The sequence below is a fragment of the Colius striatus genome, chromosome 10 (assembly GCF_028858725.1).
Source record: "Colius striatus isolate bColStr4 chromosome 10, bColStr4.1.hap1, whole genome shotgun sequence".
NCBI lineage: Eukaryota > Metazoa > Chordata > Aves > Coliiformes > Coliidae > Colius > Colius striatus.
The window spans coordinates 17,488,317-17,553,953 of record NC_084768.1 but is presented as its reverse complement, the minus strand read 5'-3'; the positions used below and the strand labels follow the sequence as shown (position 1 = coordinate 17,553,953).

General features: G+C 48.6%; 1 protein-coding gene across 1 annotated transcript; it reads left to right on the top strand.

The window, feature by feature from the left end:
- The first annotated feature begins 24,185 nt into the window (after positions 1–24,185).
- Positions 24,186–63,279, top strand: PRRX1 (paired related homeobox 1). The gene is made up of 4 exons (XM_062003679.1): positions 24,186–24,461; positions 56,525–56,700; positions 57,261–57,442; positions 62,201–63,279. Exons 1-4 carry the CDS (start codon positions 24,221–24,223, stop codon positions 62,337–62,339), a joined length of 738 nt encoding a protein of 245 aa, XP_061859663.1. The 5' UTR covers positions 24,186–24,220; the 3' UTR covers positions 62,340–63,279.
- The last annotated feature ends 2,358 nt before the right edge of the window (positions 63,280–65,637 follow it).

The window sequence follows — 65,637 nt, the reverse complement described above, 5'->3', positions numbered from 1 at the left end:
GGAAAAAAATCTCTATTAGTGCCTCCCATACACAGGAGAAAGCTGGATAAGTCTGTTTCCTAGAGAAGCTGCTCATAACCAGGGCTGACTGAAGTTAGTAAACTCCAAAGTGTCATTTGGGATGCATATGAAGCATCATTCTGTTGTCACCACTGCGCTGCATTCCCTCTTTTTTGTTGGCTGGAAGACCTGTCCTGAAAGCCTTAATTGTATTGTGAGAAAATTGGGACTGACTTCCTGTGCTCTGTCTGCAGTTGCAGAACAGCTTGTGGCAACCTGGTTATGGTTTTCAAAACTGGATACCAGTAAGTGCAATAGTAATTTAATTGTGCCATTCTTGTTTCCATTCTCTGCAGCTGTCCCCAGCTCCTCCTCGAGAGGTTCTAAGTCCTAGTGGATAGGTGTGTTTCTCATTACAGTTGTATTCAGCTTGTCAGGGAACATACAGAAGAGCATCTGACAGAAGAGTTCAGTCATCATGGTATTTACCAGGAAGTAAATGCAGTGTTTCGTGTCTCTCCGATAGGCTAAAACGTGGTTAAAATAGTCTTACTGATTGCACCTTGTTGTCATGGGTAAGGTCATTGTTTGAACTCCTCAAACTAAAAAAGGCAGCAAATTCTAAGAGTATGAGTTTCCCAGAAGGGAGTAAGTTGGTATCCAGCAAAACTACTTAAAAGCTGAAAATTTCCCGTGTGGCATCCTGATAGTGCTGGTGCTGTTTTTGCCTGACAGGGAAGATGCTGTTGTTAGAATCAGCAGTTTCAAATGCCTCATCAAAGCTGTGGCCATTTCTATCCATCTGTAACTTCTGAGCTTGCAAAATGAAGTGAACTAGCCAGAAGCCACATGAAACAGCCACATGCAATAACAATAGGCAGCTTCGCATTTGGTTGCTCTCTCTCTCCAGCTAGGGAGCTCAAGAGTTAAATTGTTTGATCTGAGTTATGAAGCCTTTCTCTGACGTGTGATATAAACCACTACCATGGTGTCAGTTCCACTTTGGGAGTTCACAAATGTTTTGATGGGTGCCAGTGTGCTGGTTTAACATTCCCCCTGTGCCGGAGCCAAGCAGTCCAGTCATAATTGTAACAACATGTGTGCTGGTCAGAAATGCCAGGAGATGATTTTGATGCAACAAAAGGGTGGTTTTTTTCCTTAAAGGAAAGAGAACAGTTGGAATTAAGTATCTTCAAGCAAAAAGCCATTTCTACCTTTGTAGCAGCTGATGCATCTTGCAAGGTTTGGCTCTGCAGTCACGAGGCTGCGTTGAAGGCAGGTGTGCTGCCCACTCAGCTGGCATGTTGGATGTCTTCGGAAGAAAAACGACAAGCTCAGCATAGATCAGGAGTGGCTGGGCAGATTTTTAAGTGAGGGCCTCTTGCAGGTAGAAATCCAAATGGGAAACATACAGGGGTTGAACACCCATGGCAGAGAAAATAGAGAAGCACGTGCTCATCATGTGTCAGGACTTGTGTTCTGTGGAAACATACCCACGTTGGGAAGAAGGGGAAAACACCAATGTATACCACTCTAGGAATGTTAAAATGCACAGTATAATTGCCATGTTGCAGTTTGGCCAGGATGTCGGGATTAACACTCCCTCCTCTGTCAAGAAATGTTTTAAGTGAGCACAGATGGTCACAGCTCAGCCTGGGGTCCCCATGGGTGTCTAGTGCGTGGTGTAAAACTTGGACAATCCCCAGTCTGATTGTATATCCAGCCAGATGAAGTTAGGCTCTCAAGAGGTTTCAGCTTTGGGTAGCAGTCTGGGGAGAGACTCAAGTTCTCCCTCAGCTTCCTAATACCTTCTGCAAGAAGGAGGAGTCACCCTTTGAGCCTGTGTCCCCTCTAAACCCAATGAAGGAGAACTAGTAAGAGTGAAAAGTAGCGACTGGCCTAGCGATTGGGGTACTGTGTTTCCTGACCCAGCTGTATTAAGAACATTCTAGACAGGATTGCTTATGGGCCAGTTATGCTGGGGAAGTTCTGGAGCCAAAGAAAGGGATAGAATTGCCTCCTGTGCTGGGATTCCCTCCATTCTGCCTTTTCTGCCTATAGATATTCTGTCCAACGCCCTTTTGTCAAGGTTCAAAACCCCTGTGATATGGATTGTCCCAGGATGGGGCCTGGTATTTCACCAGATGTCTCTCGTGTGGGATCTTTGAGCATCTGTGGGTCCTGAGTTTGGTACTTCAGTGTGATTCTGTGTAGACACAGTGTCCTGGATCTCCAGGCTGCGCTCTGTGCGTGCCATAGCTTTGTATAAGTGTTTATGCAGCTACTGAGAACTAGATACAAATTTCCTGCGGGCCCAGTCCAAGCCAGAAATCATCTGTTCAGCACTTTGGTGTTATATCATGATCCCTTTTCTAATTCCGTGGATATAAGCAGGTGTGGTGTGCAGGGAACAAAACGGTTTTGCCAGTGGCAATGCGAACAGGGTGCAGAGATGTGGGCTGGTATTATAGAAACCACATGCTTGTTAAGTGCCCTATTTAGGCTTGTATGCGTGGTCCTATTAAAGTGAGTGTTGGATCCTTTGATGGGGCACGAGACTGATTTCCTTCATCATTTCCCCTGATTTATGTCGCAGCAGCAAACCTGTGTGTCAGTGGGGAAAGACCAAGTGACGAGAGAAGTTAGCCAAGCCTCACCCCCTCGGCATGATAGGACATCAGCTCCTTCAAATCCTTGCCTTTGGCAGCCCATTAGTTACAGGGTTTAAATCATGCCTTTTAAGACACAGGTAGAGACACTAAAAAGCTTGGGCCTTTCTGAATTAGGGCCTGGATTGTGTAGTTAGAGTCATTTTCTCAATTAGCTAAACATAAATCAGCATAACGAGGCGCTTGGGAACTCTGGGCAGGTTTAGTACCTTGTCTCTCCTGCCTCTGTCCATACTACTCCCACCTGCTTGTTTGGCTGATCAGCCAGTGATATTATTTTTCCACGCTGCTAGAGCTGAGCAGTGGCTTTTAATGTCTGAACTGGTTTTCACACCTGGCACATGTGTGTGAGAGGTGAGAACTGGGAGAAATTGCTCTGAGGCAGTAAAACAGCCCACATGTGTGGCAGAGATCTGGCAGTCCCAGCACCCTGTGCCACACAATCCTTAAGGGGATGAGGAGACTGTCCCATTCAGTAGGTGATGGTTGGTGGTGGCATGAGTGCAGAAAGTCTAGCAGCAGCAGGGATGCCATTCCCTTTGATGTCTGGGACTGGAAGGCACGTGTAGGGGCAGGTGCTGCATTTGTGCTCTAGAGCTGGGTAGTGAAGGCATGTCTGCCTTCTCCAGGGCTGCACCGTACAGGGGCTGTGCTGTTTCCTGGAGACTGCTGGGTAACTGAGGTGGATCCATTTCAGCAGGTGGTAAGAGAAAAGCTTGGAGTTTTCTTCACAGCAAAGACTGAAACTCCGAGAGTTGGAAGAACCCATTTTGTGCCTTGTGAAGTGAGTATAAACCATCCAGTGTGAAAGCTGCAGTGCTCAGGACACCTCCTCAGTCTCTGTGTTTTGCAGAGTGGGGGAAGACGTGGCACAATGGCTGAATGAAGGCACAGAATCACTGTTCACCCAGACTATGCACAGGCTGAAGCTGTCAGCCTTCCTGAGTCTGGTTTCAAGGGTTGCTGAGGAAGACAAAAATACCCAAACCAACCTTAACTGCTGAGTAGGTAATAAAAGTGAAACACGGATCTTAAATAATCTGAAGCAGTTGGTGGTGCTGGTCATGCATCTGAACATATGATCATCTCGTGTTCTTGTCACCAGTGCTGAATCTGGCCCTTCAAACATCTCTCTGATGTTTGTTTTCCCTGCAGTGCACAGTAATGGGTCTTTGTTCTGGTTTGCAGGCACCCCCTGATGATGCAGGGCCAAATGCAGCCCCAAGGTCTGAATCTGCTCCTTTGTTGGGAAGGCATTGCTCTGAACTCACTGTGGCTTGGGAACTCTTAAGCAAATACTGTGACAGGTTTATAACGGAACAGCAGCAGTCAAGGTCCTGCTGACACACTTCAGGAGCAGCTCCAAATGCTCAAGACCTCATGTTGCTTCTGCACTAGTACTTAAACATTCTGAAGGAGACCTATTGAATTATTTCACATACAGTCCTAAGGTCCAGCAGGAACAGAAATAGAAGGCCTTCAGCTATCTGCTGTGTAGCTAATGGGCAGCTAACCCTGATCACTGTGTCCTCAGGAGGGCTGAAAGGATGGAGAGCACTGGGAGTCATGCCTAGCAGCAGATAACAGCAACTCGTTGTAGTTGTGACTCCTTCACTAAAGGATGGAGCTAGCTATCCTGTGGATGGTGTCTCAGCAAGCCATGTTATCTTGCTTCTTTCCTTTCTCCATGTGGAAGGGGGTAACCCTTTGCACTACTACAGCCTTACCAGACTGTGAACCATCAGCCCAGCAAGAGTACCCTTCTGGAAGTGTTTGCTGACTGCATATGGTATGGCTGAAAAGTCACAAATTGGCTGTCCCTCAGATTGTTAGTTTGAGCAACAAACTCTATAAGCTCACTGGAGGCCCATGCTCTGAGCCTGAGTTGAAATCTGTGCAGAGTCTACTCACTGCTATTGAGCTAGGTAGAGTGGAACAACTGTTTCTTTGCAGGGTGAAGTCACTTTTCCCATTCCAGTGTAGACAGGTGTCCTGTCCCAAGGAATTGTTAATCCAATTCAGACATCATCTTCTTTGCAGTTTCTCTATTTGGATCTGGATCAGGTTTCTGAATACCACCTGAAACCCTGTGTCATATTTTTGGTCATTCTGTAGCTGTTTAGGTGATGACTCTTGCTGCTGATTGTGCGTATTTCATTGTCTGTAGTGCAGAGGTTGTGTCTTTGGCTTTGCTATCATGTGAGCTGCAGCTGGTCCCACGTTTTGGTGGTTAGCTTCAAGGCAGAGAAGATACAGTTTGGCATCAGGATGAGCTCACAAGGAACCAGGTCCATTCCAGCTTGTTTCTAATATGCTTCTCCTGTCCTCCAAGAAGAACATCTTGCAGCTATTTTTGAAAGTCATGCCTAGTTCTTTACAGGGGTTTCTTCTTGCTTCTGGATCTCTTTTTCTCCCCCTGTCTGCTAAAATACTCATTGTTTTCCTTGCTGTGTTTCTCAAATCAAAATATTTAGCAATGGACTTTTCTCTGTGACATCTCGCTGCATCCCCTAACTACTGTGGAGTGTTCATGAGTCTCATTGACATTAACCAGTTCTGCAGGAAACCGGCACTGCCAGGCAGGCAGGCAGGCTCCCACTCCTGGACTTGCTCAGCATATCTGGTACTGCCAGTGACAGTCCCTCTGTGAATCTCTTGGGGGTGATGCTTTCACTGGCAGAAAACACTTTCCTTGGCCTGGGAGTTGCACTTGGACACACATGATGTTCCCTTCTGGCCTTGATACCCACAAAGCTATATCTGCTTTTTGTACAGGGGATAATGATTTGCTTTCAAGGCCCAGTCCATCTCCTCTGCCCCAGCTGCCTGCAACACTGGAGTCTTTCATTACTTAAACCCTCCCAAGCCACCGATACATTTTCTCTTTCTATCCTTCAACCAGTTTACCTTCCATCTTCCAGCAGCTGCCCAGAAACTTCATGGACCCATCTGCCCTCTAGGTTAGGCGAATAAGACCAGGGATCCTCAGAGTCGATGAGCTGAGCAGAAGGTGAGTGAGCACAGGTACTGGAAGTGTCTTGATTCATAAAATTCAAACTCAGTAGGATTAAACTGACAGCTAGTTTCAGAAGTTCAGGTTGCTGCTGTTCTTTGTATTCTCACAGGCTTTGGGGTTTTCCACCTTCAGCATTGCACCCTAAACGCTTGCACTCAGAAATCTTTGCTTTCACCTGCTGTGTCTGCAACCCCAGAGGTGGCTGTTTGGAGCTGGTCACCTCTGGAGAGGTGCCAGATGATAGCCCATCTGGGCATTCCTGGAGAGAGCCAGAGGGAGACTTCCTGATGGGGGAGAGGCCCAGGGAAGGCATTTGGGATGGCTGCCATCCACAAACACATCAAAGGTGCGAATGGCTTTTATCAAGAGGCAGTAAAACTTTAATCCAAAGCCCACTTTAATGTTTTTGCCACAAATTTAAAAGGGAACTGATTTCAGAAATGCTTTTGAGAGTTTTAAAAATTCTCCTGGACCTGTGTCTTACAACTCTCTCCACTCTGGAAACCTGATGCTTTTGTTTTTTTTCTGGGATCCCAGATGTTTGGGGCTCATGATTGAGGAAAGAATGAGGACAAAAATCATTTCTAAACCTCTTCTGAAGTGTGGGCACACAGAGCTTTTTTTTTTTTTTCCTAGCTCTAAAGTTCTGTTGATGCTTTTTTTTAACTCACAGACCACACTTAGAGCAAATCTCACCTCCTCAGTCAGAAAGTGAGACATCTTCCCATTCAGTTGTCCAAAATCCTTCACTTCCAGCTCAGTAAGGCTGCAAGGCATTGGCCTTTTGACCCACTGGGCTTACCTCTAGTCTGGAGCTAAATAGTCCAGCCCTATTTTGTTGAGAGTCATGTACCTTTAGTGTGGAAAACAGAAGCCATTCCCTGGCAAGATCAGAGGAACTGTAGCCTTTCTCATTTTCTTTCTCCTTTTTCTGTGGGAGAGTTTAAACATCGCCACTTTGCTTTGGAAGGGGCGAGTGACTTTCCCATGCTGTAATACTCAGCAAGTGTTGAGAGAATGTGGTTACATAAAACCATATTTTTAATACAACCGACAGACTGTCTTGAGAGCTAAGTGTTTTTTGACAGTTTTTATGCACCTGTTAATTCAAAGCTCTTAACATGTGCCAGTTAAAAAGAGCCAGGCACTAAAACATCCACCCCGTGGACAGCAGGGGCTCAGCTGCGCGCCAGAGCACAGGGAATCTGTGCAAGGTAGAAACTTGGCTTCTCTTACAGGCCCGACTGGTACACGACTACTTCAGCTCAGAGCTTTTGTTTCCCAGTCCTACTTGGCCTTGGAGATTGCTGCTTCTGCTTTGGACCTGAAGAACTGCTGACGTTTTGGGTTTCTTCCATTTGCTTTTCCCTGCTCCTGTGTTTATTAGAAATAAAAGATGCTAAACTTCCCGTCAGGGCTGTGTCCTTAGAAGAAATGCACTGACAATACCTCCCCAGGCTCCCCTGTGAGATTCGTGCCTCCTTCTTTTCTAGACAGTGAGTTGCTTCTAACAATCAGTGCTGACACATGCATTGGCAAAGCCCGGGTAGAAACCTGCCCCACAGTCCTCCAGCATATCTGCTTGGGTATTACCTCCAAGCTCACTCCAGAGAGAGCAGGCGGTCTATTTGGACACAGCCTTGCTCTTAACATAAAATAAGGCTTAAAAATCCTCCTCTTCTCTAAAATTTCCCTTCTTCTCCATCCCTCCAAACCAAACTCTCAGTTTAGAGGTTTTTCTCAGGGTCATTTTAAACCTCTCCCAGACAGATCTTCCCTCTTCTTTCAAGGCTTTCTCCTCATGCCCTGTCTGCTCATGTCCCATCTCCACAGAGTTTTGACTCGCTGTCCACACTGGGCATCACCTGGTGGCCCACAAAAAAAACACCACTATAAAACTCAGCATCATCTGACATAAAGGCTCAAAAAACCAAAAGGCAGATACAATGAGTACGAGAAACCTTGGGAATTTTAAATACTTTCAGGTGCTGACAGAAGAGTTTCTGTGGTGGAAATGACCAGCTAACCCTGAAAAAAAGAGGCTCTAGGCATTTACAGCTGTGCCATTGAGATGTGTTTGTGTGTAAGGTGGGGTTAGCATGCCACTGGCATTTTCCTGCTGTATAAACTTAGTTGAGCTTAGTCATCCTGTACCTGATACTTGCACTGCCTTGAGGACACAGGGCTGTGGCATCTGTAGACCTTTCCTTGATCTCAAGACCAAGAGGCATAATGACAGTCTCTAGTGTTAAGCCCAGAGTTTTGGGCTGTGAAGAATTGAGGCACAGCAGAGAGTTGCTTGAAGGACAGGGACAATTGTCCCATAGGGTTGGAGAGGGAGGGAAAGTGGTCCTGGCTTCATTTGCATGCCAGGCCTGTTGGGATCTTTTAGGTAAGCTGGGGCATCCATTCTGGAGTGGAGGTGAATCCAACACTGCTATCCTAGCTGGGTTGCAAGTGAGCAGCGGATTTGCCTGTGGCCATGGGGGTAGGCAGGAGCTGACAGTCACCCCAACTGAAGGGAAAGGTGCTCTCAGAGGACACAAGAGAACATATTCAGATAAGAGGAGTTTGGTACATGCTGCATGCTAAGTGCTAGCTGAGGAGATCACTGCAAGGTGGTTGGTGGAGCTGTTGGGATATGGAGAGCATGTGGGATGTCTGTAGCTAAAGGTGGGAGAAAGCCCTGCTAGGGCCTAGCCCTTGGGCACAGAAGGGCTGCATGATAGTAGAGCCTCAGGTTAGAGAGGACCTGCCTCAAATTACAGCTCCACTATCCTGAACAGTTGCCTGTGTGTGGCCTGTGTGTAGATCCAGCGCTGCTTGTCTCATACATGGCCCAGAGCTGATGGCTGGAACTCTTCTACTGGGTGGTTTTCTGTAGTGGTGCTCTTTTTTGCATCTCTATTAAGAGGAATAAATCCCTTTCCCTCCAGGCTCTGCTTTGTAAGCCTGATTGCTTGAGAGTTGGAGAACTCGTCATGAGTAACTTGTCAGGATGGTATTAGTGTCTCTGAATGCTGCACGTGAGCTTGAACCGACGTCGGGGAGGGTTTTGAGCAGGAAACACTAGATGAGGGCTTGTCAGAGCAATAGATGGGGCTGAGATTCCACATCATTAACACTCAGTCTGTGTACTGCAAAATCACCTGGCAGGACAAATATGATCCAGATCAGGTGTGTGCACACTGTTGCTTTGTGCTGAATTAGCTAGAACATGCTATATAGTGTTTATATTGGCTTCATGTTTTACATTGGCTGCAGGAAGACATATGATACCCCATCTGGCATGAATTCTGTTGGACTAGAGTTACCCTGTAACAATTCGGAGGATAAATTTGACTAGGCAGAGTGGTGTACACTGCATCAGTGTTTTGCTGCATGGGGTCACAGCAGTTTTAATCCAGACTTGGGTACCCTCGAACAAAACTTTCTGTCTCAGTGCTGTTTAACTGTGCCAGTATATATGATGCTCTTGGGGACGTTTCTCTGAAGAAATGTGAGATCTGCTCTTGCTGAAAGGTTGTATTAGTGTTACTTCCTAGATTGCTACTTCAGTAGCTGCTTTGTGTGGGCCTGAACTGTAGACTATATATTTTTGGGGTGCCACTTTCCAAGCAAGATTAAGGTGCAAGTAGGGTGAAACTCTTGTTCTTGAATGACAGAGCAGGAAAGGTGTCCTCTGACTCATAGCCACAGCCAAGTCCACCCTGCCTGCGCTGACAGATAATTGTCTGATAACTTCTTCACCCTGAAGTGATGGAGACTCTCTCAGCGGTAGTTTACCCCAAGATCTAGCTGGAAATTCCGCTGCTGCAATTTAAACCCAGGTCTTCTTGCCCCATTAACTGTGTTTGAGGAGAATGATTTTCCCTCTTCCCAAGGCACAGCCCTTTCTCTGTGTTACCCTTGAAAATATTTGCGCAGCAGGCTCTGCAGTGAGACAGGGAGTGAAGTATGCGTGGTGGGAAGCATCCCAAACTTGTTTAGCTCTGCGTTGAGTTTCCAACGCTAATCGAGCCATCTGGGACTCATCTTCCTGCCTGTGCGTCAGCTCGTGGCGCTGTCCTCAGAGCGAAGCAAAGCACTGGATCACCACACGCTCACGTGGACGACAGCAGCAGGGTTCATGGTGGCTGTCCTTACGAGGGCACGGAGCTGTGATGCAAGATCACTTCATAAGCAAAGTATGGTGGTTGTTTACCGCTACATTTGAGCTCTGAAACACGCTCAGTTTGCAGCTACAAGAACACGGTAAGTCCTAATCCTCGCTGAGAGCCCAACTGCTTTGGAAAACAAGTTGTCTCTCTTTCCAGCTGATTTAAATTTGAGACAACCAGCTGATTTAAATGTGGGACAACTGTGTCCCAAAGCTGAATGATTTTATCACCTCTTCACCAGCCAGAGTACGCGATGACAGATTTTTTTGCTCAAACTAAAGAGTAACTTTGCTGAGAGATCTCCCAGTTTTCACCCATCTGAGAAGCCCTGATGTTGCCTTAGAATCCCCTTGCTCTTTCAGTGCAAAAGTGGCTTGTCAGAGTGCAAAACAGCTCTGTAAGGCTGGAGAGCAAAGGGAGGCTGCAACACAGCCTCCAGATCATGCTTGGAGATAGGAGCTTCTTTCAATAAGCTCAAAGAAGAGATGTAATTTTTTGGAGTTGTTTTTTTTCCACCTCATTAAGGATGCTAAAAACAGTTCTATTATTTGCATTGCTTAAAAACCCGGAGAGTAAAATAAAATAGGTCCTTTTTTTTTTCTGGCATGCTGTTTGGAGAACTTCCTGAAAAGCTCTTCCTTCGATCAGTGATCGTGCATCATCTTACAGCCAAAAAGCACTTGGCAGAAAGGTAATGAGAATGTGACCTTAAACATCAGAAAGCAACAAAGTACTTGAATGCTGGTGCACTTTTCCCAGCTGCTGCTGAAAAATCATTTCCAGGGCAGATGCAATAGCTGATCTGTCTTGGACAAAGGTTTTCCTCTCCATAGCCACATGCAATAATGAAAAGAGCAATTTCCAGGGATGCTTTCTGCCCAAGAGGGAATCTGTTGCGGATTTCACATCCTCTCACTTAAACTCTGACTCCAAACTGGGCAGCTCGATCTCTAAAATCAAGTGGTATGTTCAGAGGGTGGCTCATCCTAAGGATCTTGGGCTGGAATTTCTCACTGTTGGCTACAGAGGGAGCCTTGTTGAGTGACTCAAATCTGGAAGGAACTTCAGGACAATAGGACTTTCCCAGTTTAGAATGAAATTGAGTAGCCAGAGCTGTAGGGAGTGCTCCTTAGGGTTCCTGGCCAGCCACGTCCAGGGGTGAATGATCGCAACCTGGGTGAATAAAGGATGCTTTATACTGTGGTCAAATTCAGATACCCGGAGGAGGGGACCAGGGAGTGAAGCAAATCTGTTTGGTTTGAACCAAGACAGTCTTCAAAAAAAAAAGATAAAATAAACCAGAAAGACTGAGTCAACCAAGGACACGGTGTTTGATCTGAAATACAATGTTCTGCTTCACAGTTTAATTTCAGATATTTTTTTTTTCTCTAAACTGGGGTTTTTCAATAAAACCTCCAAAAGGCTCATTTCAGAAACACCTCCATGAAGTCAACCTCTTTGCTTTGAAAACACTTTGGAATGAAATGTTTTGAAGTTTAAAAAAGAGCCTCCTGTATTAGGCTTGTTGGTTTTGTTTGTTTTTTTGGCAAAATGTGCTTGTCAAATTCAGCCCGACTTTGTTAATGGTTTATTTCCCTCCAGAAGGAAAACTCTGCTCAAAATTACTCTTCACTGCACAAATTCACTCGCTGTTATCTATGAATCTGCTGAGGGCAAAACGGAGTCTGTGATTCAACCCGGATCCGTTCCACCTCTGTGGAACCAGGGAGGAGAACTCAGGGCGTTTTCATAAAGGAAGCGATTCAGCTCTCACTCATCAAAACCCAGGTCCTGCTTCCTTCCCAAGGGCGTCTGGAATCCCCTCGCTGCAAGAGGCCAAAATTCCCATTGTCTCCATGTCTCTTCGTGCACACCAAATAAAGACAATAAAAGTCCATGGGAAGAAATGGCCCAAACCTTTTATATTTATCTGCTTCCAATGAGACATGAGGTTTCTTTTCTGATGACTGGGATGATCCAACAAAACAAACGAGAGCAGCCAGGAGAGCGCTTTGCTTCAAAAGGTCAGGGAAAGATTTGCCAATGCAGCAGCTCTGCAAACGTGTGAGGCTGTTAAGCTCCTAATCCCGTGTCTTATTTTTATGAATTTTCACACTAGTGGGATATAATGAACGTTGAGCCCAAAGACATTAATTACTCAGGTCCTATGTTTTTTTCTTTATGTGAGAGGAATTTCGATGGAGTGTAACGTTTGAAATTACAAGGTGTGAAATAAACTCCACAAAACTTACAGCTTCAGTGGAGGAACTCCAAAATCAAATAAAAATGCAAGCTGATGAAGTCCAATTTACTGTAAAATTCTCTGGATCGTGGTGTTCCAGTAATTCCCTTTTTTTTCTTCCCCCCCCCAGCATACTTTGGTTAAAATAATTTATATCCGCTGCAGTGTTTATGTACCTTAAGCTTTATTTATTAAAGGATATGTATATTTCAAGCCCAGTTTTAATGAGACATGCTGAAATCTGTAAGGTACAGTGCAACTTTTGTTCTAATCAGCACTAAATCTCTTCTCTTTACTTTTTCCCTGTCGAAAAACGTTCATGTTGGATGGAAAGGGCCGTGTGTGTGTGTGTGTGTGGGTGTGGGAGTGTATATAAATTTCAGATATGTGTAAATAGAAGTGTAAAGTAATAAGCAACATTTCTTTCACTTCTCTTTTTTTCCCTATCATTGAGGCAAATACTCTGTCATTGTTCAGTCAGTTAAAATCACGGGTGGATTCGATCCTTATTCTTAGAACGGGACAATTACTTCTCTTTTTTTCTAGCCAAATTATTCATTTGCCAAAGATTGTGGTTGGCTGAAAAGGTTTGTGAATTCACATCAGCTTTGACAAACTGTTCTGGCAAAGGAAGAAAAAGAAATCCAGGCGTTCTTGACTTTCCAGAGAAATGTTTTGAGGTTTCATTTTGAAACAACACCCTTAAACTAAAGTTAGCATCAACTACAAAAATACTCTGAAGCTTAGAAACTTCTTAAAATTGGGAATTAAATGGGGCTTTAGGGATGTTCCTCGGGGGAGTTGCTTTGAAACTTTCTTCCTGTGTTTTCATTCTTGCAAGGAAATAGGAAATATTTTTGCTCAGATAGACGAATTCGAAAACTATCGTGTTTATGGCCATTTCAGTGTAGCATTAGGAGAAAGTCCTGACAACTCTATTAGGTTTTAGGAACTTAATCAAACTTAAGCTTTATTTTCAAGACATTGCAGAAAGCCTGGCTTTTTGTGACACCTCAGAAGAAAATACAAGCTATTTAACTGCTTCATCTTTACTGACAGTACTGGAATATGGCTATGAAACTGGTGGTGCAAATGTCCCTTGTTGTGCCTAAACCACTATTGAAAATGGTACTTGGTTTCCTGAATCCCTTTAAATGTAGCAAATAACACAGATATCGTGGCCAAGAAAGCGACACTTTTTCCCTACAAAAGTCTGTGATGGAAATGAAAAAGTCAGCTTCTGCCAATTTTTGTTTCTATTTAATGAAGGAAGAAACAAACCTTTAGTTTAAAGATGGCTGTCACAAAGAGGGTAAAATATAATCTCCTCTGTTTTCAGAGAAGTGGAAAAAGGAAAATTTCTGGTAAAAAATCATCTTTGCTAGGCTTTTGCCCAAATATCTGTGTTTGAGAGGCTATCTATAAAGCAGAGATGGTTTCGGGTCTGGTGATTTCTCCTCTGTGCTTTCCTCTGCACACAGAGACACTTACTTTTTCTGATGAAGCTAAAGACACAAGTTCCCAGCAGAGCAAAGTAAAGACTAGAGGCAGAGCGGGGAGACTTTTCTTTGTTTGGTGGAAACCTTTGCTTTAGAAGTGAAAGTATTTCTCGAAAGAGAACCCCGAAGCCCAGAAATAGCTGACCAAGGAATTTAAAGGGAGAAACACTCCGAGTCCGGGAGCAGAGTAATAAAGTACAGGTTTGTTCTGTAACAAATTCCAGCGCTTGTGAGACTTTTTTGGACATATGGAAGTCCATTTAGGGCGAAAATTGGTTGCAGCCGCTGATTCAGAACCTATTGGAATCTGTGGAAATGTTTCCATTGTCTTCTGTCCTGGAGAAATGCTGTTTCTGTCCTTCCCTCCATCCCTCGCCCGCACTCGCTCTCTGGGCCATGTGGATTTCATCTCCCTCAGAGACATGTAAGAGAAGAAGGTTTGGCTGTTTAACAGCATGGTGTAGCTATGTGGACAGGAATGGGTGATTTCAACTTGATTGGCCACAAATCAGGTAACCAACGCCTCGATTTGGAGCAGCTGGCTTTGGAGGAGTTGTTTGGGAGCTTTCCTGTCGCAGAGCTGAACATGGCTTTAATCACACCAGCAGGCTAATTGTGCCCCTCAAGAAGAGCTTGGAGGAACGAGGGCCTGTGTTTTGACAACCGTCAGATTTCTTTATTGCTGACCATAATTGCTGCGCTGTCCCTGGGAAAGCACATTGGGTAATTGCTTATCTGGATAGTACCCCCCCTTCAGCTATTTCAGCTCAGAGTCTTTTCTAGCATAAAACCCAGAGCCAGGCTGCCTGCAGAGAGTGGATGAACCAAACCCACCAAGAACTGATTTGAAGGGATCGATTCCTGGATCTCTTTCTGCAAGGCAGGCTCCCAAAAATGAGGGCAAAGAAGGGGAGGTGTGCTCACAAGCACTGCTTGTTCTCATAGGGTATCACCTCCAGATGTACCTGTGATCCCCATCACTGTCTGTCTCCTACCACTGAGGCCAGAACAGGTCCTCACAGAAGGGGTGAGAGCCTGCAGAGCAAGAAATGGCAAATCATTTCAGCCTCTAAAAGAAAACATTGATATCTTCAGACCGGAGCAGGGTTAAGAATAGGAGGCTGGAGCTCAGCTCTCCCTGCCACCTCATACCTGCTCTGTGGCCCAGACAAGTCTCTTCCCTTTGCTGTCCCTCATTCCCTTCCATTCACACCTGCCTTGCCCTTACAGTGCTCTGTGTCCTTTAAAGTAAGAACTACCTCATGCAGAGGTACCCGTCTCTGCTTCCTGTTTGTAGTGCTACCATCATTTCCAGCCTAATTGGATGTGCAAACAAAGAAATCTTCCTTGGGTATCAGCTGCCTCTGTCCCCCTCTTCTCTCCACTGAACTGCAAGTTCAGTGGCAATCTTCTCTGGGTATTCTGGACAATGAATGTGTTTCTTACCATGTAATTAAATCATCCACTTTAGAAAGAAAAAGATGTGGTTTTGTTCCCATTACAAAAAAACAAACAAACAAGGACTGATATTTGTAACAGGCCAAGGCTACTCAACAAGTGTTTTCTGGAACTCTAATAAATTGCTCAAGAAAGTTTACAGCTGAGCCCTAAAGATGGTTTAGTTTTCCAAGTGGCTGGGATGTATTTATTTCCCATTTTCTTAACCCACAGCATGGTGAACAGCTTAACGTGCTCTTTGCAGGGTTCAGGCAGTGTCAGCCCCAACCCCTGCTCTTCACCCCGAAACAGTTAACCACTTTTTAATTAAAACCAGGCCAATTCTTCATTTTCAAGGTTTTGCATTTACTTTTCCCCATTTGTGCAGCCTGCTCTTTGGGTTTGCTTACACTTCGTTACAAGGGCTTCAAAAAAAACCCCAAAATAAAAGCTAAGAACACCAGCTACACACCCAAACCAAAGGATACAAACATTGAGCAACGAGACTCTCAACCAAACAGCATTTTGGCTGTCAAGGGAAAGGGCTGGGTCAGGATAGTGATGATGGTGCTTTGCGGCATCTGGAGAAAGCCTTGGCCGTGAACTAGGGGCTAGAAGAAGAGGTGGGCTTGACTGTTAGAAAGCAAACAGCAATGCAGGAAACCCTGAGGACATCAGTCTCGAGACTGCAGAAGGAAAGGGAGGACCAGGGGCTGTTTAGTCTAGAAAAGAGGAGACTGAGGGGGGATCTTATTAATGTTTACAAATACCTAAATGGTGGGTGTCAGGAGGCTGGGGCATCCCTTTTTTCGATGGTATCTAACAACAGGACAAGGGGTGATGGGATGAAGCTGCAACACAAAACGTTCCATTTAAATATAAGAAAATACTGTTTGACTGCTGAGGTGAGGGAGCCCTGGCACAGGCTGCCCAGGGAGGGTGTGGAGGCTCCTTCCCTGGAGGGCTTCAAGACCTGCCTGGACACGTTCCTGTGTGACCTGATCTAGGTGAACCTGCTTCTGCAGGGGGGTTGGACTGGATGATCTCTAAAGGTCCCTTCCAACCCTACCATTCTGTGATTCTATGATTCTATGACCGGCGACCATCGGCGAGCGGGTCAGAGCACCCACATGCAGCAGCCATGGGATCTCTGTCACGTTGCCTGTGCTGTGAGTAGTTGAACAGCTCAGCAGCCAGACCCAGGGAATCTCATCCTGCAGCAGTTTAAACACGCTCCTCGCTTTAAGCACGTCCCCTGTGCATGAAGATGAGTGCGGACAGATGTCCCCGTGGGAGCGAGACGAGTTGGTTGTTAAGCACATGCTGAAGTGTTTGGCTGGATTAGCAGACTGGTTATTGAAGTGTTTGCTTGTTGAGAGAGTCCCCAAAACATTAGAAAGTCGGGGTGGGATGTTTTTTTCAGCTCATTACTGGGCCAGTCAATGACATCATTCATTTGCAAGATGAGAAAAAGTGTTTAAATGTGATTAAAAAATAAATCAATTAAACGAGAAGCGATTTTAATGACCATTCACACAGGAGATTTATAGACAGGCATAAAGCTGCTTTCCATGGGAGAGGGACTGAGCTTTTAACAGTTACCTTCCTTTGCTTTTTTTTTTTCCCCTCTCTTGCAATATAATACCCACAAATATTTGTGAGTTGTGCCTGTGCTCCGAAGGGTTAGTCCTCTTCCAGAGAAGGGGGGGAGGTGGAGGGAGCAAAGATGAAAACAGTGGTGCCAATTTGTCTGCCCAGACTCTGATTATGGGAGGTTGTGTTGGGCTTTTTTTTCCCCTTTCCTGCAGGGGAGAGAAGCTGGTGGGACGTTTTCTCTCTCTGGGGTTAGAGATATCTGATATCCAGGGCAAGAGCAGTCCAGCAGACTGAACCTTCATCTCCAAGCAGCGAGGCATTTAAAAAACAAAAAGCCGAACCACCCAGCCAAACCTTGCAGATTAATTTCTCGGCTAAATATGCAGGAGATGTTGGAGTTTCTGCTGGGGAAATTAGGGCCATTTGAACATCTGATTGTAAAGAGCGGAGATGCTTTTAATGTGCGTGGAGAAAGGGAGCGAGAGAGGAGATCACTGGGAGGAAGGGAGGTGGTTTCAATGCATCTATTTATTTATTTGCATGGCCTGGGCCCTGCCCTGCTGCCGCCCAGCCTGCTATCCAGTGACCCTCAGTGCTGATTAAAGTGCCCGGGTGACCTCTGAGTGCTTTTGTTACCCTGCCTGGTAATAAAACCCTGGTTAAACGGCTGGCTTATCCAAACCCATGGCTCCTCACACAGCCAGCACTCAGCTCTGGAGCCAGCTCGAGTCTGAGCCTCTGGGAACATATGTCTTAGCCTTCGTTTAGCTTGGCTGGCTCTGTTTAGCTGGCCCCTGGGGTGGGTCCTGGTGGCTATCTCAGTGGCCCCGGGTAGCCATAGTAGCTGAGTTAGGCAACCTGAAAGGGCCACAGCCTGGTTTCTTAGGCAGAGTCCTGGCTCCTAAGGCAGGTAACCTCACTAAAATCCTTGATGGGGCTGGAGGATGCAGGATGAAGACAAGCACCATCCACCCGTAGGACTGTGCCTTGTCATCCTATGCTCACATGGCTCCTGCTTGCTCCCACGCCATGCTGGGGAGATGTTTGTGCTGATACTGCTGCTGTTTCCTGGTGGGATCTATGAACCTCCATCTTGAGAGGCTGTGACATGTGTCATCTGCTCCCTCCACCTCAGACACCATGCTGATCCTTGGGGTCATCTCAGGGCAGTGCTGACACACACCTCCTGCAGTGGCAGCCTCTGGGGCCAGAGGCAGAGCTGATGGCCATATGGGCATCCCTAGCAAGAGCAGAGCCAGGGAAGTGATGAGCTGAACTCTAGTTCAGATCCACAGACCATCCAGGCTGGAGATGAAGATGTGCCCTTCCTCATAGCCCCTCTTCCATTTGTTGGAAAGCTTATAGAAGAAGAAAAAAATAGGAAACTAGTTCTTGCCGTTGCCAGCTGGTGAATGTGCTTGTCATCTCTGTTGAAAGTTAGGTGGCAACTGTTGAAGTTCACTCTGTCTTGAAATCTAAAAACTGGGACTTGTACAGACAAACTGATGAACAATTTTTTTCCACTCCACGTGTATTTTGTAAGTGACAAGGCAAGGGAAGGCCTCCAGCCGTGACTGTGGGGGGGAGGTCTGAGCAGGGCACATTTGAAAAGGTAGGAGCCTTGTTGGTGAAAACTCCAACCCAGGTGCTGCACAGACAGCCCAGCTGCCCCTACCCTGAAAATTAAACCCCTGAGACTTGGGGGTACTCCCAGGGGCTATCCAGATGAGACTCAAATATCATTCAGGGGCATATATCCCTGGCTGCATTTGGCCCAGGATTCCCTCCTCAACTTTTAACTGACCATTCCACCAAGCCTTGGGTGCCACATACGTTCCCATCTTTCCTCCCCCCCACCCTTACCTGGTGTCCTGCAGTCACCTCCCTTCTTACAACTGGTACCCAGCAAAAAACACGTCAGTGCCTGGCCTTGGCCCAGCACCCACGTGGGACTGGAGCCCTGTGCATTATGCATGTGTTTAAGAGCTCTCCTGCCTAAGGTTCTAAATCTTGTAGAGCATCAATGCTGTGATATTCCCAAATAAGTTCCTGAAGCCTAGTGTTTATCACCCCCATGAACCAGTAACAAGCCATCTCGCTTTGGCTGGAGATGTGATAGCACTTCCAGGAATGATTGTGTGTGATGTGAACTCAGCCCCTGGTTCAAAATATTATGCAAAGGAATAATAAATCTCAGTTTTAAGTTGCTGCTCCATTTAAGCTTTGATTAGGCTCTGATGGTCTGTTCGCCCTGGAGCTGCTGGTATTAATCTGCATGCTAAACCCTAATTATAAATTGCTCGTGGCATTTCCAGATGACATCAAGATGTCTGGGATTAAAAGAAACCCTGATGTTGAGTTTACAGGTTGAAACGACTGTAAACTACCTGATCCCCACAGATCTATGGTAACATACTTCTATGTGGAGAAGAAAGGAAGAAAAGAGGGAGGTTTGGCCCAAGTGTATAGTAGGAGTTTGAGAGGAAAGAGGGGAAGAGGTCCTGCCTCTTAGGGTCAAGAAGTGCAGAGCAGTAATCAACTGTGTGGGCATTTTGGTCAGGTTTCCTAAAGGCACGAGCTTGTGCAATGGTATTGGCCATCAGCTCCTCCTCCCCTCTGCCCTCCTGCAATAGAAGATTTTAACTACTGAGATAAGAGAAATTTGGCAGATGGAAAAAAAGCTCTAAGGCATTACATGTTGACAAATTTTATGAAAATAAGGTAGGCAAGAGAGACCCAAACTACTTTCCTTCACTGAGCAAAGTGCTTCGCCCGAGTGCCATTGATGTTATTAGGCAGCTGAGAACCCACACCTCTGTGTCACAACCTCCACATGTTCTCCTGCCTGTTTTGTGGTTTGGGATTTTTTTTAAACTCAGGTGCAAGAGAAGATATTTAGGGCACTTGAAACAAGTAGGCAGCCTATGTTGGGAGAGGTATATGATGTGATCAGTGCAGAAGAGTTGAATGCAGGAGCAGAGCAGGAAAAGGCTTGGCTTATACTTGGTTCCCTCTAATGCCATCTACAAGTGATCTGCCCTTGAGGTGTTACTGCTGCTCACCTGCTCTGAGTATTTCTTGTTGGCTGCCAGACCCTTGAGAAGGTTGTCAGCTCCTGTTGAACCTCAAAAATGCTACCAAGACTGCGGTGCTAGGAAGTGCCTGTTCAGACCCGTGTGAAGGTGAGGGGGAACGTTTCTGAGGGCTTATAGCACCTTGGGTATCCTGGATGTTAGAGTTGGGAACCAAGGAGCTGCCAGGGCTGAGGTTCATAGGAAATGTCAGGACTTGGTGCGAATACTCAAGTCAGAGACTTTCTCACTGACACTGGAGATTGAGTTTGTAATTTTGCTATGAGAAAAGAAAGCAGAAACAAATGTGCTGGTTATCTGCAGAGGCACAGACCTTTGGGTTTCCCCTTCTTGATATGCAAGTTTGAGGTTTCTGCCTCCTTTCTCTTGGAGCATCAGATATGGTCACAGCATAGGAGAAAGGTTACGAGGCAGGACTCCAGCTGGTGAGTCTCAAAGATGTCCTTCAAAATGGTAACCAGTCTGGGGAGCAGGAAGAGCCAAACTAGGGTCTGGCTGTTGTCTGCGATGTGAGGCTTGGCCTTGCAGCTGTGGGTATTTTACCTAGCAGACTTCTGGCTGTTTCTGAACTTTTGAGCTTTGTCTTCTCCTTCCCTAGCAGCAGAGGCTCTGAAGTCCCTGCCTTGCTGGTAGCATGAGCAGGAGGCAATCATTCACTAGGAAAGTGGAAGAATGGGGCTGTAAGCAGCAGCCAGGCACGTGCACACTGGAAAGGGAAGGTGGGATGAGAGCTACCTGTTCAGCTAGACACCAGGCCAGTACTGAGGTGGGAAATAGCTAACTACTTGATGGCCTGTGGGATGTTCAAATGGTAGATGCATTTGCTGTCCTGGGCCATGAGAGTCCCTCCCAGCCTCTCAGGGTCATGAGAACTGGGGCATCCTATCACCTCTGCTTTGGGTTCAATGCTGAAGACAAGCTGCCTTTGCCTTAGTTTCCCCTTCTGAGACAGGGGAAAAGGTGGTGAGATCTTTGGATTTCAGGAGGCCATGATGTGGCTCATTCCCATCCTCTGGCTATTTCTTCTGCAGAAACTTCTGGGGACCCCGTGAGCATGAGGGATGAATATTGGATGCTTGCACAGGAAGAAACTGATGCATCTGAGATGGACGGCAAATGCCTCAGGCTCTTCAGCCTTCACTGCTGGTGGCTGAAGGGGGAGAAGATGAACACTAGAAGGCAATACCCTTGAGCATTCAGGTAAGATGATAATAGCTGCCTGTACTCTAACCTGAACTCTTCTAAAACTTTGAGTCAAAGGAAGCAGCTGTCCTGTAAAGGCTGTTCTACTTCTGTTTTAGCGTCAGGCTGAGATCTGCAGCTGTCTGGGGCTCTGGGACCCCTTGGCTAGCTCACCCAGGAACTCAGTTCCCATGTCCTTTTTCCCCTCCCTCTCCTCATCTTTCTCTCTTTTTTTTTTTTTCCTTTTCTCCTTTTTTTTTTCCTTTGTGGGACACTTTGGTCCATGACTTGCTTCTCATGTTTCTCATGAAATATTTCCTGCATGTGGAAATTTCCTTCACCCATCCCACTCATTCCCCCAAGTCTCGGCTGATCCCTGGTACAACAGAACCAATTCTACTGCTTTCTCCTGGAGGGATTTTGTCTCTGGCACTATTCCTACTTCTACCTTCCTTAGCTTCCCACAGGCAAACCACACTCTCTATGGAGCAGGTTGTCATGGATGCTGCACTTACTCCGCCCCTTGGCACATGCAGAGCAGGGCAGCATTGCTTTGAAAGACTAACTTGGTACTAGAGATAATCTAGGGAGAGAGGCAGTTCATTAGCTGGCATGGCAGCACTGTCATCATTTCTCTCAGAGCTGAATTGGCCCAGGACACCTTCACTTCCACACTGCAGGTGTGCTTTAGCCTAGGACCTGCCCAGTCATAGCAAGCTGAATCAACAGCCACAGTTCTGTGGTGGTTTTGGAGGCCTTCCACTGTTCCCAGCCTTCTTCTTTCGAGACAGACAGAGCTGGAAGAGCTTCCCTTGGGCTCATCTTGTCCCTCAGCAGAGGTCTCCCATCCAATCCATTGGTGTTGCAGAAGGCATCTGGGAAAGGAAGTGTTTAGGCCTCTTGCAGAATGTGAATCTGGCGTCCCTTGTTGCCATTCTGCCTGTGGCACTGTAGGTATGGGGAGTACCCGTGGCTCACTTAGGGTAAAGCCACAGCAACCAGTCTGGGAGCTGAGCCCCTTTATCACCTTGCAGTGAGACTGCCCATTCGTAGCAGATGCCCACATGTTGATGTGGTCACCCATGGCACCAACATGACTTCACCCACTGTCTTCCAGGGCATCTGCTGGTACTGGGCTGCATTCCCAGACCTCAAGGCTGGGGAAGGCTGGGTCTGAAGGATACCCTTAGACATGAGATATCTAAGGAGAAATACTACTTCTTGAGGTGTCAGTGAGGATGTTGATGAAGGTAGCCCAGAGAGCTCTTGTTCTGTTTTCTGTGGCTTCTGCTGTCTCACCCCCATGGCAGAGGTTGCCTGGGCCTAAGAGCAGACTCTACTGCTAGTGGAAAAGGATGTTTATAGCTGGGACTCAGCAGCATCCACTCAGAGAAGCAAGGTCAGTTGCAACATCCGTTTGAAGGAGAACAGGGAGGAGGAGCATAAAACATAGGTCATCAAGAAATAAGGCAACTAAATATCTGGAAAAGGCAAAGAAAAGGATGTTTAATGCGCTGGGCAGCCCATAGAGGTGTGTACAGATGACCAATTGTTCTGAGCTTGGAAGCATGTACACCCACCTACCCTGCTGTGCCCAAACCTGGGGAACTTAAGAGCCAGAGTGTGACATGCCACCAGCCAGACACAACCTCGCACTCCCACGTGAAGACACAGCTCCTTCCCCATCTAACACAAGGGCATGTGCTGCAGGGCATCACACACAAAGCCTCCCTCTCGTGCAGAAAGAGGTTCTCACCGGTCTGCAGTAAGGCTCACCCCACTGTGTCCATAGATGGACACACAGCATTTTGGGTGTATATACTCCCCCACGTTTCTGCACACAAATGCAACCTTGCCCCAGTGCTTTTTCTGGCCTTTCTGGCCTGTGCCCACTAGCTTTGCTTGCTCCCAAGCCTGGAACAGCAAAGCCCTGAAGCCCTGCCATGCTCATTTGAGCCTTTGAGACTGCAAAGGGTAAACTGGGACCAGAGGGAGGGGGGGCCTGAAAGCAAACTAATGATGAAAATGTCTCCTCCATGCCTGTGCCTTAATTAAATGCATGGAGAGCCTTGGGGAAGCACATCTGTTTTCAATCTGGAGCCCTTTGATGGCATCAAATGTTCTTTCCCCAGATCAGGGGGGATGGAAATTCTGGGCTGGCTGTGGCAGCTCGGAGCCCAGGCTGCAGCCCCTGGGACACAGCAGCCTTTCCTGGCGGGCAGGACCCTGCCCCTCGCTGCCGTGGGCAAGGGGCTGGGGGTATCTCCTTGCACCCCTACCTGTCCTTGGCCACAGGGCCAGCCAGGTCAGGTCAAACTGCTAGGACCTCTTTGCCTGCAGCCCCGAGGAGCTCTGAATGTGTTGTCACCCTCCTGTGGGGTTTTTTCCCCCCTTTGCTGTTTCTTTGTTGGCACTTTCCCCCCCTCTTCTGCTCTTTTTCCTATGCTCTCCTTTCAGTCTGTCTTCTCTTTCTTAGTTCTTTGTTGCACTTCTTCTTCCTCTTTCACTATTTTTCTTCTTCCTTTCCTCTCCCATTTGCACTTTCTCTTCCATTTCTGTCACCTTTTCATCTGCGTTTCTCATTTTCACTGTTCCGCTCCTGTGCCCCGGGAGCCCTCGCCAGGCCTGTGCCCACTCTCCCCTCCAGGTGCAGCTCCGGGAGACAAGCGGTGGGGGACCCTCCCCACCAAGCAAAGGCTCCCCCAACCCTCCTCCCCCGAGGAGTCAAGGAGAGCGGCGGGGCCGGCGCTGCCCACTCTCGTCGCGGGTCGGGGTGGGGCGCGGGGGGAAGCCGCGTCGGTGCCACGTCCCGGCGGGGCCCCGCGGGCCGCCCTCCCCTGAGTGCCCGGCGCGGCCAGAGCGCCGCGGAGCCGCCCCCACCGTTTGAAGTGTGGACGGAGGGGAGGGGAGGGGAGGGCAGCGCAGGGGCGGAGGGAGGGGAGCTGCCGGCAGCGGAGGCGGAGGGACGGGGCGCACCCGCCCCAGCGGCCCCACAGCCACCCTGCGCGTCCCGGCCGGCGGCAGCTCCCCGCGTCCCGCGCCGCCGCCCCGGAGCGCCGACCCGGCCGTGCCGCCTCTCCCCTCCGGCATGTTTTAAGCTCGGCCCTGCCCGCTCCTCTTCGGGCTTCCCTTCCCGCTGCCGTCGGGTCCCGTGCTGTGCCTTCCCTCCCCCCCCCCCCCAATCCCCGCCCGCCGCCCTCGTCTTCTTTCGGTCCTTGTGCATCGCCCTTCGAAGGGCCGGCGGCTGGGGGGCAGCGGGGGCGGTGGGCGCCCGGGGGGGGGGGGGGGCGAGGTGGCGGCGAGGGCAGAAAAGCCCCGCTCGACACCATGGCATCGAGCTATGCCCACGCTATGGAGAGGCAGGCCCTGCTGCCCGCCCGCCTCGACGGCCCCGCTGGCCTGGACAATTTACAAGCCAAGAAGAACTTCTCCGTGAGTCACCTGCTGGACCTCGAGGAGGCGGGAGACATGGTGGCCGCTCAGGCGGACGAAGGCGGCGGAGAGCCCGGCCGGAGCTTGTTGGAGTCCCCCGGACTGACCAGCGGCAGCGACACTCCGCAGCAGGACAGTAAGTACGGGGACACCCCCACACCCCGCTTCCATTCCTCCATCCCTTCCTGGGGCGAGGGGCCACTGCACCGCTCCATGTGTGCCGCGCTCCCTGAGCGGAGCGGCCGGGGGGAGCCGCCGGTGCCAGCCCCGAGGGGAATCCCGCGGGGAAGCGGCCGGAGTAGCTGCCGGCTGGTCCCGGGGCCGGCCCGCTCCGCTTCCCGAATCGGCCTTCCGCGCCGTGCCCCGCGCAGCGAGGCCGCGTTGCTCCCCAGCCCTCGTCGGAGCCGGCAGCCGGCGGCGTGAGAAAAGGCTTGTTTCCCCTAGCCGCGTCCCGAGAGAGGGGCAGCGGTGAACTGCCCTGGGCCGCCGCGTTTGCCGAGTCCCGCGCCGCGCTGCTCTGTCTCCCTTCGGGGGGCTCGGAGGTGGAAGGCTCGGGGAGCCGGACGGGGCTGCTCAGGGGAGTGGGCGCGGGGCTTGGCCGGACGGGGCGAAGCGCGGCAGGAGGACGAGCCCGCTCCATCCGTCTGCCCGTCGAGGCTGGGACCGACCCCGTGGTTTGCGGGATGCCGGGAAACTGCTCAGGACTCTGCATGGGGAGCGGACGATTGTCCGACGACCTGCCGGGAGCACCGCAGGTCGGGCAAAGAGCCCGAGTGTGCGTGCGCGGCTGCAAAGAGCTGCCGCTGCCCTCCTCCCCTAGTCCCGCTTCTCCCAGTGCGGACCTGATCCAGGCCCGGCGGGCACAGCCGGCAGACCTGCCTCTGAAGTGCCCGTCCTAACGGGTCCCTGCTTGGGAAAGGACCCGTAAAACAGCAGCCCCGCGCCTGGAGGGCACGGCTTGCGCCGCGTTTGCCAAGCGCCGCTTGTTATTTTCCGAGGGCAGCACTGTCGGAAGGGGCGAGCCGCAGTGGAGCGGGGTGAGGGGGGTATGGAGGGACAGTACAATCTCCCGTTACTCTCCCTATGCTTTTGGCTTAAAAAAAATAGATATATTTTAATTTCTGTATGTCCCGGACCGCGGGGACTGGCCTCGATTTTCGTTGTGGGTACGGACTGTCTGTGGCCGCCCACGCCGTGACTCCCATGAGTGGGCAGCGGCTGCGGTCGCGGGCTCGCTTCACAGGGAGCGCCCCATCCCGGGCCGGGGGCTGCCCTGCGGCTGCCGGCGGAAGGCGAAAAAAATTGCAATTGCAGGTTTCGTTCACTTTTCGTGGGCGTTTTTCTTTTCGCCGCCTCCGACCGTCTTCCCGCGGGTCCGACGTGCCTGTCTCGGTATCCCGGAGGAAAGCGGGCTGGGGAAGACGGTGGGGAGCCGGCCAAAAAGCAGCCGCTCCTTACACTACCAACCGTGGGATCCCCGAGTTTTACCCCGGTAAGAAGTTGTCTCCAGGCGGGGAAGCATCACCCCGGGGCGGGCTTGCTGCGAGAGCGCGCTGCGGCAGGGAGCGAGCGTAGCCGGGCTGCCGGGGCGGCTCCTTTGCCTCCCGGAGAGCCGGGGAGAGGGGCGGCTGAGCGACCGCCGCGGGGAGACTGCTGAAAAACATTTCCCTTCCCAGGACCCGGAAAAATGCAGTTTCTGACCCTAAAGGTGTGTATTATAGCGGGGGAGGCCGTGATTGCTGCTCTCGCCTCCCCCCCGCCCCAGATTCAGCTCCTTGCGTCGCAATATTGCAGCCAAAGAGTTGCAGAGATGGTAACCAACAAGTGATACACACAACACTTTTTTCCTTTGCTCTTCCCTCCCTGGTTTCGTTTATCATATTTAATTTGGACCTCATTTACTCCTGGTGCAGCTGTTTGCCTACTGTGGAGCTCTCCGGAGTAAGCTCTGTCAACGTGGAGAAGAGGAGCTGTCTTTCCCTGACACCCATGCTCCTCTTAGAGCACAAAAAGGACCAAGGAAATCTCAGTCTGAGGGTATGTTTCCCAGACAGCATTGCCAAGCAGGGACCAAACTACAGCTCCGAGTAAATTAGAAGTTCTCTGAATGCTGTAAAACTTTTAATGTTGTTGCAGTGAATTGGAAAGCTTGAAAAGTATTCTAAAGGAAGCAGGGAGGACGGAGAGAAAGAGATTCATTCTCTCAGGTTTATTGGGCAGAGCTGTCATCTAGGCTTTCTGGCTCTTCCACTGATGTATTTTGCAGATTCCATGAGTTTCAGTGCCTCAGTTTCCCCACCATTGCATGTGTTTTGTGAAGTGTTTTGCAGTCCATGTGGGGAAAAGACTGTGCTGGAGCAAGGCAGTGTGACAGAGGCAGGAGCTTTTCTTGGTGAAAAACGAGAGCTGGTTCAGTGGAAAAGCTGACACTGGGCTCAGTTCTTCTCTATGTTACCAAGGGAGAGAAGGTACAAGCCACTTGGAGAAATTGTGTAGTGTCTCAAGAAAATTAAATGCATTCTTCCAGCCTGGGGGAAAGTCACTGAGCTCTGTCCCAAACTAAAGTGAAGCGCTGAATTATTTGGGCTGTTTGTGTAATCCAAATTTCAGGGGAGAAGTTTGCTATAGAAATGACAAAAGGTGTTATTTGGATGTTTGAAGTGGAAGGAGCTGTTGCACCACTGGTTCATTTGAGAAGACATTTCTTCTGTTAAAAGAAAAACCCCAACATCCCTGGAAGTAGCTGTGATTGTAGTATTTACAGGGAGAGCTGTGAGTGTAGAAAGGATTAAGGTTTTTTCAGTGGTGCTGCGAAGCTGTCACTCTCACTGACTGTAGTTCAGACTGTACCTCTGAAAACTGTACCCTAGAAAGCTGACCCATTTCCCAGCAAACCTCCCTGCCCCTGCCGCTTTGCCAGGAAGACTTTACGATCCGAGTTCCTCTTCGTTGCAAAACCACCTGTTGAGATAACAACCAGCTCCTGCTTTGGTAGCAGGGCTTATAAGTCTAGCTGTGAGATTGGAAAGAAAATGTGGGTCTCAGCTTAACAGAGAGGACTCCCTGAGCTTCCCAGCAAGGCAATCAGCTCCCCTTGCTCCTGTGCCCTTTTGGAGTGGCACAAACCTGTCGGTGGCCTGTGGGTTCCCAGAGCTTGTGACTCTGAGCAGAGCTTTTTCTCCAAATCCAGAGCTGGTAAGCTGTTAGTTTTGATTTGGTTAGTTGGTTTTTTTTAAAGATGGCATTTTTGCTTTCTGCTTTATTTTTTTTGGTTGGTTTGTTTGAGTCTCACTGTCAATGGCTCATAAAACGATGCAGAGAAAGAGTGAACAGCAAAAGACAAATTCTTCTGCTCGGGTTCCTTTTGTGAGGAAGGACCAAACACCGCTTTGGTCTGGAACATGCACAAGTTCTGCTTGTTGGAGTTACTGCTGTCCTTTAATTTCTCTTCGCAGTTTGAGGGCTGCACTTCCCTCCCAGGCTGGCAGATTGTGTCAGGCTGTCAGAGCTGCTTCGTGGTTAAAGCAGGAGCACTGCTTCTGTCTCAGTGGATGTTGTGACCCCTCAGCACTGCTGCTTCTTCCCGAGGAAGCAGAAACCCCGCCAGGGCAGCTGGGAAGAGCTGAGTTTGCTTAGGGTGCATCTGTACTGGCTTCAGCCCCCAGTGCTTGGGCAGCGAGAGGGCTGAGAACGTGAGGAAGGGCTTTTTCAGCTAATACCTTGTTTGGTGATGGATCTTCTTGTTATGGGATTTTGCAGAGGTCAGAAATAGAAATGATTTCTAGAAAGGACCAGACAAATTCAGGGAGAGCTGAGGATGGCTCTTTGCTGCAGCAGTGTACAGAGGCAGTGTCCGGCTCAGGGAGCTGTGAGTCTCAGACTGGAAGGATGAGTTGGGGCAGAGATCACTCTGTTGTTGCCTGGGCTTATAGCCCCTGTCTCTGCTACTGGCGGTCTGAGACAGGGTCCTGAGCTGATGGACCTTTGATTTGCTCCCACATGGCTGTTCTTTATGCTTTAATTGCATCTTTTTATTCAGAACAAGTGAGGTTGCTGAAGGATAAAAGGCCGTGTGTAAATATCAAATTGTTTCTTTCTTTTCGATGATCCTGAGGCTGTCTGCAGTGTTGTGCTTCCCCACCCCTCACCAAAAAAAAAACCCCTCATGTGCCTTCTTGAGAAGATGTGGAAAAGCTCTGCCACTGCTTTGAAATGTGACAAGCAATTCAGTGGGCTGCTGAGCTGCAGGGAGGGTTAAGGTAAGAGGAAGCACAGAGGCAACTGTGGGGTTTTCTTTGCAAACCTCTGCTTTATCATGAAGTATTAAGTGGCTCTTTTGTTAGTAAAACAGTCCTGATTCCCCAAAGATGCTGAGAATGTAGATGGGGGATGTACAATAATAGTAAGAGGTGAGGGGAAAACACAGAGTAAATTTATTAAATCTAGCATCTTATTTTCTTCCCCTTTTGTCCTGCATAGTTGATGGGCTGGGGGAGAGCCTGCAGAGAGCTGGGCTGCTGCTGCCCACGGACCCATCGGTCCGTTACCCCACGGGCAGCCATCAGCATCCCTACAAGGTGCTGCCAAGAAAGACTTCCAGAGCCAATCCTCGTCTTCTAGAAGCTGATGTGGAAAAATTGGGGATCAGAATGATATTGATTTTTTTAAGGCAGATGGGTTTTTATGTTATCTGTGTGAAAAAGCCAACAGTTTGCTTTTTGTTGCGGGAGTAACCTCAACGTGCGCCGGTTGTGCCGTGCGTGTCCTCGAAGCTTCTTGAGGGAGGAGTGAACGGGTTTTGCTTCAGTAAAGACTGAATAACACATAGAAAACTAACACAGAGCAGTCACAAGTTTGATTAACTTCTCTTCATTTGTGTTCCTTGGGCATATCTACTTAATTTCCCTCTTAGCCCGGCTGCTGTGTGGTTATTCCGGCAAGTGTCTCCCAGTGTTGGGTACTTTTCTTCCATCCCTGAATCTTACAGTTTGAAGTGGCAAAACATTGTGTGTGGGTTGGTTTGATTTTTTTCAAGTGAATCTCTAGAGCTGCTGGATGCAGACAAAAGATGGAAAGGTGACTCTGTCACATACCCGGAGTCTTAAAAAGAAACGAAAGCACCCAAAAGCAAACAAACAAACAGAAAAAGGACAATGGGCTGTTATTAACAAAGAAAAAGGAGCCGTGAATTTGCAGGAGGGAGCTGGCTCAGTTTGCCAGTGCTGGCCTCCTTTTGACAGGCAAAACTAGATGTTTATTTGTTTGTGAATTTCTCCTCTTTTCTTTTTGATCGTAATCAGTTTTGTTTCCTGATTCTCATGGTCTGATAATTTGCTGATGGTATTTGTGTTTTCAATCCATCTGCACACAGCTTCCAACTTTTTAATTTGAAAAAGATTTTTGCTGAAGGTTTTTACTTCATTTTTTCTCCCCCCCTGCTCCCCTCTCTTAATGTAATGAAAACATTGCTATGAAAATTACATTTTGAAATCTGTCATAAAACTTAAAGATTTGGTCTAAACTGCAAGAACACTTTTAATGAACATCAGCTTTCTGTCATCTGCACCGAGTTTCCAGTCCTTGCCACCCTGTTTTCCATCTTTTTGATGATGTATTAAGCGGTGATCGCATGGGAAAATATTATCTCAGTGTTAAGTCGCAGAACCCTTACTCACATGAGTGGTTGCATGCGATTCAATGGCCCGCTTGTGTGTACGCCAGCTGATGAGTTTTAGCCTTTAAGGACTTGACCAGCAGCTTTGAGTCATGCCAAAACCTTCTCTTTTCTCAGGCAGTGGAATATTTCTGAGCGGGCATGAAGCAGTTTTGCTGTCAGCGTTCAGAGGAACGATCCTCGTGCCTTTGGGCAGAGGTGTGATGTGCACCACAATACGTGGTGTTAGGGAGTCTGGAAAGGAAGAAAGTGTGAGCACAGACAGCTGATAAGTAGAAAGGGCTGGGGAGAGTTGAGTGTTTGACAAGGCTGACAGAATTACAGGATGATAATTCCTTTGAGGATATATTCTTTCTTTTTTTCTTCTTTTTTTTCTTTCCCCTGGTAACTGAGTTTGCTCCCTTGGCTTTTGACATCACCAGAATTACAGGATGGGATTATAGGTGTTTATTCCTGGTTGCAAGTTGTTTATGATACATGTAATCATTTTTGAAACCCATATTAAGTAGCCCTGAGGGAGCTGTGCTCCTGCTGGGCCTCCGTTGCATAATGAAGTACATCACGAGTATTTACCAAGTGTCACAGTATTCCAGACTTGGGCCTCAGTTTCTGGGGAGGATGAATCACTGCATTGCTCCAGTTCCCCACCCTACTCGCCTTTTCTAAGGGAGGCTTGCATTTTGGGGCGGATTATCGAGACATGAAGTGAGAATCTTCATCACAGCCTGGCTGGACAAGGCTCTGATCTGTCTTTCTGTTTGAACTGTCCTTGCAGCTTTACGTGCAGGGTACAGGGCTTTGGTGGTGGGGCACAGAGTGTAGACATTCAGTCTGGTTTCCCCAAGAAAAACCTGCTGTATGATCACACAAGGGCGAAATATCTCCTGAACCCAGTGGCTGCTCTGCTGGGAGAGCACACAGCCTGAAGGGGTGTGAAATCCCAGTGGGTTTTATGGCAATCTAGTGAGGTGTGGATAAGGATACTAGCAGTGCTTCACCCTAAAAAAAGGTACACTATGAATTCAGCCTCTTACTAGCCACTGGAGAGTCTCTATGGAGACTGCATTATAGACTGTGTCAGTGGAAACTCACAGGTGCATTAGATGTGTGTGCCACCAGCCCTACGGCACAGGTCTGTAGGGTTTGGTCCTTTGTTACCCGGTGTTGTGACTGCAGCAATCTTATAGCCAGAGTTCAAAAGTCCTCTAGGTCAGTCTCACAGGTCTTAGTTCTTGATTTGCTGTCTCTGATCATGCTTGTCATTCCTGCATTGACCTGTCAGTGCATGGTAGGTGCCTAACCTGCCCTTTCCTTTCCTGCATTCCTCTTCCTGGATCTGGCTGATCTCTACTGTGTAGCCCTGGAAGATGCTGTGAGCTGGGGATGGGAGCTCAGCAGGTCTGCTGAGACTATGCTGGCATCTTTTTGAGAGAAGTTTCTTTCAAATGAGAACATATGGAGGGTGCTGGTGGGGAAGGGAGCAGTGGTGCCAAAGCTGAGGGCCACCTCCTGCAAGGGAGAGCCTGGCATCCGCAAGGATGAGTCTGCAAAGGCCAAAGCTGGGAAGAGAGGCCCAATGAGCAAGCCAGTGAGCATCTATTTCAGTTTAAATAGCTCTTTGCGTTCCTCTCTCACCTCCAGAGGCCGAGAAAAGGTTACTCTAGTGCTTAAAACAGTGTCGCAGACAGTCTGGGTTTGTTGTGCTGGTATGAGGTGAACATTTGCCTTGAGGTGGCAGCCCGGGACGTCCTGGTGCCTTGTGTTCCTGGAAGGGAAGGTTAAAAGAGAGGTGAGGCGAGCCAGCTGTACTGTTAGCAAGTCACTACATCCTATTGCAGCATCCAGTTCCTATTCCACCCAATTTTTCCCCCATTTCTGGCTAGAGAGAGAAATTTTCCTACGGGAGAAACTCCAGCCAGTCAGTGAGACTGCTGGGCAGGGTGGATATCCAAAGAGCCACTCAGTATCTGGCTGGGACCCTCTCCACGTCTTGATGAGCTGCTCAGGCAGCAAGACTGCTTTTTCACCGAGAGCTGGAATTCATCAGGAGCTTGGGGACCTCACTTCCTCCTCTGAGCCCACCAGCAGATAGTTGTCTCCTGTGAGCTCCTTGACCAAAGTAAAACCAAAGGCCCCTAAGCGGGTGCCTGAGGGTGATGGAGCAGGGTTGGATAGCTGCAAAAGGCGGTATCCGGGTAGGTTCCAGCCCTCTCCTGTAGCCCATGTAGGTGCTGTGCCAGCCAAGGTTGAATAAATTTCGAACCTGTGGGGACCTTTCAAGTAGTGTGCTGCTTGCTCTGGGCTGTGTTGTGTTTGTGGGTACTGAGGGAGTGGCGGGTGAGCTGGGCCGAGCTACAGACGGTGCACCAGCAAAGCCGTGAAGGCCTGCTCAGTGCTCCTGGAAATCCTCCCCTCTTTTTGCAGGTGTCACTAAGCCAACCCACATTTGAAAAAAGAACAGGTAACGCTTGCAGCTTTCAAAGAGCTGTCAGTTCTCTGTGTCAGTGGAGCCCGGGCTTTGCTGCGATGGACCGGAGGTTAATAGGGAAAAGTGCCTGAGCCGTAACAGTGAAAACAGAGTGTTAATGCTCTGGGGCTGGTGCTGCAGAAGGGCTGCCCATGCTGGTGGCTCTGCAGGCAGCTCCTGTCCCTGGGAAATCTGAGCTGGTTTCTCATAAAGCTTTACAGCACTTTCCTCACCCCGTGGCTTGAAATGCCAATAACACTTCATACCCATTATCCTTGTGCGTCCTGCGCAGCGGCGCATTTCCCCCTGGACGGAAGGTGCAGAGCAGAGGATTGTGAATCCAGCATAGAGTCCCTGCTTGGGATGGATGACTCCCATGCTGACGGTGCTGGAGAAAGCTGGTGGCAAGTCTCTCTCCTGAGTGTGTTTTCTCCCTTTTGGCACTGGGAAGGCTGTCCCTAGACATGAGCCTGTCTGTTCTTGAGTGCTTGTGGTTGTCAGAGCAAATGTATTGGTGATTTTGCAGTGAGAGAGAGGAAAAAAGGCTTTCAAGACCAGTCCAGAGCCAAACTCTGTTTCCTGCTGCCTTCATGCTGAATGCTGATGGCTGTCTATACCTCTCTGCGGATGAGGGATAGAGGGTAGAAACACAGGTTTGGATTTTATGCCAACACACAAGCAGCCTCCCAGGGAGTACGTTTGTCTGCTCCTAGTGTTCCCCAGGCAGTGTTGGGCCATTCTGCTGACGGACAACACAGGGCAGGGTTTGTAGGGTGAGGTGTTTGCTGGTACTGGGAGCAGCCTACCCAGAAAAGGCCTGCACCCAAAATGTAAATTGAAACTGAAACAGTAGGGCTCGTTTTTTCCCTCCAAGCATCTGTTGAGATGGCCCAGTGGGATGACCCAGTCTGTCTTTAACTGCACCAAAATGCTTTTGTGCCGTGGCCACAGGGTCTTGAGGTCTTTTTCTTCCTCTGCAGTTGCTGCCAAAACTTGACCAAGTTCACCTCATCATGCCTCAGTTTCCCTACACAAATAGCTATGTGCAATCCTGGCCTCTCATTAGGGGCTGTAACAGTGGTTCAGGGAGATTCTTCTCCCTCTGCATCCCCCCAGCTAATTGCTATTTCGTCTACTCTTCTCTCTGGAATCAACCACCTTCTGTGTTAACTAGTTAGCATTGAGAAGATCCCCTTCCATGACCTGGAGCAACTTCCAGCAAGTTTGTTCCTGCAGGGAATCCACCTCCTGCTCGTGTGCACCTCAGTGCACCCCAAGCTTTTGGGGAGGTTGTGTTTGCGGCATGAATGCACCCATAGGGTGAAACAGCTTTCAGTGGCAGGTACCTGCATGCAGACTCAGATCTCCTCAACATCTTGAGATGCTTGAGCTCTCCACAAACCCATGTGCTGGTCAGCTGGAAGGTCCATGGAGCAGTTTGTTTCATTTGAGTAACTGCCGATAAGTCTCATGGAAACCAGGGGGACTGCTATGGAATAAGTGCTTGTGATACATTGCTTGCTTGTGACTTGTTTTGCATTGTTTCTCCTAAAAAAAAATCAGCTAATCAGTAAAAAGAAACAATCACCTGTGATTTAGGAGAAGGATCTCATTATAAATAATAAATTAGTGTCGGGAGACCAGGCAGACAGAATAGTTGATGAATATCCTGCAGGCTGAAAGTTGTTTATCAAGGCTGTTTGAAGACTTATGACTAACAAGCTCATTTACAAAGTTTGGAGTCTGTTCATGAACCGTTCTCCAGCTGAGAGGATGTGGGAATCATCAGAAAATGTATTCACAAGTTACTTGATCATTTAAAAAAACGATCAAACAAACAAAGACTGGTTTTTGGAAGGGAACTGTAAATTCCTCCCCCCTCTGCACTGGGCTTTCTGAAGCATTCCCTGTAGGAAAACAAGGGTCCTGAAGAAGAATGAGGAACCCCACGTTGCTCACTAATGGCCTGTTTGTGCTAACCCTTCCTCTGAATGCCCTGCCACCAGCCAAGCCCTCCAGCACTGGACATGCTCTGTGAGCTTCTGTCATGGGTGCCTGACGGGATGGATCCATCTTATCTTCACCAGTGCTTCCCAGTGAGGAAACCTGGCTTGCTGGGGGAAGTGGATTCTCTTGCTCCCCTGATGAGCTTACAGAGCAGATTTCTTATATTACAACCCAGTGTGTGTCTGCCTGCTGCCCTGTAAAGGTGGGCAGCACAAGGGCTGCTGGTGTCAACCTGCTGTCCATAAAGGGGCATGAATTTGGTGTAAGGAGCCTGCAGTGCAGCACTGTGGCTCCATGCCCTCTGCATATCTGCTTGCCTGGCCTTGAACTGACTCTCCTGCATCTTTGAGGAGAATCCCACCTACTTGTATTGCAGCGAGGTGTAGTAAGTAAGGGTAGGGAAGCCCTGGAAGAGGTGGTGTGAGGATGCTGTGGAGACCCCAAGCACAGATATGATGGAGACAAACATAAAATAAACAGCATAGATCTGGTCCTACCCTGGGAAGAGAGTAAGAGGGGCCTCTTGGACATCCTTTCCTCACATTGTAGTGACTGCGTGACTTCAGTGGGAATGTGCCTGTATGCTTAACCCTGTCCTGGTCAGCACAATGATGCTGCTTCCAATTTTCCTTCACTTTCCAAGCAGGTTGCTCTGCTGTGCTCAACTGGAGTGTCTGTAGAGCAAGAGGGACCCATCCAGGTGAGGGGAAGCAAGCAGGTGGGGAAGGGGCACAGTTACTGGGGGTGACCCACTGCTGGGAAACCAAGCAACAGATTTCTTAGATGTGCCTTTTGGCTTGGGCATTGTGGGATCGAAGTAGCTAGTATGATGGCAAAAACAAACTAGTATGTGCTTAGCAAGAAAACCTCCCCAGGAAGCTGCCCTTCATTGATCTGGGCAGGTTTGTGTGTGTGAATGCTCCTCTGGCCAGAGATGGTCTATGTCTGGAGGAGTTTACAGTGAGCAAGTGAAGAAGACGCCTTGTTCTCAGAGGGTAGAAGGACTCTGTGCAGAGCTGGGTGCTGAATCCCATTTGGGTTCCTTATTCCTCTGAGCCCTCTTGCTGCAAGTGTAGTGCTGCTCCAGGCATCCTTGGAAGGGCTTTGCTCTCTGCTCTGCTCCCATGATCTCTGCTCTGAGACGGAGCTCTTTTGCTTGTGTGACGTGTTGCTGTCCCTCTTGGGCTGTGCCATGCTGAGAGTCATCCCAGACACTCGTGATGCTGGATTTGAATCCTTGTTTCTGTGACTCTCTAGAAAGAGATGTCTTTTTTTCATTTTCTCCTTCTTTAATCCTTCAGAGAAAGGTGGAACGAGAGCCAGTGGCTGGGAGCAAAAGCCAGACGTGTGTTCAGAGGAAGTAGAAAACACACATTTTTAAACTGTGAGATGCTATGTAATCACTAGAAATAACTGAGGGAGAGCACTCACTTCTCTGTCCATGAATGTCTGAAAGCCCCTTTGGAAGAGCTGCTTTTGTCAGCCATGAGTTATTGGCCTTGCTTGCCAGGGGGACTGGGTGAAACGCTATGGCTGAGTCTTGTAAGAGAGCGGCGAAAGGAAGAGCCGAGCTCTGGCCATGGGCTGGGCGGACGAGCAGCAGCATTCCTGCACAGCTCCATGTCAGGGATGTTCCTGCCAGGAAACGGGATCACAGGACCAGATGGAGAAGTGCAGAGCCACTCCATGCGAGTGCATTTACAGGTCTGAAGCAAAACGTAATGAGAATCGCAAAAGAAAAGCAGCGTCCTCATCTCTGATCGTAACTCGGGCCCTTATGTGAACCAGCTGCCACACTCATTTGTGGGACAGTCCCCTCTTCAAAATCCTGCTGTTAGAAATAGCAGAGGTAGGAGAGGCTCTGCAGAGAGCTATGAAGGAGGAACATCAGACATGGAAATAGCCCAACTTGCGCTCATATTTTGGGACCTCTTCTGAGTTTACTGCAGTGCTGAAGAAAACAGGCTGTTGCATGAGATTTCTGGTGTTCCTGGCCAGGCTGGGAGTCTGTGTGAGCAGTGTCTTCCGTAATCACAGCCTTGCCAGCTTTGGGTAAAATGAGGAAAACAGGGAGAGCTGCAGATTTAATCAGTGGTGGGAAGGGGCATAAACATGCTCAGCATTCTCACAGGACAGAGAGTCTCTGAATTAGTAGGGTGAGCTCCTTGGGAAGGTCATGCAGGGTTGGCACCAAGGAAAGGGAGCAAAGGGTAATCAGAGTGATCATTTGCTGACTGTGTCTGCACCCCATTTTGCCTTCACTTGTCACTAGCTGGGGAGAAGCTCTCTAAACCAGCAGTGGCCAAAGAATGTTCCTGAGAGCATTCATAGCACAAGATCCTGTGGGGTCAGGGGACTCTTCTCCACCTTGCCAGGCTGGGCATTTCCCAGCACCATGCTCATGGCCACATACAGACGTGCTGTTGGCCAAGGAGGATGGAAACGTGGAGGTTTCCAAATGTGTTTTGTTCCTAGAAGGGACACTAAAAAGTGTGCCGAGAAATGGTTTGGCAAATGGTTTAATTTGGAGGAATTATGCTTCCCCTTGCTGTGATTAATAATGAGGATGGGGGAAAGATCAAAATAATCAAACTCCTCTTGAAACTTTACTGAGCTGAGCCACAATCAAAACTCAGTTGGGTGTGAAAAGTCAGAAGGTCTCTGAATTTGTCCCAGATTGACTCCAGGCAGGATTCAAGCTTCTGAAATAATCCTGGCACCTCCGTGAGCCTGTTAAACCTCCCCAAGGCAGAGCCATGGCAGTGGCTCCAGAGCGTTTGCTGGCACTGCACAGTGCTTCGGGATACTGTATTGTACTTTGCAGCTGAGCTGGGGACTGGGGGAGTCCTGTCTGAGCTGCAGAGAGCATCCCTGGAGACCACCATCATCTTCACCTAGGTCCTTCTCAAAATGTGGCCATAACACAAAATGAGGTACCATAACACATGAGTGGAAGTAGGGTCATCCTAAACTGGCTGTGGTGCAGCTGGATTTTGCTGCAGGCTGTTCCCTGACTTTTAATCCTGCTTTAGGGCAATTTATCTGTAAAAAGAAAAATTCTTGCATGCCTGGTGTGCAAGAGGGTGGCAGGGACTTGCTGGGGAAGATGCCCACCCTGACCCAAACTGGTCCTGTTGCTTGTTTTGAGAGAGTTGAGAGGATGCTCAGCCCACCTGGGTCAAGGATGTTGTCAGTAGCCAGCAGCAGAAGGTGCCTGGGGAGAAGTACTAGGCTTTCCTTGTGTTGATAGTCCCAACAGCCAAAGTAAAGGGCACCTTCCTACCCAAAAATGTAGCCAGGCACTTTCTGGGTGCCTTGCTTCTACATTGAGAAATGCAGATTCTGCTCAGCTGCAGCAGACAGGACATTTCTGTCGGTTCCAGCTGGAGGGGGGAAACCTCCAAATTAAAGCAATGATGGAGAAAGCAAATGCTTTGGGTAAATACCTTGATTCTGTTTTTTTCATTTAAAAGCAGTGTCTCTGTTGAGGGGAGAGGGACGATTTTGTAAGCCTCAAAAAGGAAAGCAAGCACTTTGAGGGCGCTTTTTTTGTTCCCCTCCGCTGAATTTGCTCAGGACTGTAAGAAGCCCTGTCGGAGGGCAGCTCCGAAAAGGCGTTTGCCAGGGAGAGCCGCCAGCCGCGGGTGATGCTGCGGGAGGGTCTGGGGAGGTGCAGAGCCGGGGGCTTTTCCGTTATTCTGGTGCCATCTACTGGTGTGAGCCCACGGGAAGGTCTGTGGCAGCGGCAGGCGGGAGGGAAACACAGGCGGGGCGGGGCGGCCGGGAGCGAGCACTCCACATCGCCTCAGCCTCCGCTCTCTCCTTCTGCAGTTAAAAAGCCTGGTGCAGTCGTACAGAAACCTGCGGCTTGGGCTGCTCTGGGCTCCTCCAGCTCTGGCCTAGCCGAGGAAGGTGTGTGTGGGGATGTGATGGGAAGGAGGCAGAGCTGGTGATGATGCTCCTGGCACTGTGCCCTGTCGTGCTGGGAATCAGGGCTGAGCTCTCCTGGGATTTCCCATCACTTTATCAGAGTAGGGACGTGCTCTGCTCACGATTCTCAGGTGTTTTGTAAGAGCTTGAGCATGCCAAACAGCTTGGTCTCTTGCTGCTGACAATAGTAATGCCTCTTTCCTTTTCCTGAGCCACCAGGTTTTCAAGGAAGCGTAGGAGCTGAGTTATCTTTGCAGCTCAAGTTGTTAAATTGATGAATATTTACCAATGCCTCAAAAACTGTGTGTTGTATTGTGATTTCTCCAGATGAAACCATCTGGGAGTGCTGGGCTGCCCTTTTGGGAGGCATCTCCAAGAGGTTTGGTGGCCAGAGATCACCATCTGAGGTCAGAGTCTCCTCTCGGGGTGCCAGGCTCCTGCAGGAGTTTACTGTGATCTCAGCCCCACAGCTTCTCCTCCATCGCTGCCTCTCTCCTGCTACACATTGCACGTTGGCTTTGCTGTCCTGGTGTCGGGGCCAGCCCCGAATGACATGTCCCTGGGGAGAGGGTGTCCTCTCTGTTGTGGCTCCTTCAAAGGGCCAAGGACCGTCTTCAACTCACTTCCCTCCAACGTGGCAAACCGCGCTCTGGGCAACACACAGCCTGCCTTGAACTCAGCCAGCACAGGGAGCAAGGAGGAGGGAAAGCCAGGAGGGATCTTCAGTGGAGTTTTCCACTAACCTCCTCCACTTTTCATATTTTAAAGTTTAAAGGCAAGTCTTACAGCAGGAGACTGAATAGCTCAGCACCAGCATCTCCGCCGTGCAAATGCACTCTCTGCTTTGGCAAACACAGGAGGCATTGCCCTTTTGGTTACCGTTGGCCATAACTTTAAGTGCTTGTTTTTCGGACCTTGAAAGTTTGCAGGCTTATTTTCTCTAATGATTTGAGAGAAGTCAAAGCCCTTTCTCTGTGAAAACTGGAGGCGTGGGAAGTTCTTGGACACAGGCTGTACCTGAAGGCTGGAAAGGCTGATGCTCAGGTATTGAGGGCTGCCAGCTGAGAGAGGATACTCCAGAGCCACCGAGGCAGCTGCAGGGAGTCAGCTCTCTTTTGAGGTGGCCTGTCCTGTTTCAGCCACTGCTGGTGGTAGAGTTGTGGGGCAGACATGATTGGGGTGGATGTGAGCACCCATCTCTCTGGACATGGCTGGGAGTGAGTGCAGCAGCAGATCTTCCAAGGCAGGCGGAGGGAATGGAACTCTCGACTTTGGCCATAGGCTGGCAGGTAGCCAGGGAAAGATACAGCCTGTGCCCAGAGCAGAGGAGTTGTAGTGTTTTATTACCTCTGTGCCCAGGTGATAGATTCAATAAAACTGCCAGAGCAACAGAAGAGCTTTGTGGGAGAAAGCTGCATGTTATATCACAGCCTGGGCTCAGCAAGCAAGAGGACTTCAAGTCATCTGTGTATAGAGGATTATCAAGAGTGCTTTTGCCTCCCCTGTTCATGTAAGGCAAGATCAGTGCTATAAGCCAGCATGAAATGTGATATTTGGTTTAGTAACTCATCTGTCCTTCATCAGAAATGAGGGGATGAATTCTCCAGCTTAAACGGAGCTTCTCATTTCCAGCTCCTGCAATCTCTCTAGTGCCAGGAACAGATTTAGGTGGAAATAGTACTTGGGCTTACTTTATGTGAAGACTTGGGTTTGTCTTCCTCTTACTTTTGATTCAGGAAAATCTCTCTGTTCATCAGGGGCACTTAAACTATCTGCAAAGTAAATGCAGTGTCTAAGTTGGGAGCCGTCACTGTGAGTAGCGAGCCCACGGCACCAGAGGATGTACAGTTTGGTGCTCTTCTTGCCATCAGCTGTCGGGAAATAAAACATGATTCCCATGCAATTGTTTGACAGTGTTGGCTTGGTCTCCCTGAGACTCTTACTGTAAGGACAGTACATTTAAAAGGCCCTTCTTTCCCCCAGAAAAAATCCAGGAGAGCTCTGCTCCATTAAGTGAGGGAATGGCCAAGATTTTCCTGTGAGGTTGCCTTAAATTGGGCATTTCAGCCTGTAGGTAGTTACCTGACTGCAGGTGCTTTGAGAAAAAGGACTCTGCAGGTGGGTTTAGCTGTCACACTTCAGCTTTTGAGATCAAGCCAACTGGCTAACAATAGCCCATTCCTACCATGATGCCAGTTTTGCCTGGCACATTAACACAGGGCCTTTAATGGGAGGACTGTCACTTACTGTATGAATATGCTGTGCCACTACAGCAGGACAAAAGTCCAGTCTCAGCATTTCTGTGTCTCCTCGAAGGACTGTGTTTCTTTTCAATTATTTTTTTTTTAAGCTTCTGGAGTCAAGTGAAAACCTGGGGAAGGGAACAGTGAAGTCGTTGCAGAGCGCAGGGCCGGGAGTATTTTCCAGCTCACTGAGCGGGCTCAGGGTTTGCAGCAGGAAAGCTTAGCTCAGGCCGGCCTCTCTGGAGCTCACTCAGAGAGCAGAGACAGAGATTGTTTCTGGACTGAGAATCTCTGTTGCCTTTTCTGGATTAACTCAGAGTGCTGGCGCAGTGCAGGCAGCCAAATGATGGCCTTTCCTTTCCCCACAGAGCGCTGCCGTGTTCAGTCCTGTGTGGACACGACACTTCCTGAGCAAACACCGGGAAAGATTCTCCCACTCTGAGCTTTCCTTTTCTGGAGGGCTCGGCATGCTGCAGTGAAAGAGGTTTGAGGGCCAGGGGAGTTTGCTGGCAGAACTCTTCCCTTCTCTTGGAGGGAGGGGGAAGTAATCCCACAGGACAGGGGCAGCACGGCTGAGCTGTGCAGGACCAGAAGGTGATGGAGCTCCCAAATCACCACGTTGAGAGCACAGCCAGGTATCCCACCCATTGGATTGGGCTCCGTGCCTTCCTGATGGCTTGATGCCATTGCCTTCAGTCTGTCCCAGCTGAACATCCAGCCTGGGACCACTTGCCTCTTGTTTATCCTTAGCACTAATGAGCTGTGGGCTAACGAGCTTGGGGTTATCCAACTCCGAATGGAGCGAGATGCTGCTGGGAGGTTCTTTGCAGCCTGGCTAGAGCCAGCACAAGCCTGGCTTTGCTGGTTGCCTGTCGGCTTTGTCAGCTGCCCCTCGGCTCAGCAAGGCCCTTGCCGTGTCTCAAGCCCTGTGGGGCTGAACTTGGCAGGTGAGTGAGACAGAGGATTGGGGACAGGGGTGTCCCAAGTTCTAAAGCAGGCAGCAGCCTCCCCAGAAGGGGCAGGAGGTGCCAAGCCCCAGTCCCCCCGTTGACGGAGCGTCGGAGCCAAGCGTGTGTGCAGTGTTTTATGAGGCATAATCTGTTGTCATCGAAGCCGACGGCAAATTCCGTCCTTTCTGCAGCTGACGCTAAATAGGGCTTTTGAAGGTTGTAATTTCTCGTTTAAGCGATGCCAGTTGCGAATAGTTTGTGCTGAGGAATAACCCTTTAGCGCCAAATAAAATACAGTGGAAGTCTGTGGCATGTTTTTCAGCATATTGTTAGTTACAGCCCTCCTGACAGAGCACATTCTATGCTTGAAGATAAATGCCTGGGAGTCTCTTGCCAATTTATGTCCAAAAGGGCTTTTCTTGGATGTCCTCTTCTCTGTGAAAAATGCTTTTCTGTTTTTCCAGCAAACATTTAATGAGCTGTGCTTGAAAGAAAAAGAGAACCTATTTCAGGACCGGACCGTTCTGCTTTAGTTCTCTCTGAGCTGGTTTGGGGCCCTTTGGGTGCTCTGGTCTCTCTCACATGGCAATGGTCTTTGTGTAGCAATTTGCAGGAGCTGCATGGGGGATGTTTCGATCCACCCCACACCACGTCCCTGGGGCTCAAGATTGAAGGAGATTTGCAGCTGACCCGTCTCAGAAAACCCAGGCTCCATCCAGGCTGCAGCTACGGTTGTTGGCTTATTAGGACATTGGTTTTCCGTGCTGGGATCTTAGTCTTTATTTGAATTCCATTTCTGTGGCTGGGGGGGAGCTGATGTGAGTGAGCTGGGATGCGGAGCAAGTTGGAGGGAGTGCTCACAGGGATGTGGGCTAACGGTGGCCCATGGCCGGGAGCTTCATGACTGGCTGCTCATGGCTGCTCACCAGTCCCTGCTCAGCATTGCTGCCAGGGTTTCCAGCACATGGCTGGGACCTGGGGCTGGCAGGAGAGAGCATTCAGCCTGAGCTGTGGTGAGGAGGAGAAGGGAAGAGGCCACCTCTGAACCTGCACACTTGCTCCTGTGGCAGAGATGTTGTAAGTTAAGTTGAAGGCTCTCAAGATTTCTACAAGCAGCCAGGAGCAACTGAGCTTTCTTTCCTAGGGACAAGATGATTTCAGAAGTGCCCTCAAGAGATGCTGTTGGTGGAACAGAGTGGAAAACCCATTCCATGGCTGCTTCTATCTAAGTCAACCCAGACATCCAGGTCCTGGGATGATGGTTCAGTAGATCGATGAGGCTGAGGGAGCTGCAGTACTGCTGCAGTGGGGCAATCTGGGGCTGAGCTTCAGGAGCTGTGAGCTGCCCCAGCCCAGAAAAGAGCTGGCACAGGGACATAGTGGTGCCCATCAGCTGTTGGGTTGCCTCTAAACATTGCTATGGAAGCAAATTAACATGAAATAAGCCCATCTGCCTTCATTTAGGAATCAAACCCAAGAGTTTTTCTGCAGAGGGTTAAGAGCAGTGCCAGCATCAGTGTGAAGCCTCACTGTTAGCACTGATGATGGCTAGGAAATGTGGTCTGTAGTACTTACAAGTATGCCAACTAGTGTTTGCATGTGCAACTGAAATGAAATAGCTGCGGTGTACCTTTATACCATACACTGAAAGTGTTTTAATTACTTACTCAACTTATTCTTCCTGCTGTGAAACTCAACAGCATGACTGGCACAACTGTAATGTGGATGCATCCCGCCTCTGATGTGTTTTGAAGTGATTTGCTCTTTGTCTGCACCTCTGTAAGTATGGAACTACTGGGTGTGTTTTGGATAGAGTGGCACAACATGTTCTCTCAGAACCCTGTTAAACAGATGGATGAGGCAAAGTGAGGAAGGAAATGAGGTGCAGAGGAGCAGACTGGCTTCCCACAGTCCTTTAGAAAGCTGGAGCTGGGGAGGTTCCCTGGCTGCCAAATGCCACCCTACTCCTCTCTCTGCCATCCCCAGCTTTTCTTTTTTTGCTGGTTTTATTGCCGTTTCCCAAAGCTCTTCCCTCAAACACAGCTTCACCAAGAGCTGGTGGATGTGATTCTAGCAAAGAACTGATGAAGTTGTATCATCAATCCACCTTTACCTCAGGGCAAGAGTGAATCTGCACATGCTGTTCAACCTATGCCAGCCCTGACACATGTTTCTAGAGCATGTTTTAAGCACCTCTGATGATGGAGAAATCTATATAACAGACACGACCCACTCCTGCAATCTGGAATCCCATGGAAGGTCATTTACATATTCAGGATGGCTTTAATCTGTATGATTTTAAGCCTACATTTATCTAGTGTGTTGAATGTGGCCCTGAGGCTGGGCATGTTCTCTCTATTCTCAAAGATCAGTGTTTTCCTAGCCAAAAAACATCACCTAACTCCCAGAGGTTTTGTTGAACAGTTTTTATATTATTCTTTGGATAACAATTTTATTTCTTAAGGTTTCCATTGCAATTCATATTCATGTGTCAGTGTTTCTTGGCTTAAAAATACCACGTACTCCACTTCTTTTAGTTTTTACTTTAATCATTAGTAAAATATATACACAGTGAAATGACCAGCAAATTATTTTGCCAGAGGGATGATTAAAAAAAAATCCCAACCATGAGATGTTTTCCTAAGGGGGGGGAGAGAACCAACCCTGTTTGGAAATCTCTCATTATGTATAATTGGCATTGCTGGACATGACTGACGGTAGGAAGTTTGAAAAAAATGGCCACGCTAACAGGCCAAGGGACAGGAATTTGGTGCATTTGACAGGCTGTGTACAAGAAGGATGCAGCCCTGCAAACTCGGCAGCGCAGCTTTGCCAATGTGTCTAGACAGCCCAGCTCCACGGGGGTGAGAGGAGCTTAGTTCTTGGACCTGCTCCATCTGCGGCTGCTCCGATGAGACCAGACCTCTTATGGTCTCCTTTATCGATGGAGACTTTCCATCCCAGCCTTGGGTTTGTGCTGAGCTTGCTCAGCCCCCCTCTTGCCTGGTGACTGGTTGTCTACGTGACCCGAGTTGGGTGGGATGTGGTGGTTGGAACAGAGGGACAGGGCACAGCATGGGTGTGATGCCGTGAGGAAGCCAGGCAGGACTCAATAGCCAATGTGACTATTGAGCAGGGATTCTTTATTGCAGCGCTGGGGAACACGGGGATTTCTCCAACAAACGTGCCCCCCTCAGCCTTTGGATTTTCAGCTGATATTTACAGCAAACATGAATATTCATCACATTTCCAGGAAAGGGCCCACCCACAGTCCTGTCTTGGTCCACCCAAGTTACAACTCTGTCATGTTTCTTTGGGTGTCCTCTTGCTTCCTTCAGTGGTCATTAGGGATCGCTGTTGGATTAAGAGCCAAACTTTCCTTGCAATGTATCTTTATTCCTGGGTCCTTGGACAGGATGAAATCTGGCCTAAAACCTCTGCCATCCCAGATAACAGTTTCGTTTAGGGCTAGGCAGGCCTTGTAATTATCAGTGGTGAACAATGTCCAAATGTTCAAGTGTAGAACCAAGGTAAGGGCTTTGCCATAATAATTTTGCTTAGGTACATACCAGTCTTGAAACTCTCGGGGCTGAGCAATAGTAACTTCGTTTAGGAACACACCAGCCTTGAAACTATCAGCGCTAAGCAATAGTTATGTTACAAGAAATAGCTGTGTCCTTCTAACAGCTCTGTTTGTGGGCTTACAAGACTAGCAGTTTCACAAAACTATATGTGAGATTTTCTACCTAATGTTGTAAGTTTTAATCAGCAAGCTTCCATAACCTAAACTTACCTGTCTACCTATTGATCAGGTACGTAGTTGTGTTTCTGCAGCTGTGCCACCTTGGGTGAGCCATCAAATCTGCTTTTGAGATACTCCTGCTAGCTGAGAATGTGGCTAGTCTGGCAATGGATAGGATGCATTTGCTAAAGCCTTTTAACAGGCTTAAATTCTGTTAAATTGTTCAAGTGTTTGTGTGCCAGCCCTGCACCAGACCGAAAGCAAGGATTTGTGCCTGGGATATATCCTGGATCTCCGTACAGCTCCCCTCAACTGTCTGATCCTCCAGCTTAAAGTATCAGATATTTCAGCCAGATTAAGAGCAGCAATCAGCAGATAACCTATAACATATTCATCACCTGGAGGGAGTTGTCATGTCCAACACGTCCCCCTTTCGCCCCAGCTCACAGGAGCTCTGACAATCGTTACTCTGCCTCCTCTGCTGGGAGTTGTGCTTTTCAAACTGCAGTGAACTTTTGTGAAAACACAGAGCTTTTCGTTTTTCAGCCTTTTGATTTAAAATCTCTGGATGATTGTTCGACTCTGGCAGGGAACCATTCAAAATACATTCCAAAATATTCATCATTCCAGCAGGCTAGGAACTGTAAGATGTAGCAATTTATTAGCTAATGCGAAATGCATTTGCTGTCCAGAGGAGGTTAAGGATGGAGGTGGGTCTGAGCCTCGTTTCCCTTCGCATCCTGCAGAGCCTGTGGTCCGTCCCACCCGCTCTCCTGTGTCCAGTGAAGAGCCCTCAGAGCGCAGCAGCAGTCTTGTCTCTCCTCCCTGTCCCCTGCTCTTAGAAGAGCAGGTTTTCACTATGGACTTGGGAAGAAGAAAGGGTTGGTTTGCAATGGCTTTAAACACTTTTAATCCCTTTGCCTCCTGTCGTGATGCAGGATGCAAAGATCCTTTATCCCCCATGTGAGGAGCACGCTCCTGCTCAGGGTGCTCGGCTCTTGGAAGAGGCAGGTGGGCTGCATGCTGACAGCTGACAGGGCTCAAGTTGTTATTTCTGGATCTTGAATGCCATCATTTTTCCAGCTGTGATCAAGAGAGACCCATAAAATGCATTAGCAGTCAAAATCTGGATTTCTAAGCAAAGCTCCTCAGTGGCTCCAGTCCCATTTGCTTGGTGGGGGCGATGGCAGCAGTGATCTGCTGTGGTGGAAGCACATTTGTTTTCGGATGCTAACGAAAGGGAAGCGCAGCCTTTGGAAAGCTGGGTCTGATGTTCTCGCTGCCCTTGCCCTTCTCCCTGCCCGTGGTCTTGAGAGCAGTCATTCTGTGCCATGCACTTTGCAGTCAGGATCTTTCAATCATAAACAGCTGAAATATCCATTGAGCTGGCTCCTGCATCCCACCGGTCGTTGTCTGTTTGCTCACGTGTGTCCCACGTCCCAAAACAACGAGTCCAAGTGAATTTCCAGATCCAGGTCAGGATGGGGCTGTTTAATCATGGCACTTCTCAGCAGCACAATGGGCTTCCATGGGGACCTGAACAAGCAGAGACATTCATGAAGCTAGGCAGCTGGAGTCAAGTCTTTCCCAGTGCGGACAGGAGATTCTTGGGTCACGTTTGCAGACCACAGCGTCTGGAAATGTGCCAGCTGAAAGGCCCAAAATGCCAAGTGGTTCATTTGCAATGTAGATACGGACTGAAAAAAAATCCCCCAAAGCAGCACTTTTCTGTCTTGTCAACCTCTTCTTTTTTTGCCTTCTTTTCCATGCCTTTTCTTTTTACACTTACCTATTCCTTGCAAAAAAATCTCTGTTTTTCCCCATTCAAAAGGATTTTTTTCCTAGTTCATTAGGATTTTTTGCCCCCTTTTTAAATACAAGAGAAAACTCAATGAAAGCAGTGTTGCCCAGAGTTCAGGTGGGTGTGCAGTTGGGGAGGAACTGAAGGAGTCCCTGCTTTGTGGCTTCTCGTTGATGTATCTGTCTCCATGAGTACTAACAGAGAGGCTCAGCCTGCTGAATCAGTGGCCATCAGGAAAGGATGGAAATGGTTTCTGTCTATTTTGTTCTCAGGGAGCAACCACAGTATAGTCAGCCTGGCCCAAGCAGGACACCACATCATTTTTGCTTTCTCCCAGGGTCTCTTTCCTATGGAAAGAATCCAAACCCACCCCAGGGCAGTGGTCCCTACACTGAGGGAGTGTCCCTAACACTTCTCTGCTTTGTTATTAAGGCAGCAGCTTGGTGTCAAAGGATATGTTGGTGCCTGAAACCTGGGGCATAGGTGACACCTGCTTGTGATTCATATTCAGCTATAGGTCTGTGGGTCGCCTCTGTACATAAAGAGAAAGGGGACACCAGGTAAATCCAACAGCAAAGTTGGTGGAAATAGTAACTAAGTGCCTTTTGTGTGACGTGTAACCCTACAGAGCTCGCTGCAGGGCAAGATGAGGGTAAAAATAGATTAATAAACCTGTCCTTGCCTAAGTGTGGTGATTATTCTGTTACCACTGTGTTTGAGGCAGCTGGTGGTATTTAGGTGGATGTGGATACTGACCTTCCAGGCTGCTTTTGCATGGTCAAGCGAAAAGCAGTAGTAATTCTCAAGAATACTCTCAGTCTTTACACTGATTTGGATATGCACCACGTGCATAGAATCACAGAATGGTAGGATTGGAATGGACCTTTAGAGATCATCTAGTGCAACCCCCCTGCAGAAGCAGATCCACCTAGATCAGGTCGCATGATAGGGTTAAAGGGGGCAACACTACACAACGTGACTTCTCCAGCCTTTGTAAAAAGGACAAGAAAGGGTGCTGGAGAGGAGGAAGAGATTGTTTGGAATGAACTGGGGTCGGGAGGGGGCCAAGAGCGTAGAGAAGGGGCTTTGGAAATGAGAAGATACTGATGGAGCAGGGCAGGGGTTAGGAAGTTTAATCTTGGTTGTACATGTGCTGTTCCTAAGGTGAGACATCAGGACGCATGGCATGAGACAGGGAGCTAATGGGAAGTGGATGTGGGCATTGGAAGTCGTACCCCTGAACTTGTGAAGTCTTAACACGTGTTCAGCCCTACCAAATGCACTGATCCTGGGTCTTTAGCAAAGATGAGGAAGGGATGGTGAAGGCCAAGGTGCTCCATCTCTCCAGGGAAGGAAGGTCTGGTGGCCATAGCAGCCCTAGCAGCTGGACATCAGTGCAGTTGAGTGCTGGGCTGGGATGCACAGATCCATTTTGGATATGTTGCCTTTAGGTATTGAGGTGGGGTTTGGCTGGAGGAGCAACTGCTTCTCTGCTCCAGTCTTGTGGCTCCAATGTTTTTGCGGGATTGAGCTGCCCTCGTGAGGGACTGGGGTGGGTGCTACAGCTCCCTTGGATCCTGTCCCCTCCTGAGCCTGGTAAATCCACTCTACTGAATCTCCTCCAGGGTCTGGTGGTTGGGTCTCTTTGTCAGTTACAAAGTGCAGTCTCACAGAACGTGATTTGCCGCTGGCAGGCTTTTAAAAGATGTGTTTGCTTTTGATTATATGGGCTTTTGGGTTTTTTAAATTAATTTTCCAAGGATCAATGTGGTAATGCATATAAAAATCACAATATGTAAAACAAAGTATAAAAGCATACAAGGAATTCCAAACACATAACATACTGTGCCTCGGAGCTTATGAGATCCATACAGTGCTTATTGTATTATGGGAACACTCTGACCCCAAGACCCAGCGGAACGGCTTGTTAGAAGAGCAGGACTAAGCCATGTGCCTTGTGAGCTGTAGGATGCCAAGAAGGAAAACCCCAGTGAGTACGAAAGCAGAGCTGCTACAGCAGAACTCAGACTGGGCTGTGGGATCTAGGGAGACTTTTAATGGCTTCGTACCAGCTCCTGGAGAAGGATGTGTACTTTTGCTCCTGCGAATATTGTTCTCCCAGTAATTAACACTTCACATCATGTTTCTTCTGTCAACTGCAGCAAGTGGGAATGTTGACGTGGTTAGGGAGGACACACATCTCAGCTGCTGTAACTGCCCATGTGCTCTGCAGGTTCCCACTAGATGAAAAGCAGAGCACCAGAGCTGAAACAACCCTGAAAAGTATTCTTGTCTTACATTTGCCATAGGACTCTTAGCCTCTAAGGAAGAGATCATACTGCCTTGTCTGTGGGTCAGGAGCAGAGCAGGTTGGGGTTGCAGGGACACCTGATGCCCAGCTCTGAAGACCTGCATGGAGGATGCCTCTGCCCTCGAATCCCTGTAGGGGAAATCTGGGTGAAGACTGTTTACATGCTAGAAACTAGTCTTCGGGAGCTCTGAGGTGTCTACAGGCTCTCCACCAGGAAGGTGACAACCCTAAGACCTCATTCCTGGTGGCCAGGAGTCACTGGCTGGTGCTGTGCCTTGAAACCCACCACCTGGAAATGTCCCTTTTGCCTGTGGCACAGTCAGTAGGTCCCTCTGCTTGAGTGCCTGTCCTAGTGGAAGACAGCAATAGGACAAGAGGAAATGGCCTCAAATTTTGCCAAGAGAGGTTTAGATTGGAGATGAGGAAGAACTTTTTCCCTGAGAGGGTTGTTAAGCACCAGCACAGGCTGCCCAGTGGTACGGTGGAGCCCCCATCCCTGGAGATATTTAAAAGCTGTGCAGATGAGGTGCTGAGGGCCGTGGGTTAGTGATGGGCTTGGCAGTGTGAGGGGAATGGTTGGACTTGATTATCTCAAAGGTCTTTTCCAACCAAAACGATTCTATGAAGGTTTCACTGCCGGCGCCAGTGAAGCTGCAGCTGTGCAGGACCTCAGTGAGTTCCCTGAGTCTGGCAGGCAGAGCTGAGTGGAACAGGAGACCATAGACATGCTATCCAGGCAAGAGCTATTCACAGCTCTGTAATGATATGTAATTGTTTGTATGTGGTCAGCTAAAAACGATCCTGATAGGTTCCACATTGCCGACGCTTCAGAGGGGAACTGCCGGCATCCCATGGGTTACACTGAAAACACACACACTTTTCCATTTAATATCAAACCTTGCTTTGTGTAGGAGAAAATCAGCATTGCCTTTCCGAAGTCCCGTGCTCCTATACAAAGTAACATTTTTATGTGCAAAAACTGAACCTGATTAGTTCCCGAGATAATCAAAAGTGAAGGCTTCCAAAAGAAACACAACATCTGCTTCTTTGTTTCCCTTGTTGTTTCTCCGTGTTCCCAGTGATCCTAACACGGCTGAGACTTCAGACACTTGACTTTTCTTTAGAATTGAAATAATCTGGGGCCACGTGCGAAGGTGATGCAGAAAAAAAACAAGCAAATGGATAGAAACGGTGAGGGGAAAAGCTCAGCTGCTGTTGTGTGATGGGAGAAAAATGATAGTTCAGAAATCTCCGTGGCCTGACCTGTAATCAGAAATACGAACTTGTTATCGCGGTTGCACAGCTGGGCTTCATTTCACTGCTCATCAGGGCTAGCTTCAGTATGTGACTTCATAGGCGTCTCCTACCTAAACACATTTAGTTTTGTCATCTTCGTTCCATATTGCTCACATTTGTTTGGTGTAGAGTTAATTGTAACTTCTCTGTCTAGTATTCACATACCTTGCAGTTCGGCATCTTCCCCCACTTAAAACCCTTGTCATGCATGGAAATACGTATAAACTAGAGTTTGTTCTTTTCTAGGAGCTTTTAGAATGATACTTCAGGCATGAAATCTTACTCATGTGCATCTCCTTGCCCCCTTGCTTGCATCTGGTAAAGACAGTGGATGCTGCTGGGTGATGGCTCCTGCTGCCCAGAGGAGCAGGGTCCTTCCAGGCGATGCTCAGGGAGCTACAACAGCCTTGTCAAAGACAAGGAAAACAAGCTGAGGGAAAACAGCAGTAGAAGGCTTTTCTCCATTTTCTGCCAAAGTGATGTTTTCAGGCTGGAAAGTGGTTTTTCAGGTTGAGATGGTCTCATTTGGGGTGGACCTTGCTGTGGCCAGGCTTAGCGCTGAGTGCTGTTGGCATCCATCATCTGTTTTAGACAGAGTGTGGTCTTGTCTTTGCAAGAATGATGGTGGTGAGAACCCCTGCCCATGGGCAGCCCTGCTCTGCAGCACTCTGCTTTCTCTCCAGCATCCCACACGACTGGAAAGTCACTTGAGACCCATCTCAAAGCATTTGAGGAAGCGCTTTGTCATAGGTGGGTTTTGCGTGGCCCCATCCCTGCTTCGTGCTCTACTTCTCAGTTTTAGCTTTCATTAAACCTTTTGGATTTGGAGTTTGGGTTTGGGGGTTTAGCATACAAATTGACACAGCTGCCCTGCATCCCAAGAGTTGCAATAGTTTGGAGAGATATAATAAATTGAAGGCAAAGCAGAGAGTGAATAAAACTGGAACCTGAGCCTGCAAAGGGCTGTAATGTGTGGATGGCTGATGGTGGGGAGAGGAATCTACCTGGAGCTGGGGGGACCCACCGAAATGTTTCTACTCAAGCTTCTTAAAATTTTACTTTAAACTCAATTAAAAAATCCTATTCTTTTCCCTTCTATTCTTTTTCCTTTCTTTCTCCACCATTCTGAGTAAAACTTTCTCCTTTTTTTGGCTCACAGGACTTTGTTTTTTATTTGAAAACAGTTTTTAGTTGCTGAGCTTTTGGTTTCTAGATTATTTTCTTTCTTCAGCTGTGAAATAATTTGTCTTGTTTTTGTCTTTAATCCGTGTTGAAACTTTAGCAGTAACTTCTTATTTTGAAGGCTGTGATTATAGAATGATTCCTTATTTTCTTCTTGGAATCCTTTCTCAGTTTACAGTTTATATAACCGATGTGACAAATCTTTCCTGCCTTACCATACATGATCTTGTGGTTACACGTCTCTGTCCCTCACTTAATTAAATCCAATTGTTTACTTTCAATTTGGATCCAATTAATGTACTTTAATAGCTGGTTCTGGGCTTAATAGAACTGGTCAAAACTTTTCAAAGCTGCCCACACAATGTAAATCCCATCTGGAAATTAGTTTTTGTTCTGACCTGGAATGAAAACAAGTATGCACAAGCATTCCTGCAAACTAGAAATCCAAAATATGTTGTGGGTTGCAAGTATTGGTGGAAAAACATACAGATCTTTTAATTTATATGTAAGCATTTAGGTCCTCAACTCTTTGGCTTTATTGAAAATGTGCTGTATTTTCAATGTGGCATCCCAACAGGAGCTGTCTGATGGTACCCCAGTGATAGTTACAGGCGCTGGGACAGCTGCTGTGCAATAAGGAGCGTAGATCAGAGAGTCTTCAAGTGTGGATCCGTCTCATTGCAAGACAGGAGACATGATGAGCAGGAGAAAAAAGAACAGGACATTTCATACTATATCATTTAGGAGCAACTAAAATTGCTTTAGTGCATCCTAGAAGTGCGTTTGTGTATGACACCAGGATTTGTGGGTCATGGGGGAACGTAGAAATAACACAGGAAAACACAAATGTGGAAACAGGAAACAAAATCCTCCAGCCCAACATGAAAGGTTGGGATTTTGAAATGAAATTCCCAGATTTTCCAGCCTCGGGTTCCTGAGAGGAAAACGTGCGTGTCGATGTCTCTGGGGGACACGTTTGCAAGCAGCTCAGCTCTTGAGAACGCTGCTTGTAGTAAGATACTTCTGATTAAAAGAATGTTGATGAAAGGCTTCTGACCCATCTAAAAAGCTCTTTTTCCTCTCCTCTCCATTTTTTTTCTTCTTCTCTCCATTTCTGCTGACTTCAGGCACTAGTGCTGTCAGCACTGTTTGGGAATAACATTTTTCAGTGTTGTTTCCTGATAAAGAAATTATAGCAGAAGAAAACCAACCCTAGTCCCTTGCTGACATATTGAAGGTTGCTGGTGCCTGCTGTGAGCAAGGTGGCATTTGCAGACACCTGGGGTTTAGGTGTCTGCAATCCCTTGTTAGCGGTTTGTAATCAACATATGGCACGTCTTCATGGCGAGGAGTGATCAACCCAGCGCTGATCTGGGCTAATGTGGCTATTATTGGTTTTGTTCTTACTGCTGCTGTAGACATTTGGATCCAGCTGTGTTGTGCTGTTCTAGCAGTGCAGTGAATAACCTCAAAATCCTGATCCCCTAGTCGCAGGCCGAGTTGTGCTGTCGAGCCACCTCCATCCAGCTACATGCTGGAAAAGGGAGGTGACTCACATCCCTGCTCCACACCAGCCCATGCTGGAGGTACATTAGCCAACGGTGACCCAGTTGTGAGTCACGGCCAGACAGCCACTGCCTGCAACTTTCCGTTTCTTGGCCCTACTATTTTTGGGTCCAGTAATTACGAGGTGAGCCATGAATCACCGGGGTCTTGCTTTACGCCAGGAGGAAACCAGGCAAATTGTGCTAACGTGCTTGGCAGGAGGGATTCTTGTTCTCCAGCATTTTATGGGCTTTGGCCCTTCTTCTTGCTCCCCAGAACGATGTGCTCACCCTTCCTCGTGTGTAAGTGTCACACAGGGTCTGAGCAATTGTCAGACGTCCTTCAGCTTGTGCTCCTTCCAGCTGGGTGTCATCTTCTGGGCAAGAACTGGTGCTTCAAAGGCCTGGAGGGGATTTCCAAGGGGTCCCAAAGGCTTTTCTTGGTTGGTTCATCGAGTCTGCATAGGCAAGGTTTAGATCAGAAAATAGCACCAAATGGATAAGTCAGAAGGTGGTCAGATATCCATGTTGGTCTTTCTGCTGTTCAGAGGGACGATGGTGCCCAGGGGCTTGTTCTCTGCTGTTTGCTGTGGTGTGTGGTGCACAGCAGCACAACGGTGTCAAAGTAGAGCCAGGGGGAAATCCATGACCCTTTTTGTAAAGGCTTTGATGGTGAATCTTTTCTGCTTCTTTGTAAGGGATAGACCCTGTGACAGCACTAAACCTCCCAGCAGGTAGAAATGCGTGCATGGTGTTCTGCACAAGCAGCGTTTAAATCCCATCCCTCTGCTTCGCTTCCCGCCGCCCGAGCAGAATAGCTTCACCTCTAGCTTTGATTTTAATGCCCCAGGATTCCTACACGTTTGCTTTTCTTGCATGTTTCTGCCAATGCCTTCCCAGCTCAGCTTTATAATTCAACATACCTGTTAAAAACTGATCACCAAACACTTCCTCTCAAATAGGAGAAAACTGAGGGCGTGATTTTTGCACCCAGGAATGCCCAGGCTGGAAGAGAGTCTGCTGGGGATCATCAGGCTGTTGGAGAGGGGTTGGGGATGGAGGAGCTGTAAACCTGCAGGAATTTGAAAAACCTACTTTAATTTAAGAGGAATGTCCTTTTGTTCCCAAGTGGATGGGCCTCACTCCAAAGGCGTTCAAGTGCAGTAACTGTTACCAGATGGGCTGTGAAAAGCATCACAAACAGGTGCTGAGGACAACAACTGTAGACTTTAATTTCCGTGTGAGCTTCTCCCCGTGCCTTACATACCCCCTCAAGAACAAGAGGGTGAGGGGAGCTGTCATATTGATCTATGGCAAAAGGAATGACTGTCGAGGGGATATTCTGCAACTGTATATAGCAGGTCAAGCCCTTGGGCTCTCCATGGTGAGACCATCATCTAGGCCAAGGTGTGCAGTGCTTAACTTAAAATACAACTCACTTGCATGTGCATTTCTATAGATACAATACAATTTTAAACACATGCTGACATACCTATTGGCTCGGATCGTCCCAGGTGTAAGTACTGTTCCTCCATAGAAGGCAGTGGGACCGTGCTGACATTGCCCACGTGGGGCTCTGCCTGGTGTGCTTGGGAGCATTGAAGGCTGGGGCTGCAGGAGCATGAGAAGCCTTGATGGTTTTGGTGAGAACCCACATGTACTGGAACACTTAAAGAGGGATGAGTGCAAGGCAACTGGATGCCATTCCTGCAGCCTGAGCAGGGCTGCTTTACAGAGGCAGCAGTGGCTTCCTGCTCCTGCAGACTGCTGCCTTGCTCTCTGCTTCCCACAGGAACCAGTGTGATGGGTGAGCATACTTCAGTACAGGTAGGGTAGAAGCAAAAGCAGTGTCATAGCCTCCCGCTTGTCCTAATACAGAGCATTCAAACTCTTTGAACCGTCACCCACTGCTGTGCATCGATAGCTCCAGTGCTGCAGCCACATTGGCATGTACAACAGCACTGGGAAAGGGAGAGATGGTGCAGAGCAGATATTCGCTAAGAAAAGCCCTTCCCGGATCCTCTCAGCACTGGTGTTGCTGCAGTGACCGTATGCACAGGCAGTAGTGTTGAGGGTCATGCCAGATGTATGGATGTGCTGACATATTGCTGGAGTAAATACAAACTAGGCACAAAACAAGATGTGCTCTTGAGGGGGACACTGTTGCTCACCATCTTGCTGGCCTGGGCAAATCAAGGGGAGTGATGGAGAGTGCAGAAGTATTCTTCCATCAACAGTATCTGACATGCTTCTGATCTTACTGTGTTTTTGCTTCCCAGTTGCAGTGCTCTCCCTGTCTGTCTGACTGTATTTCTCTGTCCTTGGCTGGCAAGCATACAAGCAAAACTGGCTTTTGTGCTTGTCTCTTGTTCAGGCCTGTATCAGTCACTTCATTTCCACTGTCTGGTACCTCTTTGTTCACAGCTGCCCCCTCTGCCCAAATAGATGCCTCTCAGTCTGGATGTGGGGACAATAAAGGAATGTGGTCCTCAGTTAAGCCAAATGGAGCTACATGTAAAGGATGGCATTACAATGGCTGTGGTCAAGCCCACACTAACAGCCATTTCCTTGTGCTTTCCTTTCTCAGAGACAGGCACACCTTCTAACAGTCAGTAAGAGCTGGCACAGGACTGTGTTATATCCCAGAAAGAACAGTCTTTGGAAATTTGAAGCTGAGAGAACAGGGGCTTGTGCTTCTTTATGGTCAGAAAAGGATTCTAGGATTGTCAGGAATGTGGCGATGCATTTTGGACTCTTGTTTTTCTTTAGAGACAAAAAAGCTGAGGCATGGGGGACCTTGAGAGAGCTGGTACAGGTCTTATGCAGTTGACCGTGGAAATAAACACTTGGGGTCAATGAGCTTTCCACCTCCTTTTCATGTGGGGACTAACACAGTGTGGTTGAGGTGTGGTGTTGAGATTGTGCAAGCCCCTTTCTAAGCCCTTTCCATCTTTGTCGAGGTTGCTTTTCCAGCCAGCTGTTGAGGTTACTTATCCTATTGCTGTGGGTTCTTAACTTTCTAGCCTGTCACATCTCCAATTATCTCTCCTAGATGATCAGCTGAACTCGGAGGAAAAGAAGAAAAGAAAGCAGAGAAGGAACAGGACTACCTTCAACAGCAGCCAGCTCCAGGCATTAGAGAGGGTCTTTGAGAGGACACACTACCCCGATGCCTTTGTACGGGAAGACCTTGCACGCAGAGTCAACCTCACTGAAGCCAGAGTTCAGGTAATCACCACAGCTTGTATCCAGACACACCTTAACTCAGAGAGGGTCAACAGACCATTCCTGTACAGCATTAGAAATCCTCGAGGTCTGTATGGCACACTGGACTCACCAAGCTTCTGAGACATGCTGTATTGCAATCCCAAGCATGCCATGCCTTAGGGAGGTCTGCCAGGCCTGATGTACCACCACACTTGCCCATTCAGACATGTCCATATGGTTCCTTCAAGGCCAAGATCACAGATGTGCTGTGCTCAGGCTGCTAACGTTATCTTGAGCTGCTCAGCTCTTGCTTGCATGGCTGCACCTCCTGAAGGTCAAAGCAGGCCAGGCAACACTGTGTTGTACGGCACTCCCAGGCCTCGCTGCCTGAGGTCTCTGGGACCTCACTGAGCCAGCTCCTCACAGGAGAGCTTGACCAGGGCAGACAGAAAGATTGTCTTATCCTTAGAGTTCCCAGTCAGAGGCATGCCAGAGCAGGACAGAGGCAGCGTGCGGAGAGGCCGAGTGTCGCAGCAGAGCTGGTTGTGACGGTTGGGGTGTCTATGTGCTTCCCACTCCAGGTGTGGTTCCAGAACCGGAGAGCCAAGTTTCGCAGGAATGAGAGGGCGATGCTGGCCAGCAAGAATGCTTCTCTGCTCAAATCCTACTCAGGGGACGTGACGGCCGTGGAGCAGCCCATAGTACCTCGCCCAGCGCCGAGACCCACCGACTATCTCTCCTGGGGTACCGCCTCGCCTTACAGGTGAGGGAATAACCCCTCTGGGGATGATCTGTTTCTGCCATATAGTGCAGAGCAGCCTGAGAGCAGCCTTCAGATCGCTCTGGTGGACTGTTTCTATTGGCATGGGACAGCTGGAGGACCGAGCAGTTTGGCCACCCCACTGTCTTTCCTTACCTGTTCCCATCCCAGCCCAGGCCTGCAAGGTGGGCTTGGTTCAGCTTCATCATGGCTTTCTGGCAGACAGCTCCATGAGAGGTGGTGGCTGCTTTTTTTTGCTGACCTCTCTCTGCAATTCAGGATGTTTTGAAAGAGGATCATGTAAAAATACATGTGGAAACAGAAGGAATTGCTTCCCTAGTGCATCCAGTTTAGTGCAAGAAAGAGACGTTTCCGTGGGGGACAGATCCTGGGGACGTGATGGTAGAGCACTTGGGGAGGCTCAGCCACTGAACAGTGGCCAGGAGAGGGAGTTCTGCGGCTGTCCCATGGCAGCTGCTGGTTGGGATGCAAGGAAGGGCTGGGAACTCACTGCATGTTGCTCCCAATCCTCTCCTCAAAGGTCAGCACTCAAGTGGTGAGCAATTTCCTTCCAGTTGCTAGAGCACACGTGTGTGTGTGTGTGTGTGTGTGTGTGTGTGTGTGTAAAACCGGCAGGAAAGAAGTGTAGATGTGGCAATCCCAGTCTGCTCAAAGGATCTGGGATGTCCATGCATGTCACAGGGCTCCCTGTCCTCTGTGCCATCCACAGCCCAGCAGGAACTGGGTGTGGACACAAGATCGACAGGATGTGTTGGTTTGTGGGGAGCCAGCTGGCTTGTAGGCAGTTAAAAATGAGGTTGATGTGTATTTTTTAGCACAGTGGATTCATTGTTGGTCAGGACCCTGGAGCCTTTGGCTGGATTTCTTCCTGTTCATCTGGCTTGGTCACAGGCAGCTTCCCACTGGCTTCCAGGACCTAGTCTTCCTCAGTCACCTTGGCTCCTTTCTTGCACCCCAAACATTGTTTGCACAGTTGAGTCTGCCAACACGTGGCCTTCCTGAGGGTTTATTGCTTCAGTGCTTTGGGGTCCTCCTCATCCACCCTGTAGCTCTAGAAGAAGTCACAGGTTGATCCACTCCAGGTACTGAAAAGGAGGCTCTTTATGACCACCAGTTTGGTCAGATGAGTCTTATTCTTTGGATTTTATCTCATGACTGCTGTCTGGCAGAATCCTCCTTTTGGGATTAAGGCTTTCTCTCTGTGAAGCAATCCTTGGTGAAGCATCCCAGAGAGGAGTCTGGGTGATGAGTTCAGGGCAGAGAAGCACAGGCCCTTCCCCCACCCTGCTGAGACTGGTCTGGTCAGAGTACCACATCCCTACTGAACGCTCATGGCTTATTTCTACCTCTCACACTTTTGAAAATAGATCGTCCCTCCCAAGATGTTGTTTACATGAGGGGCTTCATAACGGCTTCTAGGAGAAGACCCTGCAAAGGTAACTTCCAGGGGCACACTGGGAAGGGCTATCTGGGGCCACTCTGGGCAACAAGAAGCCCAAGGCATTTGGGATGTACAAAGGGAGAAGGGGAAGCTCTGGGGATTTTTTTCTCCTGCTGAGGGCCAGACATGGCTGTGCCTCTCCACAGTGCAAGGACACGTCATCACCGGCTTGATATTTTCCTCCCTTGTCTTAAGCCAAGGTGTTTGGGCAGAGGCATTTGCAGCTTACAGCTATCCCCACTGGCTGGCAGACTAAACAGGAGGGACTTGCCACCCTCCCACTGCCCTGCAGAGGGGTAGGAGGCATTGCCAGAGGAGCAGAGCAGCTGCTTTCCACAGTGTGGGGCAGTCAGGGCCCTCAGACAGGCTTTGCAATCCTCCCGGTCATCTCTTAGCCATCGCATTCATGGGTATCTGGGCCAGGTTGTCACAGCCTCATAAGAAGCTTTGAACTGAGCAGGGTTATGACAGGATCGGACCCTTGGTGACAAAGAGCCGTGCAGAGTGTTTGCATGGCCCTCTGCCCCCTCCCCACCTCCGCTGCAGCCCCTGGTGAGCCGCTGGCCGGGCAGAGGGCCGGCGCTGCGCAGACGCCACCGCTCTTGCTCTTAGATCTGAAGAAAGTTTTCAATCAGTGTGTTTATTCTCCAAATACATTCAGCCACAGGTCAACCAAAGCTATTTGCAGCTCAGTGTCACATAGATAGGCAAGTAGATACTGTTATTTTTGTTTGAAGTGGAAGTGTTTGGCTTAGACATTTTTTAGCGTAGGTTCCTAAGAAAACAAGACTAGCAGCCGTGCTGTCAGCCTGCACTTCCCACTCCAACAACCTTTGACTCCACAGGACATTGATTTTAGGCTTCAGAAACATGATGTTCCTCTGTGTTCCCTGAAAGCAGGCAGCTGGGCAGAGAAAGGAGACTCTTCCTGTGCCTGGGTGGGGCAGATAGAATGGGTAGCAGGGTGACTTCAGCCCCTAGCAGACGCTGGAGAGCCTCTGGAGCGATCCTCAAGCTATCCTGACATTTGGAGACAGCCTTCTTGCCTGCTGCTCCTTGTGGAATAACTTGCTAAAGGAGGATTTCTGGAAATTTGAGGGTTTTGGCAGAAATTTCACTTTTCCCCACACCTCTGGGGAGCTGAGAGGAGGCTCTGTGGAGTTTTAGACCAGATTTAGGCAGAAGTCTGGTTTGAATGGGCACAGTTTACACCCAAGGCTGAAAACTCCTGTTTTATCTCACCTAGAGTATCCTTGAGGCTCTTCTAATTTCTTCCAGCAGTGAAACAGGGGGGAAGCACCCTGTGCTGGCACGTGGGAATGGGTGCTTCAGCAGCCGCCAGCCACCTTGTGAAACCGCAATGCCTCTGCAGGCAGCGTTGTGGTTCTCACATTGTGCTGACTGATGGGGCAGGAGAGGATAAAGTCACCAACACAGCCACGGAGAGGGTGCAAGGGGGTGCACAGCCATCCAGGGAAGGCTGCAGGCACATTGACCCATCCACTGCCTCCTGGGCCCTGCCAAAATGCAGCCAATGCACCCTGAGCTGGGCAGAGCCCAGCCTGGGTTTCAGTGTCTGAATGTTAATGTCCATCCTGCGTGTCCTTCCTGTAGCTGTTAGAGACTCACAGAGTGTGCTGAGTGTTTGCTGTCTTAGGGAGAGCTTTCAGTGCATTTCCCTGGGTGGGTGTAAGCAGCTTTTTATCTATGACTCTTACCTGTCCTTCCCATGAGTGTCAGCTCTTGTTTTTCTGCCGATCCTGGCACAAAGATGACAGTCCCTCCCTGGAGAAGTTCTCGTCCCTGAGAAATAGGAGTCATTGGCCTGGGATGGGACCTGCTAGTGTTATTTAACCTGGGGGCTGGGGATTCCGACAGCACCTTATTGCATTTAAACTCCTGGCAAGTCAGCTCTGCCTTATGAAGTCAGAGTTGCCACCATGGCTTTGGGGTGAGTGTGCATGCCCACAGCCTGAATCTGCACACCAAGTGCCTGCTTCCCTTGAGGGAGATTTGCTGTCGCAAAGGCTCTCCCAGTCATGGGGGTCAGATCTGGAAGAGAAGGGTTTCTTAAAAAAAGAGATAAAAAGGAAAAAAACAAAACCAAAAGAAAGGAAAATAACAAGCCCTGGACTCTGGATGGAGAAGAGTGTTTCCCAGAGCCTCAGATGTTTACTGTTTAAGGTGAGGGTGCCCTGGCACAGGCTGCCCAGGGAGGGTGTAGAGTCTCCTTCCTTGGAGCTCTTCAAGACCCTCCTGGACACATTCCTGTGTGACTTGATCTAGGTGGACCTGCTTCTGCAGGGGGGTTGGACTGGATGATCTCTAAAGGTCCCTTCCAAGCCCTATGATTCTATTTGAGCCACCCAGGGAGGTAGATGGAAAGGGACAACAGCAGACCTGAGCGTTGTGGTTTTCTCCTGAACACGCTGGCAGCGTCGAATGGGTGTCTCCAAGTTCACTCCCTGTTTTTCAGCTGGTTTTGGTCTGGGAATGCATCTGTGAGAAATGCAATAGGTCGAATAGTTTGCTGGTTTGTGGGGTGAGAGGGTTGTTTTTCACAGAAACCTGGGACACATGGGTTAAACAAGTTTTCTAGTGGTCTGGAAACCAAATGTTCAGTAGGATAAGAAAGGACTCTGAGATCTTTGTTCAGCCTCTGCTGCCAAAAGGAATGTTTTGCATGAATAAAGTCATGATTTGAAGGGAGAAGAAATGCTTTTGGGTTTGGGGTTTTTTTTCCCCTTTTCCTCGGCCTTTAAGGCATGATTTTTATGATCAGCTGAAGTTTTGATGGGGGGAAAAAAAACATGGAAATTTTAATTCCAAAAGGCTGAAGCCAAAAAGCATCACAATTGTTGAAATGGGATTTTCCCAGAGTGTTTCTTTAATGTAACATGTGTTTCAGAAATGACGTGATTTCACAAGCAATAAAACCAGCAATTGCTCTCATCTAAAAGACTTTGCTTCCAGTGGGAATACTTTTAGGGACAATAGTCTCAGTGACAGGCTGGGCACCCTGACCTCATTGTAAACCCTTTGGGTTAGAAAATAGGAAGTGGAAATTTTCCTCTTGGCTTCAGCCAGCTTTGGTGTTGGCTGCCCCTGGGTAAGTGAACTGCAGGGGAGAGATTTACAGGGATGTTCAAGAAAAAGTGGTGCTAATTCCTTGCACACCTCAGAAAGAGCTGCCAGAGGGATGGAAGCCCCAGGGTTTAACCTCAGGGTGGTGTGTGTCTGCTCTCTGTGTGGTGTAAAGACAGTGTCTGACGTGATGTTTGTCTCTTTCCATCCCCTAGTGCCATGGCCACCTACTCAGCCACGTGTACCAATGCCAGCCCAGCACAGGGCATGAATATGGCCAACAGTATTGCCAACCTGAGACTGAAGGCAAAGGAATATAGTTTACAGAGGAATCAAGTGCCCACAGTCAATTAACGACTGGAGGCAGCTGCCTTGCGGAAGGAAGGAGAAAATACAAGAGCACCCATCCTGCTTTGCAACTTGTTGTGCTGAAAGAAAAAACAAATAAAAAAACCAAAAAAACCCCAAACACCACAAAAAAAAAGAAGAAAAACAAAAAAAAAAAAAGAAGAAAAAAAGCTGACCCTAACCCAGAACTGAACACGGGGACCAAACTGGGAAGAAACCGACCCGCTCGTGAGTGACCAGGTTCCTCCTTCCTTTTGGGATAATGCCACCATTTTTTTTTGTGTTATTGTCAGGTTTATTGCTTCTGCTCAATATACTACGAGCTGCTTCAGTAAAGGACAGGCTCACCCTTGTTGGTTTCCATTTTTGTGTGGGACTGCAAGAAGAAACCTCTGCCAATCTCGGCCCGTGGACGTGTCCCAGCTGCCATCACGCTGAGATGCAAAGCTTGCTCCTCCTCTGCCCCCTGCCCCAGCTCACCCTAGAAGAAGTTGTTTGGCCACCGCTTTCTGTTGTACCCACTTGACCCTCCATCCCTCCCATCCCTGTGCCCCAGAGGCAGCGCCGGTACCGTGAAGTCTGCGAGAAGCCCGTGAGTCCAACGAGATGGAGTCGTCCCGCCCAGGTTGCCTGGACCGGTCTTGAGGAAGATCTCCTCAGGCCTCACAGTGCTTTGTTTGTTTCCTTGAGTGTTCCCAGCACCGCTGCCTCGAAAAGCCAAAGAAGATAGAAAAGCCAAGGGGCATAGTGGGGGGATCGCTCTGTAGTGCCAAGAATAGGACTATTAGGACACTCCTTTCTATGCCTTAACAGTTTGTGCCACGGGGAAAGGCGTTGTCCAGATGCATTTGTTTTATATATACTGTATATATTTATATATATAAGATATACATGCAAGCTTGGTTGGTGTTTTTTATTAAACAAAATAAAATCCATTGAAAATGTTTGGGATGTCTGTGCTGCATCCAGGTTCCTGGAGCCCTGCATTGAAATTCCAGCCTCTCCCGTCCTTGTTGGAGCTCTTCTCCACAGCCTGGGGCAGTGCTTGGGATGCTCAGCTCATCTCTTCTTGTGAGAAACCCCAAAGAAGTGACACTGGAGGGAGACACTCTGCAGATTTTTCCCACAGGCATTTGCAGCTTCATAGAATAAGTTGAGGCTCTCTCCTCTCCAGTCTGGTTCATGTGGCTCTTGGGAACATTTAAGGACATCTCTGTGGAAGGTCTCTGCCAGCACCTCTGAGGACAGGTAATGAATATCTCAGCAGGGGACATCCCCCATGAAGAGCCTGTCTCCCCCCAGTTCCCATAACGCTGCCCAATGAGACTTGTCCTGTACCACTCTCCCGGGCTTTCCCTACCTGCTGTCCTCCCTCTAGGGTGTGGAGAGCTACCTGGGACCTAACATCTTTCCATGAAGAGAAGAGGAGATGCAAGCCAAAAGAGATTTCTTCCATGCAAGCATCTTAAAGAAATCAGAGTCTTTCATGCTGTTGGTGATGCCTGCCTCTTTCAAATTCAGGGGGGAAGTCGGGCTTTATTTATGGCAAATAGTGCTTGTGTGGGAGGCCTGCCCAGAGCAAGTGGGACTTTGCTGTGGAATAGTCCCCCTGAAGGTAGCAGAGCTGCTCCAAGGTCCAAGCTGGACCCTAAGGGGAGGAGAATGAAGCTCTGCTGTGAGGGACACTGCTGGTAGAGTAGCTTAGGTCTCCAACTCTGCTGCAGCCACGCTGGGCGTATGTAGATGTCTGACAGTGGGCTTTGGTAGTCTAAAACAGCATGATGCAGGAAATGAGAAATAAATCTCTTTAAAGTGAAGGTGAAACTTAAACTGGCAGGAGATGAATGGAAATCCAGCCAAAGTATCTGAGCTAACACTGGGAAGAAAGCCCCAGACCCAAACTGGTGTCAGTTGTGCTCGTGATTGCATGTGTTGCTGCTGGATTATTTTTCTCTCTGTATGGATGCTTTTGAGGGGAAAACAAGAGCCAAAACCAAAAGAAATCTAACTGTGATCAAGACAAAAAGCTGAGAGTCACAGATGATGCCTGCAGACAGAACACGAGCAAGGGAAGTGAGGCTGGACAAGCCCCATAACATTCTGTTTGATCCCTTTCTTGTCAGCCTTTCCTTTTCCTGGAGAGGCTAACATCTCTGAACCAAAATACTTCTATCATGAGTAGTGTGGTTCCAGCTCCTAGAGCCAAGTGATCACATTGGAAATCTCAGCCTTCACTTAGAAGCTCACTCTTGGTTCCTCTGCCTAAACAAACAAACAATGGAAGAACGTGTCCTGCACGATCAGAAGGAAAAAGGACCCAGTGCAATGTAACATTACTCAGAGGCTGAACTGGTTGTTCAGTGCCTTAGCCTGGTTCTTTCCCCTCTCCTTGCCTTCCTGCCTTCATCCACGATCCACCACCGTCCCAGCAGCGACAGCAGCCTGAGCAAACACCCCTGTGGTGGCTGGAGGCTGCCCAAGTGTTTATGCTGGAGGTATCTGCTGTTCCCTTCAGCATCTTAGTGGCCTATGGCTTTCCCCATGTCTTTGCTCACCTTTCCAGGTGTCTGCATATGGGCACCATTTTTTTTTGAAGTTAGCAAGGAGAGAGTGCAGAGAGCATGAAGCTCCTGCTGCCCCATTCTCCCTCTGAGGGCTGAGATACACGTCCCTACCCCCACACTGTGACGGTTACGTGAAGAGGCTCCCACAAACGCCTGTGCAAACCCTTGTTCACCCTCCTCACTCTATTCCTATGAGGAACTGAATGGCCTTGCACGAGGCAGCTCCTATGGGAAGGTTGTGTAAGCTTGTGCACTTCCAGTTCTGGTTGGGTGTTGCCTTGGGTCAGGCTGCTTGATGGGAATGGCCTCATGACCGACTAGGCTGTTCTCAGTCCAGATGAGACCTTTGCATCACCTTTAAGCTGAGTGACATCAAGATGCAAACCAGAGCATCTGAGGCAAAATCTGCTTTGTTTACATAGATTTGCTAAACAGAGTCCAGTGGATGGGCTTTGTTGTTTGTTTCTCAATTGCTGATGACCTCAGCCAAGAGGCAGCATCTGGTCTGTCAAGCCAAAGCAAAATTTGATGATCATATATATTTAATCTGTGTTTTACCAAACCATGTAGATACATGTGCAAAATAAGGGCCTTATGTTAAAAGCTTGGAGTTCTCCAGGGCTTTAGTAGACTTTCAGTTGCAGCTCTAGGAAGTTGCCATGGTTACTGTGGTTAGCACTAAGTTTGGGTACCATTCAGCAGAGAAAATGGTCTTGAGGTACATTCCTCTCACCTGCTCT

Bases quoted from the DNA above. Each gene is read 5' to 3' on its own strand.
- PRRX1 (XM_062003679.1), top strand. From the start codon at position 24,221: ATGGCATCGAGCTATGCCCACGCTATGGAGAGGCAGGCCCTGCTGCCC. The intron at 24,462-56,524 runs GTAAGTACGGGG...TATCTCTCCTAG, and splicing joins CGACACTCCGCAGCAGGACA to ATGATCAGCTGAACTCGGAG. The intron at 57,443-62,200 runs GTGAGGGAATAA...TCCATCCCCTAG, and splicing joins GGTACCGCCTCGCCTTACAG to TGCCATGGCCACCTACTCAG.